The sequence below is a fragment of the Dipodomys merriami genome, unplaced genomic scaffold (genome assembly GCF_024711535.1).
Source record: "Dipodomys merriami isolate MVZ:Mamm:240054 unplaced genomic scaffold, mDipMer1.0.p SCAF_436, whole genome shotgun sequence".
In the NCBI taxonomy this organism is placed as follows: Eukaryota; Metazoa; Chordata; class Mammalia; order Rodentia; family Heteromyidae; genus Dipodomys; species Dipodomys merriami.
In genome coordinates this window covers 386,129-458,217 of record NW_027205998.1, presented here as the reverse complement: position 1 = coordinate 458,217, position 72,089 = coordinate 386,129, and the positions used below count along the sequence as shown (strand labels likewise).

Genomic DNA, 72,089 nt, shown 5'->3' with positions numbered 1-72,089 from the left:
GAACGGCATGTCTAAGGACAAGACTTCATACTGGTTTTACAAGCTCTAATAAAACTTTACCTCTTTTGTTAATTTTTAAAGTATAATCATATTTTCCATGGCCAAACCAAATAATTTCCTATTAGAGATTTTCTTTTATCCATTAAGGAATATGTTATGTGATGGATACTGTCCCACTGAAGTCATATTAAAATCAAAAACTCGTTGACTGCATGTGGAATCAGTATCTCAAAGGTATCGTTTAAGTTGAATTCTCCTCCAAGAGAAGTAGAAGGAATTGAATATACAAAAGAAAGAGGACTCAAAAGAAGCCAATTCTGATCTTTGAGTTCTAGTTCCACCAACTCAGAGGCAAAGTATTTACAGTATTAACACTACCCAATCTGTGGTAGTTTATTATTACAATTTCTAGCAAACATGAGGAATCTATAAGACATGAAAAGTCATTGATGCTTGGGGTCCATGACTCATCTCTATTATTCTAGTGTTTAAGAAGGATGAGACTTGAGGGATAATGGTTTTCAGGCTGGTAGGAAAGTTCATGAGGTTCTATCTCCAAATAACTACATGGTTCTTATTGTAGATTGACTACTATTAGCAAACAAACTGAGAGCATGAGATATGTTCAAGCCCCAAACTGGGAGAATGAAAAAATTCTTAGAAGAATACTATGAAAAATAGAGTTATGAATAGGAAAGCAGAAACAAAAAAAATAATTGATATATATATATATAAATTGATATAGACAAAGCTTCCCAATGTGAAATATGGCACACAATGTAATATTTAGGGTTTTACTTCTTATATAGTAGAAACAAATGGTATGTCTACTTGAAGAAACTAAAGTGTAAAACTGTATGCAATAAATAATGACATTATTTTATGTTTCCATAATTTAACTTGTTTCCCCACAAATTTATAGAATAGTATAGCTATGGAAAAATCAATAAATATTGCATTTTCATATAGGATTACATATCCTTGCAAGTGTTGTCTAAAATTGATCTACATTAAAATCATCGCCATTGATATCCTTCTCAAGATTCCAAATGTTTATAATTTCAGCTGACCTTCCAAAAAACTCATATCCCATACATAATTTTTAGTTTGTTCATGCATTCTTAGGAACATAAACATATGGCACAAAATATAAATTACCTTTATCTGCTGTCATTAATGTATTATAACTAATACAATTAAGAATATACCCTGAGAGAAAGAAAATTCTTCCTTCTAAATACATGCTTGCAGGCACACACACACACACACACACACACACACACACACTCATACTCACATAATTACCACTCTAACTTAGGTTAGATTCCTGACATTGGGTATGAGAAAATGATCTATCTAATAATCAAACTTCCTTGCTTAGTCATAAAATACATTCATAATTCCACACATACAAAAAAACTAGATCATTCAAAATAATGAGATTATTTAACAGAACCACCCAGCTCCTGAGCCATCTAATCCCTGATTTCATTCATTCATGACAATGCATTTTTCATATCACATTTAAAAACTTTTTGAATCTCTCTGATCAGCAGACACAAATGTGCTATCATATAATAGAAAATGTAGGTAAAATTACTTGTCCCTAGGTAATCTTTAATATATCTTAAAGAGTTCTATGTCCTTCTTTCAGAGCCTGTTTCTGGCATTTTGCCCTAATGTCTAATAGTAAGTTACAAAGGACATACCATATTCCTTAATTCATTCTCCCTAAAGGTTATGCTATGGAGTTGACTCTGATTTTTTGCTTATTCTAAATTAAATTTTCTCAACCAGTTGAATTATTGTTTATGTTACTCCTAAGCCATTCGAAATATCAAAAAGAACTGGAAATTCACCTTAGCAATGATTTGTGAATGGCAGTTATGGTTGTGGGGAGGTAAAGGACTTGAATTACCTAGAATGCCTTAAAACTGGCACTGTTATTTAAGGACTGATCACATAGTAAGCTTTTAAAGTGTGTCTTCTTATTTCATGTAGGACGGTAAAAGTATGCTTTTCATCACATTCTTGCCTGCAAAGAACTAGAATTATTTCCTTTGTAGAGTTTGTGCTGAAAAGTCTATGACTTAAAGAGGCACAATAAAGAACTCAGTAACTCCATTGCAGACTAGCAACCATCTTGTGAGGTACGGATAATAAAAAGAACCATGAATTTGGCTCAGAAATAACACAGAAAAGAAAACAATTGCTAGGCAACTGAAACATAAATAATCCTTGGGCAAGCCACAGGAATTTTCTCTGGATACATCAACCAAACACTGGGAGGCCATACGAGACACAGTGACCCAGTGCCCAGGTGGTACCCGTCAATAACAAGTCAGTATTAATAATAACCAATCATATATGTGTAGCTCAGTTTGCTTAAAATATTAGCCAATCATGTAATTTCTCCTGTAACACACCCTTAAGGTTGTTTATTCAATACTATATAAACTGTACTGATTCTATATTTGGGGCCTCTTAGTGTCACCAGTTACCGAGTGCACGGAGGACCAAGCTCGAATTTGCAAATAAACCACACTTGTCACTTATGCTGATCTTGGTTTCTGGTGGTCTTTGGAGGAGGTATAAAAGGTGGGGCTTCGTCCGGGATAAACTCATAAACCCGCCTAGACACCTGATCAGAGAGTAGCAAAGAATGGCCGGTAAGTTAAGGCATTGCCACTTTGTAACTGTCTGGGGTCTGTGTGTCCTGCAGGATTGGTATTCGTGTTGGCAAGAAGTCTTGGCAGATGGTGCTATAAGGCAGTCAACTGGACGAGTGGGAGAGGTCCCCCGGTTCCCCGGGAAGGTAAACTATCCACTAGTGTGGACACTTGGGCCTGTTTGTTGTCAGAAACTTTCTGTCGGATACTTTACAAGGTAGACTGTCCACTATTGAGGACATTTGGGATTTATCCTGTCTGTAATCCTTCACTTTCTTTCTGACAGTCTACCATGGGCATGCTGTTAAATGTGTGTCTTGTCCAAATGTCTGTGTGTTTGTAATGTGAGTATTATGAAACATTTCCTCACTCAGGTTCATCCAGAGGTGGATGCCCAGAGACCCTGTTTGTCTCCGTTTGAGGCTGTTAGTCTTCGCTCTGTTTCTTCATCCAGTAATAACTACTTTCTCTTTCAGACCCCCTTATTTTTCCACCTTGAAGGGTGAAATCTGGCCCAGAAAGATTGGCCCGCTTGAAGCAAAGCTGGAGTCAGGTAATCTATCGGATGCCACTGCTAGAATATCGCAAAGTGTCTCTGTCTACCCCTTTGGGATCTTAGACAGACCAGCTAGTCCACACTTTACACCTTGGGACATTGTTAGCTCTGTCCTTAACATCCTTTAAATTAGTTGTTAGGAAGGTAAGGGGGGTGCGAGGTGCATTCTGGTTCTGACCCATTTCAATGTATATCAATCCACACATAAGACCAGAGTAAAGGAGAAAAGTAATTACAATTGTCACTAAATGGAATAGCAGGTGCTTTCAGCAATTTGGATATGACCACAACTCAAAATGTCCCAAGGAGTAATAAAGCCCCATGGAAAACTTTCCAACAAAACTTCCTGGGTGCAAGGGGTCAAAGCAGTTAAACGATACTCATGGACCACCCAAAGAACAGTGGATCTGGTGATGGGACGAGTGTCTCACTCATTCTTAGTTATCCCATAGAGCCTTTATCCCTTATTAGGAAAAGACTTGTTGACTAAGGTCGGGGCACAGATTCACTTCTATCCAGAAGATTCCCAGGTGACAGATACCCAAGGGAGACAAATACAAAGTCTGTCTCTGAGCCGGGAAGACAATTACCGGTTGCACCAATTACCCAGGCTCCTCACCAAGAAATCACCTACTGGCTGGAAAGGTATCCAGAAGCATGGGCAGAGACTGGAGGAGTGGGACTAGCGAAGTATAGACCAGCTCTCTTCATCGAGGTAAAGCCAGGAGCTAACCCAGTCAGAGCCTGGCAGTACCCTATATCCATGGAGGCACGGGTGGGAATAACGCCCCACATTAGGTGACTGCTAGAACTGGGTATACTGTGGCCCTGTCAGTCAGCATGGAACACTCCCCTGCTATCAGTCTGTAAGCCCCACTCCAATGAATATAAGCCAGTGGAGGACTTAAGGGAGGTCAACAAATGGGTAATGGAATTCACCCGACTGTACCCAACCCCTACACACTCCTGAGCACCCTGCCTCCTGATAGGCAGTGGTACACAGTATTAGATTTAAAAGATGCCTTTTTCAGCCTACCCTCGGCAGCTAAAAGCTAAGATCTTTTCTCCTTTGAATGGACAGATGTAGAAAGAGATATTAATGGAGAGCTGAACTGGAAAAGACTTTCTCAAGGATTTAAAAACTCACCAACACTCTTTGACGTAACCCTGCATGAGGACTTAGGTGAGCCTAAGGGAAGCCACCCTGGCTTGACTTTGTTGCAATATGTGGATGACTTATTAATTGCTTCTAAAACTGAAAGAGAATGCATCCGAGGAATGGAGGATTTACTCCAGACTTTGGGAAGCCTTAGTTTCTTGAATGTTGGCCAAGAAAGCTCAAATCTGAAAATCAGAGGAAACTTATCTGGACTATTTATTGAAAGGGGACAGCAGTGGCTTACAAAAGGAAAAAAAGAAACTGTCATTAAAATTCCAACACCCCAGTCTCAGCACCACATAAGGGAGCTTTGGGTCTCAGCAGGCTTTTGCTGTCTGTGGATTCCTGGGTTTGTAGAGTTGGTTAAACCTCTTTATGAGGCTACCAAAGAAAAGCAGCTGTTTTTTTGGATGGAGTAGGTTGAACAAACGTTTGAATAGATAAAAACTGCCTTATTGTTAGCCTCAACATTAGGACTCCCTGATACAACTGAACACTTTTATTTGTATGTGGATGAACATAATGGTATTATGAAAGGAGTCCTAAAACAATATCTAGGCCCTTGGAAACCAGTAGCCTACTTATCAAAGAAATTAGACCGGTGGCAGCAGGATGGCCACCATGCCTGAGAATGATAGTGGCTACTCCTCTAATGGGAAAAGATGCAAATTAACTATGGGGCAGGAACTGTATGTGACCACCCCCCATGTTATTGAGAGTGTGTTAAAGCAGCCACCAGATCGATGGCTCAGCAATGCCCGACTAATCCATTACCAAGGACTACTACTCAGTCCTCTCAGTATTAATTTCCAGGTTCCCTCGGCTGTCAACCCAGCGATTTTTCTACCAGATCCAGACCTAGACATGCCACTACATGATTGCTCAGAGATCCTGGCGCAAGTCTGTAATATCCAAGAGGACTTAAGAGATCAGCGTTACTAGATGCTGAATTCGAGTGGTTTACAGACGGGAGCAACTTTGTTCATCAAGGACATAGGTATGCAGGAGCAGCAGTAGTGACTGAGACTGATGTGGTTTGGGCCGAACCTCTGCCCATAGGCATGTCAGCCTAGAGAGCCGAATTAATAGCCCTGACCCCAAGCACTAACGCTAGGAAATAATAAAAGACTAATTCTGTACAGTGATAGTCAGTATTCATTTGCAATGACTCATATACACAGAGCTATCTACAAAGAAAGAGGATTACTGACATCAGAGGGAAAGTCCATCAAAAATAAAGATGAAATTTTGGCCTTAATCGCTGCTCTTTGGTTGCTTAAGAAGTTGGTCATTGTTCATTTCCCTTCACATCAAAAACTTAAAGATGCTGTGAGTAAAGGCAATAACCTGGCCGACAGAACTGCCCAGGAAGTGACAACACAAAGAGACTCTATAATGATGATAAACCTCCCAGACCCCAGTGCAAGAACTCTCCTGGACACTCCTACATATACCACAGAAGATTTAAAATGGATTGATCAACTAACAATTGCACAATTCCTCAATGGTTGATGGAGAGACTCTAAGAGCAACATTATCTTGTTAGAATAGTTAGGGAGTAAAATACTACTGAAAATGCATCAAGCACCCACATGGGTACGAGGAAGATGCAAGACCTGGTAAGAAATACTGGTCTTAGGATCAAGAATAGTCATGTAAAATAGAACAGATTGTCAGGGACTGTAAGGCATGTCAGCTGACTAATGCAGGGAAAATTCAGGCAGGACCAGGCATTCGGATAAGAGGAGATAGACCAGGAACCTACTGGCAGGTGGACTTCACAGAAATCAAACCTGGCAAGTATGGATATAAATATCTATTAGTTTTCCCTTTTCAGGATGGGTAAAAACCTTTCCTACAAAGCGTGAAACAGCACAGGTCGTGGCTAAGAAGTTGCTGGAAGAAATCTTACCCAGGTTTGACTTCCCCAGTATGATAGGATCAGATAATGGACCAGCCTTTGTGTCGAAGGTAAGTCAAGGACTTGCTAATGCTCATAGGGCAGATTAGAAACTGCATTGCCCTTATAGACCCCCAAAGGTCAGGACAGGTAGAAAGGATAAATAGAACTGTAAACGAGACCCTGACCAAATTGACCATGGAAACTGGTGGTGACTTGGTAACCTCCTTCCCTTTGCCTTATACAGAGTACGAAACTCCCCTTTGAAAATTGGTCTTTCCCCCTATGAAATTGTATTCGAAATGGGCCCTCTCATAATTCCTAATTTTCAGAGCAGTTTCTTAGGAAAGATGATGACTCTGAACTTTTGTTCTCTCTCAGGGTCCTGTAGAGGACCCGCCTTTATGTCTGGCCTAGACTGAATGTGCTGTATGTGTCAGGCCCTCCACCAATCCCACATCACTTCCATTCCGGGACTGGGTCCTGGTGAAAAGACACCGACAGGAAAACCTGGAACCTCGGTGGAAAGGACCTTTGTGATCATCTTGATGAATCCAACTGTCCTCATAGATGACGACATTGCTACCTGGATCCACCATTTGATACGAAGCCTGCAGATCCCATAACCGATTTCGGAGAGAACCCAGAGTGATAAGTCTTACTTTCCAAAGACAATCCTTAAAGCTCAAATTGAGCCATAAAAAGACTAAGTCATGAAATGATTGTTGACATATACCTTACTTAGAAATTGTATTGACATAATAGTAGGTGCCTGTAATCCTAATCATCCATATAATTGGACTTGGATTATTAGTAATCAGGTAATGGACAAACGTTTCCCTCTGGCTGTAAAAGAGGGACCCTCCCTATGGTTTCGAGGCAGGCTTGCATTTAATTTGTGCCAGCTCGCTGAGGGAGTATGGGAAGGAACTAGGCTTGTTGAGTGTAGATGAAGACACTGGTATGTTTGCCCAGGGGAAGGAAGGACTAGTAATTGTGGAGTACCAGAGGACTTTTACTGTAAGAGCTGGGGCTGCAAACAAGTACCTCAGGAAAATGGAAAGGAAAAGGAGGAGACCTTGTTATTTTTACTAAATTAGGGCCAGCGGGCATCCAGTTTAATGGTATGCCTGTGCACCAACAAATTAGGGTTCCCCAGGATTCTGATGCCTGAGTGGATGTTCGGTTCACAGACAAGGGCAAACAAGTCCTAGAATGGGAATTAAGTCCTAGAATGGGAATTAGGAAAGACTTGGGGACTAAGATTTTACCGATGTGGAGAGACTCACAATGGCATATTTATAACTCTACAGGCAATTGCCACAGCTAGCTATTTCCCTTCAGTAATGGGACTAAACACTGTTTTAAGCCTGGCTTCTGCCACCAAAGCCAAAACAAGTGAAAAGAAAAAGCCCCAGGCTGTAGTGACCCCATCTCCTCCGAAAAGAGGAGACCCCTCAGGGAGAACATCCTCTTGCTGGAGAATTCTCTATGGCAGCTGTTGGTTCAAACTTATAATGTAATCAATCAGACCCGCACTTATATTACCAGTATATGTTGGATGTGTTATGATATGAGACCCCCAATTTATGAGGGTATTGCAGTGGTACAGAATGTAACTAAAAAAAGTAAATCACGCAGATGGGAATAAAAAGAGGCAAAACTTACCCTACAGGCAGTTATAGGACAAGAGTTATGTGTAGGACGAGTACTAACTAATTTTACTCACTTATGTAATCAGACCCAAGAATGGACTCCAGAGGAAGGTTATCGATTACCTCCCCAAGATGTTTGGTAGACATGTTCAACTGGCCTAAACCCTTTTGTGCACTGGAAGTTTTAAATAGGACCCACAGCTTTTGTGTCATGGTGCAACTCATCCCACGACTAGTTTACAATTTTCTGGAAGACAAGATGATAAAAATGTCCACAGCAAGCTACTGGTCCCAAAGAACTAAAATAGAAATAATAACGGCCGTGACTATCAGAGCCCTGGTGGGCTTAGCTGGAGTAGGGACTCGAGTAGCATCCCTAGTTACTCAGAGAACACCCTACTCTAGCCTTTGTGCTGCTATAAATGAGGATATCAAAAACCTGGAAAGTTCTACAGCCTACCTTCAAAAAGCTCATGATTCCTTACCTGAGGTGGAGTTACAAAATAAGCAAGGGCTGGACTTAATTTTCTTACAACAAGGAGGTCTATGTGTTGCCCTAGGGAAGAATGTTGCTTCTATGCAAACCACTCTGGAGTTGTAAAAGAATAAGGAAACAGCAAGAAGGATGGTTTGAATCATGGTTTAACTATTCCCCTTGGATTACTACATTAATATCCACTCTGTTGGGTCCCGTTATCATTCTAGTGCTTGTGTTCACTATAGGGCCTTGTGTTGTAAATTGACTAGTGATGTGCGTTAAGAAACGAGTCAATACCGTACAACTGATGGTATTGAGAACGCCATATCAATTAATCCCTGATGAAAGACATAATGCAGGCTCGTAAGGACCATGATTAGCCTTTCAGGTGCATAATAGAAAGGGGGGAATGAAGAATCTAAGACCTAAAGAGGCACAATAAAGAACTAAGTAACTCCATTACAAACTAGCAACCATCTTGTGAGGTACGGATTATAAAAAGAACCACGAATTTGACCCAGAAATGACACAGAAAATAAAACAATTGCCAGACAACTGAAACATAAATAATCCTTGGGCAAGCCACAGGAATTTTCTCTGGATACATCAACCAAACACTGGGTGGCTATACGAGACATGGTGACCCAGTGCCCAGGTGGTATCCGTCAATAACAAGTCAGTATTAATAATAACCAATCATGTATGTGTAGCTTAATTTGCTTAAAATATTAGCCAATCATGTAACATCTCATGCAACACTCCCTTAAGGTTGTTTATTCAATACCATAAAAACTGTACTGATTCTATGCTCGGGGCTTCTTAGTGTCACTGGTTACCGAGTGAGTGGAGGACCAAGCTTGAACTTGCAAATAAACAACTCTTTTTTCACTTACATTGATCTTTGTCTCTGGTGATATTTGGAGGGTCTCCAGTCCAGGTATAACAAAGCCATGCTGCTACTGTAGTGAAAACCACAAACAACTGCACAGCTTTGTTAGCTGCTTTAGATTTTGAAATTTTCTTCCAGTATCCCTAGTGATTTGAGCCCAGATTTATGGGATAGTCACATAATACACAATTGCAAAGGACCACAATATAAAATGACAAAATGCAAAATTAGGTTCAATTTTTTTCTTTGTTGTTTCACTTTTTTCTTTCTGTTTTTTTCCTTAATTTTTTAATTGTGAAAATACCATACAGAGGGGTTTCCATTACATGGGCAAGGTAATGAGTAGATTTCTTAACCAGCATTGTTGCCTCCTCCTTTGTTTCCCCTTCGCATCCCTTCCCATGCCCACCCCAGCCCCACTCCGCCAAAGATGTAAAGTTCGTTTTTCAACAAAATGTCTTGTACATCTCTTTATTCCAATGGGTCCACCTTTATCACTATTTAAACAATAAGTTTTTTTTCCTCCCCCTCCACAAAATATACCAACATCAAATAGAGTGAAAACAGGGGTTATACCGTGGGGAAGAGACATACAAATGAACAAAGAAATCATCTTATAAATATGTTAGAAACAATCGCAAGAAAGAAAAAGCATTTGAATCCTTATTTGGGGGTCCATTTTGCTTAACATAAACTTATCTAACCGTTTCTGCTTGTCTCAGACAAATACTAGTTATTGCAAATAAGGGAAAGCATGGGACCTATGTTTCTTTGGGCCTGGCTTAATTCAGCCTTGGAAGAAAACAAGAGTCATTTTTTTTTCTTATTCATTGTCTTTTAAGGAGCTAGATCCGGTTTATTTCTCATTATTGTTGATATTACTTAAATAAATTTACCAGAATTTTCAAATAAAATAAAGAGATAGGGCTGGGAAAGTGGCTCAGTGGTAGAGCACTTGCCTTGCATGCCTGAGGCCCTGGGTTCAATTCCTCAGCACCACATAAGCAAAAAGAAAAAAGCTGGAAGTGGTGCTGTGGCTCAAGTAGTAGAGCGCTAGCCTTGAGCTGAAGAGCTGAAGGACAGCGCGCAGGCCCAGAGTTCAGGCCCCACAACCAGACCCCCCCAAAAAAAATAGATATAAAATGACATATTTAGTAACAAAATAAAGCTAAACATTTGAGTGATATTTTTATTTAGTTCTGTTCTCAGCTGTGCTGAAATAACATTGAAATGAGCCAAGCATATATGTAAATTGACACATATCAATCACACAGAGCTCTGGAATCTTTGGGCTTTGATTTTTATATCAATGTCACCTAGAAAACAAAATTATCACTTGCGTCATGTCTTAAGTAACATACTTAATACAAGTTTTATTAATTTTACCAATACATTTCATAATCTATGGAATCTATGCATTGCATAAGGATTTGATTTCTTATTTCCACTGAATTAATATTACGTTTATTTTATTTTTTTCACACATAAAATAATGACATTCTTGAGGATAAAACATGCCTGTTTTTCATTTTGATTGCCAAAATTGAACTATAAGGCACTTTGATAATTTAACTTTAAATCTGAACTAAAGCAAGATATTCCAGCACTTATCCAATTATTCCTATTGAAAGGTTAAAGTTTGAGGCAGTGACCACCACGAGTTGCCTCCTGAGCCTCAGTACTCCCAAGAAGACTTGGAGTGGATAAAGAAAATTCCCATGGCCTATAAACTCCCAGGCAGAGAAGGAAACAAAGACAGGTGGAAAACTGGGGAGGGAACCTGAAGAATGCATGACTTGCTCTGACACTCAGAAGTAAAAATTAGGCAAGGAAATCAACTCATTGAGGACATTGTTAAAAATTTTAAAGCCTGTCAGCTCACCAATGCCACCAATCAACCAGTTACAAAAGAGCTCACTTCCGTGGAGATAGGCCAAGTGTGCACTGGGAAGTAGACTTCACAGAAATTAAAACTGGAAAATTTGGATATAAATATTTGCTAGTTTTTGTAGACACTTTTTCAGGATGGGTTGAAGCCTACCTAACAAAGCATGAGACCGTGAACGTCATGACTAAGAAGATCCTGGAAGAAATCCTACCCAGGTATGGCTTCCGGGTCGGCTAATGGACCGGCCTTTATCTCAAAAGTAAGTCAGGGAATAGCCACAGTACTGGGGACAGATTGGAAATTGCACTGTGCTTATAGACCCTAGAGTTCAGGGCAGGTAGAAAGAATGAATCGAATTCTAAAAGAGACCTTAACTAAATTGGCCTTAGAGAGTGGCGCAGAATGGGTATCGCTCCTTCTTTGTGCCTTGTTTAGCATAAGAAATTCACCCTATCAGCTTGGCTTTACTCCTTCTGAAATAGTGTGTGGACACCCTCCACCCATTATCACTAGCCTTCAGACTGAATTGCTTGCTGATTTGGATGATACTGAATTTCTGTGTAAGCTTGACTATTTACAGCTGTTGCGTAACAGTATGTGGCCCCAGCATAGAGCATAATATGATTCTGCTTCTATTCCTACCCCCCATTTGTTTAAACCTGGGGACTGGGTGTTTGTTTCATGGCACTACTTGCGATCTCTGGAACCATGGTAGAAGGGACCTTACATGGTACTACTGGCTACACCTAGTGCCCTTAAGGTGGATGGCATTGCTGCTTGGATTCACTGTTCCCACACCAGACCAGCTGACCTGTTTGTCCTGGATCACCGTGGGGAAACATGGGAAGTCTCCAAGCATCCTACCCAACCACCCTACATACGCTGGAAGAAAAGAAAAATGGACTGATTGTTATTGGTATACTTGTTCAAGATCAAGAGCTGTTGGAGTTTTGTTTTGGTCCAGAGCCAGAAGATTGTGGCTCAGGACCATAAGTCAAGGGGGGGGGGGGGAGGAAAGGTTAAAGTTTGAGGCAGTAACCACCACGTGTTGCTTTGCTAAGCAACACGTGGTGGTAATCAAAACACATGGTTGATTGTGTGCTCTCCTCCTGGGCCCCTCTGTGTTGGAGTGTAGGATGAGGCCCAAGCTACAGCCCGTTTAAATAAAACAGCTGTAGAGTCTGGCTCTCGGTAGTCTTGTGGGGAGTCCTGCGACCTTGGCATTACACTTTAGACTTGAATATAACTTATTTTTGAATGGTAAGAAATGAATATTACATCTAGTCTCTATACTATATTTAAGAAATGATAATATTAATTTTTCCTTCAAGTAGAAAGAAAGAACCTCAGTTTAGATGACAAAAAACTTGAATGGAGATGCCAAAAAGTTTATGAAAAATACAAGTCATTATGAGTTAGATGAAATAGTGATTTTTGAAGGTCACAAAATGAAATCTCTTGAAACATTCTTATCTGTTAAATAAAATGTATTGACACTAACAATATTTCATTCATCTCTCCAGCAATGGTATAACCAAACTACCTCCATGCCAAATAGCTTTTCTGATTAATTCAAGTCAATAATTAGGAACAGAAGTTATCGAAATGTGTAGAAATATCTACCCACCACTCTAGAAATTAAATCTGAAGTCATAAAGGATTGGGATTAATAATTAGCTTTCATTATGTTGCCTTGAAGAAGTGAACCCTTTTAAGTGGGCATAGTTGTAGAGATTTGGTCACTGAGAACTTGTGATCAAAGAGGATGTTAAGATCAAAGTCCTTTCCTCCTCTTCCTTCTTTTTCTACTCTGTTTCCTTCTCCTTCCCCTTCTCCTTTTCCATCTCGCTCCCTCTCTTCCCCTCCTGCTCTTTTTCCCTCTCCCACTCCTATTCCTTCTCTTCTTTACTGCCTGGCTTCCATGAATACATACATTCCATCACATGTTCCTGACATGGGGTACTGTGCCACCACCAACCAAAAGCAAGGAAGATAAGAAACATAAACTGAAATGTATAAAATCAGAAGCCAAGATTAATCTTTCCCCAATTTAAGTTAATTTTATAAAGTATTTTGTCATATTGATAGGAGACTGACACAGCATGCTCTCACTTATTATAAGGGATAAGATTTACTGGAAAAAAATCTGACCAATATCACCTTAATGAAATGATTGATTAAATTAATATTATATAGGAAAAATCTACTTTAATGTGTCAGATATACTTCAATAAGAGGCAAAAAATCACCTCTATGGTTTACTATGAAAAGACAATAGAATTCAATCTATTCCTCAAGGAAATTGACCTATATTTGGAAGCATTGTCAATTTCATAAATGATGTAAGAAGACTGAAGAACACATTTCAACTCAATCTGTGTGATATAAAATTTACTCTGTCCCCTGTATTCTCTCTATGTCTGGTTCCCAAAATGATTTGTATTTTATTCTAATCATATTTTTAATTAACTTTAAGTATTGTATGGGAGTTTGACAAAGCAGTTTATGAATAGTGTTTAGTGAGTTTTTTTTTTCGTTTTTGTCTTCTGAGGTTTGAACTCTGGGTCTGGTCGCTGTCCCTGAGCTCCTTTGCATGAACATTAGAACTCTATCATTAGAACTCTATCACTTGAGGCATAGCAGCACTTTCATATTTTTCTGAGATTTAATTGGAGATATGCCGGGTTCTGTCGGGACGATGGAGGATACCTAGGGGAGGAACCTGGAATAGGATGGGAGATGGCAAACAGACAACTCACACACATTAGTAGTGGATGCTGAGTGCTGAGTGCTGAGTGCGATTTAATGCAGAGGATAACAAACTTTTATAACAGAAGTCATCATAAGAAAGGGGCAAATGTTACACAATCTTGCTACAGGGCTTCATTCTTGGATGGTCACCAGCTGGTCCCCTGAAAGGGCAAAAGTTTACACAATCTTGCTGCAGAGCTTCATTCTTGGGCAGTCCAGCTGGTCGCCTGATAGGCACTTGTTTCCGGCTTATCTCTAAGAAATATAATGGGTTTCGACGTTTGTCACCAACTAACCATTACCTTATTTCTATAGAGGCCTTAATTGTCCCATAAGATCTTTCCTGTTCCTTTTTTAATAGTAAGGTCACAGAGGCCTAGATCTAGCAAGTCTCTTAGTAAATGAGAGTACCAGGAAGTTCTTTCTCCTAAGTAGTTATCTCCACAATTGCCATACATTCTTTCTGTTCTAGCTGTGCCTACAGCTTCTTGTAAATCTCTTACAATTCCTTCTGCTGGAGTGACTTTGTGAAACCCCCAATACTTTTATATTTACTTATAACTTGTCTACTAGCCTTCATAAAAGGGGTTTCAGGGTAGCACTTTACTCTGGTGAGTTAGTCATATTTTTGAGACACTCATCAGATATTGGAGTCGTCAACACTCTTAAGAAAGAGCTTTGAATAAGGGAACGTTGACAATGAGTAAGCACAATGAGCAGCAGAAACAGTAAAAGATTAATAGGCACTCTTATGAGGAGAAGAAAGACAGAAACACGTCTTTCCCAGGGGTTTGCCAGCCTTTTTCCAGGAGTAGGCCTCTTAGAAGCCCTATTTTCCAAGGTAGACTTCGGTGATGTCCCAAAACTTGGAGATAGGTTTCTGTAAAGCCCCATTCTCTGAGGTAGACTTCGGTGAAGTCCCAAAACTCAGAGATAGGTCTCTGAAGCCCCTATCTTAGGTCTGATAGATGGTTTCCCATGCTAAGCAGACTCCACTGGAGTAGGTGTGGCAGAGATATGAATCTCACAGACTTCCTTGCCTGGGATGGCTTCAAACCTCAATCCTCAGCCTCCTGATTATTGAGGATTACAGGCGTGAGCAGCTAGTGCCTGGCTTATACAATGAAGTTTTTTTTTTTTTGGTAGTCCTGGGGCTTGAACTCAGGGCTTTGGCAATGTCCAAGAGCTTCTTTTCCTCACTCTAGCAATCTACAACTTGTATCATAGTGTTAATTCCAGTTTTTTAAAAAATTATGTAGTATTGAGGAATCAAACCCAAGGCTTCACACATGCAAGGCAAGCAGTCTACCACTAAGCCACATTCCATGGCCAATACAAAGCATCTTTACGATCATTATCCCTCATCCTTCTCAATCCTATCTTATCCCTTTATTTACATAATTTTGTAGAATATTCAGTGACTTGCAATGTCATATATAGTCACTCAGAGAATATATCACTGATTATACTTTATTGATAGTTTTATTCATCAACATACTAAAGTTATGCATTGCAGAATTCTGGGATTTTAAATTCTAAATTATCACACACTACTATTCAGATTCACACACTACTATTATAAAATTTTTTCTTAAGGTTAATGCAAATGCACTCTGTAATTCTTCAATAAAGTACAATGATTCTTAAAGTGTTACAGAGTTGGAGTAAGAACATCAGCTTCAGTTCTAGAACATTTTATCATCACTACCCTCTCAAAATACTCCAATATTTATTAGTAGTCACTTCCTGTCATCATTTCAACCTACCTCCTCTTGAGCAGCTATTATTTCATATTCTACCTCTACAGATGTGCCAATTTTAAAAAGCTCAAATTATTATAAAATGTAGTCTATCCATTTCTCCCATGTAATATTACTGTTTCCAAATTAAGACCATGTAAATTTTTCTCATGGATGGAGTATATTGTTTTGTATGCATGTGAATAAGTATATCATATCCTCAATGGACATTTCAATATTTTATTATATGTTATTGTATAAGGTTTTGCTCTGTATATTCCTGTACATGTGTCTCATTGGATATATGTTGAAATATATTTTGTATATAAAATTATGATTCAAAATGCTGGATCAAACTGGGTGTCGATGGCTCATACCTGTAATCCTAGCTACTCAGGAAGCTGAGATCTGAAGATTACGGTTCAAAGCCAGCCCAGGCAGCAAAGTCCGTGAGACTCTTATCTCTAATAAGGCAGAGAGTGCTCGCCTTGAGCTGAAGAGTGCAGGGACAGTGCCCAAGCCCAGAGTTCAAGCCCCACGATGGACCAAAAAGAAAACAAAAACTACTCTGGATCATAGAGGCAACTCTATGTGCAATATCTTAAAGATTGGAAGTATGTTTAACAAACTGACTATATCATTTTAAGTGACAAGCACCAATGTATAAGAATTCCAATTTCTACATCCTGGTTGTGCAGTGCAATCTCATTGTTGTTTCTATTTCCACTAACCTCTATATGTATGCAGTATCTAGGTATGTTATGATACTTCCATATGTTCCTTGGTGGTTGTTATATTAATATAGAGATAATGTATTTCCATTTTTTGATAATTTATTCATGATGGTTAAATCTTTTCATTGGTATTAATATGCTCTTAATATATTTCTGATTCAAGTGTTTTAAGTAAATGCATATGTATACACACTATGCATACATGAGCATATATTCATGCTTATATGTGTATACATACAAATGCCTATATATGTATACATTTATGAATATACATATGTGTGTATATATATATATATATATATATATATATATACAGACATATATGTATATTATTATTTTCATTTCTCTGTAAGTTATCATTTTACTTTATTTGCCAAACATGTCCTTTATTGGTTTTACTTTATTTTATTTTATGGTTAAGATGTACAGAGGGGTTACAGTTACATGAGTAAGGCAATGAGTATATTACTTGTTGATCATTATTACCCCTTCCTTCCTTGTTGTTGTCCCACTATCCCTTCCCTCTCCCAGCTCCTTGTTGGATGCGGGGCATGCTTGTGGAGAAAATATGTTGAGGAAAAAAGTAACTTTTGGTTTTGGGATCCCTCCTAGTTCTGGGTTTAATCGTGTCTGTCTGTGTCTCATTGTGCTTTTGCTTTTGCTTGTCTTGTTTGTAATTGGATTTACCTTACAGGAAAAATGTGGGGCAAAGTGAGTCCATTCCCGGGACACCCCTAGACCTTGTCCTAGTTCGTTTAAAAACAAAAACAAAAACTGCTGATTCTGGTTTTGTAACTTGATTGTTTGTAAATTATGAAACTGCCACTGGCCACCTGCAAGTGACCCCAATTAGATCTCAACCTCAGGCCTTGGCTCAGGGGGTCTGAGCATGGGGGAGAACCAGTCAGTCTGAGGGGATGGCCGCTAGGAACTTTTTTCCCTTGTCCCAAGATGACTGGGAATTCTCCTCCACCTTGGAAGGCCCCTGAGTCAACGTTTGCAGGAGGTGAGTATGGGGGTTGAGTCCCTTGGTAAGTGAATGGTGGTGAGATGTCGCCCCATTCACAGAGACCTGATATTGTCTTTGTGGCCACTTGTCTGTCTTTTTTACTTCGGTGTGTTTTCTGTTCTGTTTCCAGAGGTAGGGAAGTTTTGGGTGAGCATGGCAGGCTCATTCAACAGACTCTGGATTCAGCTTGCTGAGTGGGAGCAGCACAGAGTTCCGGTAGGGAAAAACTGGGTCCCATTAGTCCCCAACTCAGCCTTTGGTTCTTGTCTAGTTCTGTTTTAGAATGTGGATCCTTGGTTTTTGTGTTTATCAGTGTTTTGTTATTTATTTATTTATTTGAACATCTCTGGGGGAATAAAAGTTCCAGCTGGGCTCGGTCACAGACCTGCTATTCCCACCCTCCCTGTGAGGCATGGAAGGTTACTGGGCTAGTTTGGTTCCTTTCAAGCCTCAGGCTGCATTTTCTCCTTGTGGAGGCTGCCAGCAGGGAGAGCGTAGAAGGCTGTATGCCTGGTTTGGACTTTTTCAGCTAATCCTGACAATGTAACAATTTGTAAATTGCTCTTGTCTAAAATTGGATAAAAAAATCTGGCCAGTTTAGTTTTAGGTGACCCCCTCCCCAGCCCTCTTCCAACAGAAGGGATTTAAAAGACTGATTTGTGAATTGCCTTGCTAAACAAGCAAGCTCTGGCAAAATGAAGCCCAACAAAGGTACCTAGTTTAAAAGAAGTACTGTCTTAAATTTTTGTTGAAAACTTTAGAAGGTGTACGTACAAGTGATTTTGATTTTTGCACGCTTTAAGATCTCTGTGACTGTTTTGTGTGTGTTTGTGAACGTGTTCAAAGATAAGAATTGTCAGCATGCTGCAACAATTGGGTGAGTTTAAATTTAAAATTCAAAAAGTTATGAGGTTTGGACATCAAAAAAATGTTTAAAGAATCTTCATATTTTTTTACATGACTTACTAAGGATTCTTTAACTTGGAAAATAGAAAGTGGCAGAGTGCTAGCCTTGAGCTGGAGAGCTGAAGGACAGCACTCAGGCCAGAGTTCAAGCCCAGCGACCAGCTAAGGGACATGCCAATGAGGCATTTATCCCAGTGTGGCGAAGACACTCCTGGGACAAAAGCAATGGAGGAGCATCCAGAGGAAGTAAGCCACTGCTTGGATGGCAGAAATGTCAGTTCCTAAAATCATTTGTGTGGCCCTTCAAAACTGGTCAGAGCCGGGAGGTCATGGGAATAGTTTGTAAGCATGCCTAATATTCATGACTACCTTGTAAGGGACAAGAACTTGCCAGTCTTCTGTGATAGTGAAAACCTAATGTTATAAAATGTGGGGAATAGTTTAAATCTTAACCCCTTTATGTGCCAAAAGCTCTAATTGGCAGTAACTATTCAGCTGACACCAGCTACATGAAATTCATCTGCTCAGGAAAAAGTTTGTAAACCTGAGAGTGTGTTTCTATTAACATCTGTCTAAAGGGCTGGAAAGGTAATTTAGGCATTGTTAGGGTCTCTAGAGATCACATTCCTAAGCCATCTAGGTAGATGCTTTTGCAAACCGGAGTGCTAAACAAGCTACACTGATGTAGCTGGAGAAAAGGTCTGTGCAGTTGTCAGAATTTAAATATTGTTCTTAATGACATCTAACCCTGATAGCCACTTTGCAAAATAGGCTAAGGTTATAGATTCCTGGCTAAGTAGGATCAACGCCCCTGAAGTCAGCTTGAAGAAGTTACAGAAGATAGACCTTCGCCCTTCTACCCCCTTTTTAGTGTTAACAGTTGTAGGTGTGCAAGTGTGGAGACTGCATCTGTCAGAGATGATTACAAGAGTCAGCCTTTTGTGTCTATTTACAAAAATATCTGGTTAGTAAAAAAGTTGTTATTTTGGTAAATTGTCCTGGGCTATTGTCTAAAGTTCTTAAAAACCAAAGGGTCCACAGCCTGCCAAGCCTATGTATTACTTGCATCCTTAACCAGTCTGTGTAGGAATTTGCAGCCCAGCATGAGTTAACAGTCCCTTGGAGTCACTGAGAGACCCTGCTGCTGCTGCTGCTGTACACCCTAATGGGTAAAGTTCAACGACGGCCTGACAGTTACCTGGAGGATCTCCTGCCTGATGACATCATCTGAGTCTGCTTTCTGGTTGAAAGATGCTAAATCTAAGATCTTGTGGGACATTCTTTTGGGTGACATCCAGAAACCCTCTCTATTCCCACAGTGGATATTGGGGACAAGGATATCACTGGCTTGCTTGCCTTAGGCACTTCAGTGAATATTGACTGGAAATCCACTCTATTGTCACAGCCTAGTTTGGCTCTGGTATGGTAAATGAGACCCAGCCCTACTCTTAGCTTTAAAATCTAGCAAGCTTCTTCATCACAGTGGTGCCTTAGGGCTGTTCTAAGATAAAGGTTCCACAAGCCAAAGGAAAATTGGGCAGTTTTAAACTCTAACCACAAAGGTGCTCAAGAAACTGAAAAGAAGAGGGTGGTAAAGAAAGCCTTGGGAAAGGAATTGGGGAAAAATTGGTATCCTGCATAAGAAAGGATTTGAAAAGTAAGGATTGTCTATAAATGTTTGAAAGGAAAGAAGACATACCTCAGAAAGTATAAGTATGTAGCAAATGGTATGAGTATGTCTTGAAATTGGAGCTTACGATAGAGCTGGTATAAAATTAAGTTAGCTGTGTTATACATAAAGTCTGGATTGGTGTACTGATATGGAATATTCTTTGTCTTATCTATATGCCTACTGCAATCTAGATGCTGGTTCAGTTAGAGCCTCCAGGTAGACTCATTGCCAGAGGTAGTTCTGAAATCGCCCAGAACTGGACTTCTCATGAAGCAAGGTAGCCTTTGTATTAGGGAAAGTTTGGCCTCGGTTAGAAGAGTCTGAGGAACTGAGTCATGTTATCAGCCTCTCTTCTTATGGTCCCCATGGGTGACAATCCTAATAACTTCCTTGGCTGGTGTAGTTCTTTTGCTTCTGATATGAACTGTAGGTCTCCATGGTTGATGACCCTGATTTCAGCTATTGCTGCCCACCTTGATTCTTACTTTCCTGATGCTATAAATTGGCCCTTATGTAATTAATGCATTAATGTCATTCATACAAAAGAGGATTGAGGCCATAAAATTAATGGTAAGGAGAACTCAATATGATTCCATCCCAATGGAAAAATTTAGTCAATGATTTGACTCAGGAACAAGTCAAAGGGGGGAGTGACGTAGGCCCTGATTGGAGATTTGAGCTAGTATAGCTTCTTTCCAGGCTTTGCCTTTGTTTTAGGGATTGTTCTGTTAAGGACTGACTGATTAAACAGATAGCCAGTAATCTGGCTCATATTGACAACATCATGAGTTTACCATAAACTCTGCCTTTTTCACGTGCTTATGTTAAATTCCACTAAACTTCTCCTTAGTGTATGCTTACCTCAAGCTCCATTTTACCGTTGAATTCATGAGTCATAGAAACCAAAAGTGATAGACTGGTTTATACAGCCATTATGTGACAAAGTGTAACCTCATTGGCCACCTGCGTGTGGTCTGGTATGACTGTACAATCTTTTGGGTGTGTGAAAATCTCACTGGTCGCCTACGTGACCAGGCTTCAACTTGTGATTTTTGCCTTTAAAAATCTAAGTACATGGACCAATCGAGGTCGCATTATCAGCTCCTGAGCCTGTGCTGCAGCCCTGGCCAGTCAGTGTAGGAACCTTCTCAATAAAGTTGCTTCTTTAATAACAACTTTGTTGCGGTGGGCTCTGTCACTCCGGATGACTAGGTGGGCTTGCCTGCCTGAGTAGGGATCTTCCTACTACAATATTACTTTTTGTTGTTGTCGTGTGTGTATATGCCATTTTTAGGACTGGAGCTCAATGTTTTATGGTCTTCCTTGAATTTTTTGCTCATGGCTTTTTTTTTTTTTGCTCTATTTTTTTGCTCTAATTTTTTTCTACACCCTGAGCCACATTCTCACCTTCTGCTTCTTGCTGGATAATTGAAGATAAGTTTTCTCATATTTTTATCTGTTTTGACTGACATTGAACTAAAGTATTCAGGTCTTAGCCTCCTGAGTTTCTAGGATTATACACATGAATGACTAACACCAATCTTTGCTTTACTGTTATTTTAATTATGTGATAGAGTTAAGTGGAAGTATATTTGTGGTAAGGATGCAATTTTCAAATACAAGTTTGAATCAACTTGATATAATGTGATTGTTATGAATTTTAACAGTTAAATCAAAGAATATTACACATTCCCAAAGAAATATAATTGAAAACAAAACGCAGAATTGTTTACTTAAAACAAGAAATAGAACCATGAATTTCTTTCACTTTACAATTAATGTTTTATATAACTTTAATTAGCAGACTTCCATGACTAAAAGTTAATATATTAATTTTATACTACAAGAAAAAAGTGATCATAGTTAAGAATAGATATTTCATCAAAGCCAAAAGACAAGTTTTTGAACATTCTCACTAAAAAGAAATGTTACATGCAGAAATTAATGGATATAGTTGCTCATGCTTGTAACTCTAGCTACTAAGGAGTTTGAGAGCTGAGAATCATGGCTCAAGGCCAGCCTAGGCAGGAAAGTCTGTGAGAATATTATTTCCAATGAGACAAAAGAAAACTGGCAGTGGCTCAAGTGGTAGAGCAATAATCTTGAGCTGAGTAACTGAGGGACAGTGTCCAGGTCCAGATTTCAAGCCCCCAAACTGACAACAATTAAAAATAAACCATTAGAAATAAACAGTACTTTGAAATGAATGTTAAAATATATATTCTAAAAATGTGTAAATCCTCACTAGATATACTAGTTTATATAAATTTATAGAAGTGTTCTCTGGCTTTAGTTGTTATTGAATGAATTGTGTAAATCACACATTTCTTATTCAAATCATATTTGTAGGTTTATACACTTGTATGCTGTAAGTATAACTAACAGATATGTGATAGGCAGTGCTGTTTTAGAAATCTCCCTTGGCATTCTAACATTAACACTTCTCCCCTGAAATCACTATGCCCTCCAATCTTGTCAGAAGTTTCAACTCATTGGAGCAGAAAAGTATAAGCCGTAATCATTATTTGGAACAACTGTAACATTTTACATGTATTTCACTTAGATTAAGAACCAAAACATTTAAGTCATCTGAAACGTGCCAGTAATAGCAAAATGTCCTCTGAGCTTTTTAGTCTGTTAAGAGATGAAAATCTTTAAATATACATCTATTTTTTTCTGTCTAACAGTCTATATCTTAAGAAGATCTTTTTGTGTAACCCTGTGTTCCTGATTAGAAGACTGGAACAAAGGCAATAATGAAAATAGCCAAGGAAAATACTTGAAAAATTTTGAAAAGCAATTGCAGACACTCCTGTTTTAATCAGTTTCAATGAGAATATAACTTAAAGTATCACTTTTTTATCATTAAAGAGCAATAATTAAACTGTAATTAGCAGTGAAGAAGGGAACAGAAAACTGTGTTCGAAGAGAGCTTGACTTTGAATAATTCAACCTAAGCATAATGGCTTTATCTTGTTTTTTTCTATGTAATTACCAAAATAATAGAGAGCAACACCCAAAGGCAGGAAAACACTTAAGCCAAAGCAGTAAACTTTTGTATATAAAAAAATTGTGATGGTCTAACTCTTTCAAAGTCAGGCTTGGAAAGAGGAAGAGTGTATTTGTTTTAGTGAGAACAATAAATAATATAAAAATCCTCTATTAATGTTTCACATATCTTGACTAGGATGATTTGTATTGGAGAAGAGGAAAGGTATGAAAAAGTTCAAGATTGTTTGACTATACCCCAACATCATTCTTATTTATCAGCTATAGCAACACAAGTAGCCTTGGTTACTCTTAGAATCATGCTTGTTTATATTTAGAAGCATTATTTTTTGCTGGGTTATAAGCTGCAAACCCTTGAGTATTAATAAAGAGTCATTTCCTAAGAGAGGAAAGTTGCTGTGAAAACAAACATAAAATATCAAAGACTTAGCATAGTGGAAACTATTTTGTAGCTATATCACAACCTGTAGGTGTAGATTTTGTTTCCCATGGTTCCAGGGGACCCTTTTTTGTGATCTTCTTTGTGACTGTCTAGTGATCCTATATCATCCTATACCATCCTGGGATTGCTGTATCTTTACTGGATTCTCTAATTTCTGTTGGAAAGTTAGGAAGGATGGAAAATTGAGTGTCTGTTTCTGTTTTTCTTTATTTTATAATACTTTAGAAATTGTAACTCAAAATGACATAAATTATCTTTATTATATTAGGAGAGAGATTTCATTTCCATATTCTTACCCTAGCCTTATACATGACTTTAGTACTTTGATCCCTAAATGTGAAAATAAAGATAGGGAGTCTCTTATTTAAATATTATTTAGAATTTGAAGATTTCATTAATGCAGGACTTAATAGTATATCCTTAATACATGTGTACAAAGCCAGTGGCAAATTTTTCTTATTCTCAGAAACTAAGATATGTGATGTCTCTATAGTTGCATCAGGAAAAGGCTGAAGATGAGTTAGTTTACTAAACCAAATCTGCTGTAACTAATTTCTACAAGTTAATTGGCTTGAATAATCCTTATTTATCATTTTACAGTTCTAAAGGACAGAAATCTAAAAGAAGTCTCACCACTTTAAAATCAAGCCACCTATAGGGCTAAAAGATTTTTTAGATGACTCTAGTGGAAAGGCATTTACAACCTGTTCCGCTTTTCAGAAATTCAGAATCTGGGTTATTGTCTTTTCCTTTATCTTCTAATACAGCATCTTTACATCTTTCTGATGGTTCTTACCTGATCATTTCCCCTTTGAACTACAGCTGGGATTTTAAGTACCCATTTGAAGTATACTTCCCCCATCTGGTAATTATTCAAAAATTATTCAAATTTGTGTTCCTTGGGTAATGAAAGTTCAATATTTTACAAATGTATATATATATATATATATATATATATATATATATATATATATATGTGTGTGTGTGTGTGTGTGTGTGTGTGTGTGTGTGTGTGTGTGTGTATGTGTGTGTGTGTGTGTGTGTGTGTGTGTATAGTGCATATCTACATTGAGGGATTAGACATTTGGGGGATGAGAGACATTATTAGAAAGTATTTTACTGCCAACCACAATGAATGTCTAGCACTTTTTTCTACTATAACTTGTTATCCATTCATTAATTTTGAACAACATATTTCTTCAATGAAATGTAACCAGAAAAAAGTTAGTTCCTGAAAGCAATTAATCCTGATTAAAACATTGTCCTGTACTAGAAATCCTAAATGCAAGAGAGCAGCTCCTGAAACAGTTCTGGCACTATCACTTTTTATACATTCTGCTACAATCTTCTGTTTTCAAGAGGAGTTGATTGTTATTATTTTGGAATTATGGTTAATATTTATTTGACCGCTATTTTTAAAGAATGGACCACCTAATACTGGTTCTTTTTTTGTAACATTTTGTGTCTAATCTATTTCTGAAACACAGCTATTTGAATTACATAAACTGCTTATTGTACCTGAGTTCAAGCCTCAAGACTGGCAAAAAAAAGTCATTTAGCTAGTAAATGCAAAATAAATAACCCATACTTAGAATATACAATTGCTCATTCCAACTGATACCTAGCAATAGTCTGTAATTCACTTATTTTACCTATATTAAAATAGTATTTTTTAAAAAGGCCAGGGAAGGTGCCTCAGTAGTAGAGTGCTTGCCTTGCACGCATGAGGCCCTGGGTTTGATTCCTCAGCACCACATAGGCAAAAAGAAAACTGTCAGAAGTGTTGCTGTGGCAAAAGTGGTAGCGCGCTAGCCTTGAGCTGAAGAACTGTGAGACAGCGCCTAGGCCCAGAGTTGAGGCCCCAAGACTTGACCCAAAAAAAACAAAAAAGAAAAAAACAAAATAAAACAAAAAACAAAAAAAAATGTTCTGTTAATAGGTCATGGCAATTAATGCCAAGAATATGATTAGATATCAGGTGAAGATTAATCCTGGAAATTCAATTTGAGTGGTCACTGCTAATCACAATGAGAAGGGTAGTTTATGTGAGATTTGGAAAACTTTTTGGTAAGTCACGGCATCAAAAAGGCATAGCATAATTAATAGCTTTGACAGAAGAGAAGGAATAATTCCCCATGGAAGGAATAAATGATAATAATAACTAAGTTATACCACAAACTGTTCTAGGGAACCATTTTTGGTTAGGGAAGAACTAGTTATCAACTACACTTATTCCTCCTTGCCTTTAGCATTCTAGTCACTTAGGCTAGTTCTTAATCTCTGTGTGATAAATTGTATATCATTCTATGCTATTCTTTCATACCTGACTTCCTTTGTTTTCTAAAAATCTTAGTCTTTTATATTACTCTATGAACAATTTCTGATACTAAGTCCACATACACATACAACAGAGGATGCTAATGTAAGAGTCGCATAACACATGAGTCATTAATGTAACAACATGGAAAAGGAGGATATATTTATTGCTACCTCAATTTTTCTGAAAAGCTGCAATGTCATCATTGATTGAAATATCCTTTCTTTGTCTACATAGTGTCATTAAGTGCACATCAATGCAAATATAAGCTGGATGCTGGTGGCTCACACCTGTAATCCTAGCTACTCAGGAAGATGAGACTAGAGGATTGTGGTTCAAAGCCAGCCTGGTCAGGAAAGTCCATGAGACCCTTATCTTTAATTAACCACCAGAAATCCCGAAGTGGTGTTGTACCAAAAGTGGCAGAGTGCTCAACTTGAGCTGAAGAGCTGAGGGACAAAGTCCAGGATCAGAGTTAATGCCCATGACCAACAAAAAACCCTGAAAATAGTACTTTAAGTATCCCCAAAAGGAACAACGAAGTCAATAGTAATCTTCCCAAACAGAAAAAAATAATTACAAACTGATTCAGTGCTGAGTTTTTTAAGTTATGGCTTCTTTGCTGGACATATTCTTTTCTTTTAAAAATTGTCAAATATTATCTTTATTATAAACTTCATCTAATATTTCTTGCTTCAAAAGAGAAGTCCATACAGTTGATGTCACTTGGCTTTTTGACTGTCTCAGTTCAAAGTCAACCCATGTAGGAGACTCTGTCAAATTTTATCTGTAATTAAACACTAAAAAATCCAGAAGTGGAGTTTGGCTCAAACAGTAGAGTACTAGGTTAGGGGACAGGTGTGCAGGAAAGACAACTGTACAGGGACTGTGTCCACCCTCTGGATTCAAGCCCCAGAACCAACACAAACTAAACAAACAAACAAGAAAATGAAAAAAACCCACATATTTCTTTGGGACCATCCTTAAAGGACTGGTTTGAGAAGAGGCTCCTTTTGCTGATCCTTACTGGATCCTGATTTTTGGAATCCTTATTGCTATGGAGAACTCAGGACCAGATTAAAGAAATGGATAACTGACTCCTGCAATAGGAGAATCATCTCAGGACAGAAATATGCGTGCATAAGACACTTTAAAACCTGCATGTCTTTCTTTCTTTCTTTGCAGTAGGACACTTTTAAAATAAAGTTATTTCCTTTTATTCTATGCTTGCCTTCAAATGGCATATTGTTTCCTTTGGTTATACTCTCAACTGGAAGTTTACAGACAAGTTTTATATGAGTAAAGGACACACTACAAAAGATCAGGGACAGAGTTTCCTTCAGGCCTTGGATTATTTTCTTGTATAGTAAAAAGGACAGCACAAATTAACTTGAACTTTGCCATTTCTCTATGTTCAGTTCCTCTCGGGATCAGTTTCCACTTGCATTAACAGTTCCTTCCACTTATTTCCAGTAACAATCTATGATGCCGCCCCAGGTAAAATGAATATTTTCTGGCTTCATTGAAATAGCACAAGCACATCTTTGGACATGGGGTAACATGTTTCAGAAATAATTTCGTAATGAGAAAATATGTAATTTAAATAGTTTATAAAACATTATCCATGTACACATGGTCATATAAGATGATGGTAAGTGAAATGTACCCCAAGATAGGGACACAACTTGCTTTTTCTTTTGCTATTGTATTTAATGTATCTAACATGTACTATGTGATTTTTTTCGTCCTCCATGGAATAACCCCTGTTTTCACTATATTTGATGTTGGCAACCTGCATCTTGCATATATATTTTTCTAATGTGGAGAGGGGAAGGGAAATAACAAAAAGATGAAAAAGAATACAGCATGACCCATTTTAACAATGAGTTTTATAAGGCACTCTGTAGAAAATGCACTTTACAACTTGAGCAGGGGAGAAGGGAGTTGGGGCGGTGGGGAGGAAAGGGATGGAAGGTGAAAAACAAAAGAGGAGCTTGATAGATAATGTACTCATTTACTTACTTATGTAACACTAGCCCCTGTTTACACCATTTTATAATAAAAGACATGAAAAAAAAAACATCGTGGAGTAGTTTAAGTTCAAATTTCCTATGTGCACTGTAATTAAGACCAATTTTACGTGGGAAGAAGGTTCTCAGAAACATATTTTTGTGAGTGTGTGTTGTGCATTATTTCCCAAGTGTACATAAGTTAACATTAGGAGAAACAATAGGAATAATAGAAGAAAAAGAAGTTTTGTGCTTAAGTATAATGGTTCAATACACTACAGAAGACTCTGCAAATAAGAAAACTTTGAAACAATAAGCCATTCCAGTATGTAGATCTATGGGATATGGAGAGCATTACTACTAAATGGAACATGAATGATGAGGCCACTCTTGTTTTCTACTAAATCTAAATCATGGTAACTAATCATGCAAAGTTGTAAAAAGTAGAAGGGAAGAATTATTCTGGTTACAAAGAAGTCATATATAAAAGCATGGACTTAACTGGAAAAAAAAAGCTATGTTGAGAGAGCAGGAATTATACTAGCAATGAACTTGTGGCTAAGATCACATTTCTTTTTCTTTATTTCTTTGATGTTTATGGGTCTTGAATTCTGGGCCTGGGTGATGTCCCTCCACTCTTCAATTCACGGCTAGAGCTCTACCACTTGAGCCACAGTGTCAATTCCTTTTTCTGGTGGTTAATTGGAGATAAGTGCCTCAGAAAACTTTCCTAGTTGTGGTACATTTGAACTATAATCCTCAGATCTCAGCCTCCTGTGAGGATTATAGGCATGAGTCACCAGTACCCGGCTCAAGATCACATTTCTAGCAGTGTACACTCAGGATATGTAATGTGTATGTTCATCTATCTTTGTATGAATTCTTGAGTTAAAAATCTGGGCTACAGCTTAGACTTTACATTAACAAAAGTATTTCTAGTTTAAAACTTGATATTCATGGAAAAAATAAAAACTAAGAATGTAAAAGAGTCCGGGAAATTCAGTTTGCATCCAGCCTGGGCAGAATAGTCTTTTCAACAATACCTATAATTAACCAGCCAAAAGCTACATTGGAAAAATGGCTCAAGTGATGTAATACAAGTTATGAGCAAGATTGCTGAATAAGAGCTTGAGGTTTTTGCATGCATACATACAACATTCACATACACACAGAAGCACTTATATGAGCAAACACACATATGAAACAACTCTCAGAATGTGTAGAAAAGTTAGAAAATAAAAGAAAATATGTCCTGAATAAGACTAGAATCAAGTGATTATTTTTAATATTAGAAAGTCCTTAACTGAACTTTCCCCCCAAAAGCTTGAGAATATTACATAGGTAGGGACCAGAGATAGTAAGAGAGTCAAGTAATCATTACTAAAAGGATCAGATCCTTGGAGGAATGCATCAGAGACCCCTGCAGATGCATCTGAAAATGTTCATATCCTATGTCAAATGTTAGGACATCTTTGAAAATTGTACAACAGTTTGAGCAGTCAGTCTAGAGGATAAGATCATCGGAGAAGTTCAGAATTACTAGTATGTTTCTAGATTAAATAAACCAACAACCTATGGCAGGGCAATGTGATACAAGCCTGAAATTCTAGTACTCAGATTAGGACAGGAGATTAGAGAGTGGATTGCATAGTGATACCATCCTTGGACTAGGTACTATAATTTTGCTCAATAAAACAAACCAAAGGACAAAAAAGGAATTCACAGTTGGAAGTTTGGGATAATTTTGTCATTATATTTTGAGAAGTCAAGTTTCCTATTGAAATGCAACTCATATATCATCCTCAGTCATGTTTTACATGCTCTCTTCATTACAGAATATTCCTAGATGCAAAAGAGCTCATGACTCCGAACCAAAAATTTGAAAAAGTAAGCATCATTCTGTTGGATTCCAAAAAAGGATAAAGGATTACAAAAGCTTAAGCCTGAAGAAATAGAAAAGATATCTAATGTAGATCTTTGTAGACCTGGCTAAATGAGAATTTCGATTCAGAATAAATATTTTGTTTGTAATTTCATATTCTACAGAATATTACAAAATTCTTTTTAAGTAGAAGTTTTAATTTACAAATTCACAAATGATTCTGGCATTCTATTTGTCTAGAATATTCTTTCAAGAGAGTTATAATTAGGACTTAGTTAAGAGATAATTCCAACAGTTCATGTATAACGTGATAATATGAATAATCTAGAAAGAGTTGCCAAAAATGGGTGATAGTGATGTCTAAATTTAGAAAAAGAGCAATATTTTGAGACTTTGGTGTAACATGGTATGAAGAGAGTTGTTGTGAGACATCTTTTTTCTTCTATCTATACATAACACAGGAAGAAATTTCTTTTTTTTTTTATTGTGAAAATACTGTACAGAGGGCTTACAAATACATGGGCAAGATCATGAGTACATTTCTTATCATGCATTGTAGCCTCCTCCTTTGTTTCCCCTTCCCATCACTTCCCATCCTCCCCCCGCCCCTGCACCCAATCTTGCTCTCCCCTCCCCCCACACAAATTTGTAAAGTTCGTAGAAATTTCCTCAATTACGTACCTCGGTTTACAATGAGAAATATGCTAGATTTCAGGAGTTTTTTTTTTTCATTTTGTTTCTGTTGTTTTGTTTGTCCTAGGGCTTGACCTCTGGGGCTGGGCAATGTCCCTGTGCTTGTTTTTGGTCAAGACTAATATCTACCACTTGAACCTCAGTGCCACTTGTGTCTGGCTTTTCCTGAGCAGTCCATTGGAGATAAGAATCTAAGAAACCTTCCTGCCTGGGTGTGCTTTGAACCATAATATTCAGATCTTAGCCTCCTGGATATCTATTATAGGTAAAAAGATAAGTATAAAGAATATTTGCAAATTTTCTGATCTCAAGAATATCACTTGGGGGAAAATGATGCAGCAAAGTTTAGTGCAGTGTTCTTAGAACAATAGAAAGGGTATTACATTAGTAGAAGTGTAGAATTTTTTCACAATAGTGTGAAGCTAGTCATGCTGTGAAATTTAGGGAATTTTAAGGTGCACCTAACAAGTTGGAAAGTGTTCGGTTGAATGATTTCACTGCATAAAATATTGGGATTGATTTTCATAGAAATAATAGCTTACTCTGATGAACAAAGGTTTACTCTAGAGGAATTAATTATTATAGATACTTCATAGATTTATCTTCTATCAGAATGTGGCGAGTTTTTCTGTTGACCTTTAATTATGTAATGCCCCATTGGAAACTGCATCTATTGCAGAATTAAATAAAATGCATACAGACACTGTTTTAAATGTCTCTGGTATGGCATGTTCAGAATTTGAAAATGAGTAGTTAGTAGTCATAGGAATTTTGAAGAACACATATATTCTCTCCTCTTAACAAACTTCAGTTTAAAAAGTTAGGAGTTTCCATAGAATTGAACTATTTTCTATTTAGTATGAGACAATACTAAAATAATGTTTTTTTCAAAATAATGGCAAGTATATTCTGAAATTTTTGTATAGTTTGATAACATTCCAGTTGATGACCCTCTGATAAAGAAAGGGGCAATTAATTCAAACTAGAAGCCAAATATTGTTCATTTTATAAAGGTAATACACATAGAATAATATTTACTATACCAATACAGTGAAATTCTATTTTATGTAGCTTATTTTAAAATTTAATTTTATTGTCAATTTAATATATAGAAGGGGTTTCAGTAATTATTATGTAGTGAATACATAATATGTCGAACTTTTTACCCCCTCCCTCATTTTTCTCACACTTTCATTCACAATACCCCTCACAAGTTGTAGTTTAATTTCCAACATGATGTCTTGTGAGTATTGCTATTGCATTGGTTTGCTCTTTGTCCTTTCTTTCGCGATTTTGTTGTTCCTCTTCCCTTGCCAAATTAAGATAAATATGTATACAATACACAGGATACTGAAATCATATGCAGCAGTGGATAAACCAGAGGGGAAAACATAAAAGAAAAAAGAAATCACATAATACATTAAAAAAACAACCACAAAGGAAAACCTTTGTTTCAATGTCTAGGAGTTCATTTTGCTCAGTATCCACTTATATGGTTATATGTACATAGCTCTTGATCCATTCTGCTCATCTGCTAGGACCATCCTAGACATTTCCTACTTATTACACATGAGGGAAACCATGGAATCTGTTTCTTTGTTTCTTGCTTATTAGTAGGATTTGTCCAAGTCTTTCCATTTCCTTATGAACTGGAAGCATAGAATTCCACCGTGTGTGTGTGTGTGTGTGTGTGTGTGTGTGTGTGTGTGTGTGTGTGTGTGTGTGTGTGTGTGTGTGTGTGTGTGTGTGTATTAATGATTTCATCGATTTTATCGATTCGTTCATCTTCTGAGTGGCATATCGGTTTAAAACATGATTTCATGTAAGTATCACTTAGGGTCATTCAAAAATGACAGATGCCACCTCCCCAGATATACTGAAATCATGGTTTCTAAGTAAGATAGTATTTTATGTTGGTACAAGTGTTGAGATATCTGGATGATGTATATTTTGCACTGAGTTAGGCAGGAAGATATCATATAGGATAAAAATGGTAGTGACAAAATATTCCCTTGAGAAAGATTTAGGAGGCTGCCAGAAGTATGAAGAAATTCAGATAATTTTGAAGAATTGAAATGCAAGCTCACGTATGTCTCTTTAAATAAAAATTATGTAAGCGGATGGTCAAAAGAAGGGGAAGAGAAGAAACAACTGAGAGCATATCAGTGTCCCAAGTCAGAGTATAAAAAGATATAATCTATAACTTCCAAGTTAAAAAAGAGAACAATATAATACATCCCACTTAATTTAGGAACATGCAATATATTTACTTGGCTTTTCCCTACTTTAATGCTCCAAAAATAAATGAAGATTTATCAGAAAAATTGTGTGATTTCCATTACTTCAACCTGAACACTAACTGTGATGAGCCCTCTTTTTCTCACTTTGCACTTGGAAAAATAGTCCCTAATTTGATGATGTTGTGGCTGATTACAGTCAGAGTTATGGGCTTCTACTTGTACAATTATCCCAGAATAGTTTAAAGCAGTTTTTCCCCAAGATATTCAACTACATTCTCTGAAGCAGTACTTTGAACACATCCTCACTCCTGAGCACATAATTTGAAATTTTACTTCAGCATTTCCTTGGCACATTCTACTTTGTGCCTTTGTCTTCTTTGCACATTCCTTTTGAGATCATGGTTGCTCTATTTCCATTTCATCTTTACAAACTGCTAAGAACATTGTTCCACTACCAGTTCTTGTTTGCACACACCCAGTCTATTTATCACGGTACTTTGTCCATGTTAAACAACAGGGTAGTACTCACTCTCTGAGGAGAAAAGTTCCACAGTATAACCCTATGCCTACATTCGAGGATGTAGAATTTAAAGCATTATGAGACATTATCCCATTAACAGTGATATTGGAATTGAAAGGCTCCTTAGGGGCATTTTCTTGGAACTCATTAGTTTTCCTAGGAGAAATATAAATATCCACAAAATATGGAGCTAATTAGTAAGTATCTGAATTAACACTAGATCCTAGATGTTTTGTTAGTACAAGTCAAAACTGTGTTTTTGTTACATCAGAATCCTTTCCCACTTGCCAATGTGTATGAAAAAAATAAAAGAAAGGCATCAACACAAAATGTCTAATCTTTTTAGGCATTTAATCTTAGTGGTGAGGGTAATGTCAACTCTTCCATTCAATAAAAACTTGAAGGTTATAAGAGCACTTCCTACATATAAGAATTTGTAGCAGGTTGTTTGACAATGTTATTACAGCATGGAGATATTCCTAACAAAAATTAGATTTAAATATAGTATATGGCAGTTATGATTTGTCAATGGCTACTGAGGCATTTTTTATTCTAAAGAAGAATCAATTCGAGGAGTCTTCAGTCACATCAGTAAAGCTGTATGTTCAACCTAATACTTGGTGCTAATTGTCCTACATTTATAATGATTAGGTTGATAAGATATCCAAACATATCTAAAGACATTTCAATAAAATACCAAACTGGTGTGGATACATGGGTCACTTCTTGGAACTGTAGTACAAATTAGGCTTGCCTGTGCTGTAGTTCAATCTTTATTCACCTGGCTAAACAAAGTCTTCAAAAATATTCACAGAATACCTCTAAGTAGTTAATGAGAGTTATATCTGTATAATTTTTCTAAGGTCAGGATAAAAGCATTTGTTCCCTCCATTTAAAATCAACAGGATCTGTTGAATTCATGGATCCAGATTTTCATGTCATATCTCAAAATTGTATCAATATGACTTTCACCAAAACACTGTTCTTTTTTAACTTGTCTATGTCTTTTATTTTCAAATACAAATAGCATATTTCCTTCAATACCTTCCTGCAAATTCTTTCCTTCTTTTACTTCTGTAAATCTGTGTTTATTACGTTTTTGTTTCCTTATTTATCTCTTTCTTCTAATCTTGTCCACACTGTTGCTCACATTGCTCACACATGTGTCAGAATTTTCCTTTTCCTCTTCCCTTTAATAATACCCCTGATTTTTATCATTTTTTTTCATATTCATGGTCGTGGATATTTTGATGATATCTAAACAGACCTATCTTTGCATCTGTTTAACATAAACTTTAGAATTTTCAGAGAGTTTTTTCCTCTAAATCCATCATTTCCACCTGTAGTCCTTATCACCAAGACTATAACTAACACAAAATGCTAGCCAGAGATGTGGATGCACTTTAGATTTCTTCTTAACCTTCTACTCCCTGCCATTAGATAAGATGAATGATGAAGATTTTCTCAGTTTCTTTCACTAATACAATTTCTATGTACTCCCTTTTATGTGCCTTATACCAGCCTGTTTCAAATACTCATCACTGATCCCCTAGTCCTAAAACAACCATTTACAAAGTATGATTTTTCCACATAATCTTTTCATATTGGTCCTCTCCATCACCAAGTTACTCTCCTTGTAAGCACACAGAGTGAAGAGCTCAGATACAAATTCCAGTATCATTATTTACTTACTACATTGACTGTTGGCCTTACATTTCTCATCTGTAAATGGAGGTAATCTACCAGAAATATTGAAGAATATATTTGTTGACTTCTGGAGCATGAAAAACGATGGGTGAAGCGTCCTTATATTTTCCACCTTAGCTTATAAATAAAGAGTCAAATTCAATTTGTTGGTATGAATTCACGAATAGTTTCATGCAGAAATAAAAATAAATTTTAACTACTGGCTCTACGGCCTGTGTCCTTTCATGGTAGCTACAGATATGTAAGTGGTATTATGTAAATTGGGTCATGTGTTTACAGCTGTACTGAAGAACATACTCTTAATATATCAATGGAAACATTGATTTTAATACTATCTATATGAGAATGTTATTTGAACTATTAACACTTAGTTGAAAACTATAGCTTAGTCCATCAAAATGTGGAAATAAACGATTTTATTTATTAGAAAAAAATACCACCAATAAAAGTGATTACACAATAGAGAAACTGCAGGAATAATGTTAGGGTTTTTTACTGTCTGTACCTATTTATGTGATTTTATTTATTGATATTGAAACTCTCCTCTTGTTATTCTTATTGTATGTACTCCAACACTGTTTATAACTATGTATTCAATGTGGGAAATCTACCTTCAATAATGTCTAAAGTTTTTTTATTCCTTTTCAATCAGGCTACACTGTGCTCATAATCATCATCTTCATCAAAATTATTATTAGCATCATAGTGCTAATTATTGTAAGTTTGATATGTGTCTATGATTTTGCTATTATTTTTCTTTTGATTAATAATTTTAATGTTACCACTGTGCATACATCCATATTAAAATGTTGAACAAATAAAGAAACAATAAAACTAAACCATATCAGTTAGCTTGACTATGTGCTCATAACAAATTATGGAATAGATTTTTGAAGCATTGCAAATTCCTAACCAATATAAATTAACTTCCTCTTTCCCCCTCACTACACAAAAATATTTAAGAGTTTAGACAGAACTTTTTCAAGTAATATAATGTAAATGTTACTACAATATCATGTGTATATCTAAAATTCCCTTGAAAGTAATAAACTCTACTTTCTATTGAAATATTAGTTATTTTATGCTAGGAAACTTTTTGAAAAATAGACTATATCTTTGAAATGATAAAGGTCAAAAACAGTAGAAAAAATTTTAGAAGGAGTCTGTTATGTTTCGAATGTTATGTTTCGAATGACATACATTTTTAGAGATTATTTGTTTTCAGAAATATATACATATATCTAATTTTATTTGTAGAGAGATATACACTATGGTGAAACAAAAATCTTAAAACATAATTAAAATTAACAAATACATCTAAACAAGTGGCAGTGACTCACTCGTATAATTCAACCTCTTCTGTGTAATGAGATCTTAAAATTCAGTTTGAAACTAGCCCAGACAGAAAACTACTTGTTAGATTCTTAAAAACATAAATTAGCTCTGGGCTTCAAGTTGTTGAGTGCTGTGCTTGAGAATAAAAAGGATTAGGGACAATGCCTATGCCTTGCAAACAACAACAACTGAACTCCAACAAAATGTATCACATTAATTTCACAAAAGCATCTTTTAACTGCTGTGGACATTTCTTAGAAACATGAATACAGGCCCCTGGAAAATGTTAAGTAAAAAGTAAAGAATATTTACATCTATGTTAAAGACGTGAATATTTAGTTTGTTTAAGATATTTAGGTAATGATTAGGAATTAAATATAATGATACATAGGTACTATATTGGGAATGGTCTTTTATTCTATTTTGCGATAGTTATAAGATGATATTTGTAATGATTATATAAAATTACTCTTGATCGTATTTGAATTATAATAAATAATAAACTTTTTTGAAAGTTTCCAAAGGAAAGGAGTATGAATACTTATATGATTTCAAAACAATCAAGAAAGTTTTTCCAATGCTGGTTTGATCTAAGACTATATTTGTTTTCTTATTCTAATTGTCATATGTTTGTAGAAATTAAAATTCCAAAAATTCAATGGATGTTGTCATTCAGGAACATCTTCTTAGATACTAATATTGGAGTCCTTTAAGTGGAATTGTTTTATTTCATTTGTTATTTTCACAAATAAATCAAGATGATTGTGTATTTTGTTTCTTTTCACTGCTATTGGCTCTTATCATGAGAATATTTTTTCCCTAGCAAAGTAGAGAAAAACAATTGGATTGAGCAAGTAACATATGGCTTTCATAAAATGCAGATGCATAGACTCTGTGTTCTGTCATTTACCAAATTTTCATCCAGAAAAGGTTATCAATTATTTATAAGTGATGCATAATTCCTAGGTATTCCAGTTATCACGTACACTTTTTGATTGAGTTATCTCTGTATAAACTCAAAATAAACAGACAAAAACCTCAAAATAGACAGACATTATATCTTTGTTTAAAAAGCTGTAGTTTACAAAGTTTTTAAGCCAACACCAAAAACATCTTTTTAGATATTCTGCATTTTGTGTGGAGTATTTTTTTAAAAAGTTTCTTTTTTGCTGACATGTAATTCACTTGCAATATATTATCTCCATGTATTGTATACATTTTAGTGCTTTGGAAGTGAATTGTACAGTCATAGGTTTTCCAAGCCTAATTTTCACAAACTTGCATTTCTTCAAATAGAAATACTGTAAATTTTAGAACAGACATTAAAATAGATATGAAATTCAGTTACAGGAATTTGTCCAGCATACCTCCTCTATAGTGTGTCTTTTCAAAATTTGTTTTTGGGGATTATTTCTAGGGTCTCACACATACTATTCACGTGCAATGTCAATAAACTACATTCCCTGTCCAAACAAGTTTTTTACTTCTCTTTAATATATACATAGAAGTGTAATAAATAGATCCTATAAATTCTCTTTGACATTTTGAAAACTTGCTTGATATAATGATTGTAGTATTGTACAAATTGATTTGCTATCTGGAGTATATCAATTTCTCCACAATTGTACTACAATATTTTGTGTAATCTTTTTATATTATGGTCATACTAGTGAGTTTTCATTGGATTTATTCTTAGATACTAAAGAGGAACTTATTTCATTTGCTCCTCCTATTGACTATCAATTTACATATGTTCTTTAAAGAAATACTCTATTCGAGAAAAATTTATATAGAATTAGAAGATATAAAAATACTTAGACTCAAAATGATTGTAGCATTAACATTGTAGTATTAACAAATATGTCTCCTATATCTGTTGGATATGTTTTCATTTGTTATATTGTCCTGTGAATTATGAAAGTTTATCAGTTGATATTATCCAGTTTATCCTTGCTTTTATTTACCAACTAATGCTTTCCTTGTCATTTTTTGAAACTTTTACTGATCCAATGTCATGAATTTTTACATTTATATTTTGTAGGTTTTTACATCTCACATTTAGTTTTATAATATTTGTTTTTATTTTTGTATAAGGATTGAGGTAGTAGTCTAAGAATTTTTTTTTAATCTGGGAGGCAATAGTGACAATACACTGATTAAAGATTCTATTTTTATTTCATAAAGTCATGGCATTCTTTTAAAAAATATACAGACCATAGAACTGAGAATTTTTGTATTGTGAAAATACTGGACAGAAGGGTTACAATTACATAATAGTATTAACCAAAGCATGCTATTTGCAGAGGAATATTTAAATGGTGTAATTTCTTATAAAATTGAACTTTAAATTCAAGGAAATGAATACCAGGAAACTTTCACTTGGAAGAAGTGAGAGAAAGTCAAAGGGAAGGAATAAAGAGCTATGGAGGAAGAGAGGGAAGGTATAATATTCAATGCAGATAGTAGGCAACTAGAAAAAATGAAAGTGGGGTGAGGTTTGGAAGTGTGTGGGTAAGTTATGTAAATATCCATTGTACTTATAAATTGATTTGTGGAATAGAAATTCTTTTGACCAACTATTTAATAAAAATATAATTAAAATCAATGGAGACATCTGATCTTAAACTGCATTCTCTTAAACCATGAGTCAATATGATAGTCTCCTACTCAGAAATATTATTTGCAGGTATTTTCATCAGAATGACAGAAAAGTGACCAATGCAATGAATATCAATACATCACACTGTGTATTCTAAATAGACACAATATAAAAATCAGAGTAAAATGTTAGAATTCATTTCATGATAAAATAACAGGTAGAAAGTATCAAATGCTGATTGTATTTCCAAGTACTTTACCATTGGTATCTAATTTAATCCTCACAATATTCCCATAAAGTGGATCTGCTTCTATTCTTAATTCTCAGATGATGATACTGAAGTCTTCAGAGTTGTAATTATTAGTACAACATGTACACATGGTAAGAGTTAGCCTGTGGCCCATCTCCCGCTGTATCAAATAACCTCATTTTATTTTATGACTAAAATACCAGAACTTAGTCTACTAATTCTAGGAAAATTTCCCAAAATTAGTGTGTACACTCTAATAATATTTCACTTTATCTTTGTTAGAAAATAGGTAGCTTTAATATGAAAGCTCCAAGTTGATAATCAATTTACACTTCCCTGTTGAAAGGAACTGCTAAAGTATAACATTCATGATTTCTAAATCTGCTTGGGGACCCCATCTCTGTTTAACACAGTCTTACTGATAGAATGACCTGCCCAATTCTTGATGGAAACAGACTGCAGGTATGATGGACCAATCATTTCCACATTGTAGCTCACCTAAGTTGTTTAGCAAGAGAAGTATTTGATTGCTTTTGATGTGCAACATTTTGAGAGAAATGTACTACTTTAAAATGTTATTAAAGCAAGACTGATATAAAAATCACTTTTGACCCCATATAAATATTTTACCTTTCATATACCCAATAACGCACTCTCTCCTATCATTAATGCTAGGAACGAGAAGTTAAAAATCATAGATACCAAGACCTAAGCATGAATTAAAGCGTCTCCAACTTGTGAATACAATTGGTTTAAAAAGTCATCAATACTAAATTTTTAAAAATTTCTTATGATACTGAAGTTTGAATTATAAACTATTAACACTTGAAAATAACTCATTTTCTTGGGAGTAGTACACAATACACAAGATTAATCTTAATCATTTTAAAAGTCTTTATTTATACCAAAAATTCACTCATTTAAATACAAAGATTCTAAAAAGAACTGAAGTACAGACACACAAAGAAAATAATTTAACTGCATCATCTACATTCAGAGGACTGTGTTAATAGACAACAAAGTTATACTAATAATTAATTAGCTTACCAAATTCACTTACATTCTTTTATTCTATTTCATTTAGTTTCATAAAAACTAGATTTTCATAAAATGATGCATAAAAGCCTATATACCCACTTACATTTTCAGATCTTGACAATATTTATTTCAGAAATGTCTTTAGCTTTGTAGTCAATGAACTGAAATAATTCTAAAATATTTAAAGGCTTTTCAGAAATTGCAAGACTCACTCTGGAATGTTATTTATATTGGAAAAGATATTCGAAAAGCCTTATTTGTTAAGTTGCGATAATTACTCCCACAAAAGAGCCATTAGTGAAGATCCCTTTGCATGTACAAAACAACTTCAAATACATCCATTATCTGGAGACGACACATGCTTTTTGTTTGTTTGTTTTTGAAAGGAATATCTAACAAACTTATGAACAATACCAATTTTCAGTCAATATCATGGGATATTCAAACGTAAAATTTTGGAGTTGATTATCTCTTAGTGAAAATAGATATCATCTTATAAAGAAAGTTATTTTCAACAGAAAGCCAGAGTTTATCCACCTTGTGTTTCACGGGAATAACCAGAGAGTAATACCTGTTTGGTTAAGTCGGTCAAACTCACTCCATGAGCATATTTTAAAATTATAACCAATTTAAGAAGTCAAATACATATTTTGAACTGACAGTTATCTTACAGCAATAACTTACTATCTAATTATGTCTGTATCTTCTTTCCTAGCATATAATAAGAGCTAAAGCTGTCTTTTTTGTCGAACTTAATGTAAATGATTTGATTCTGATGATGTTATTATTTGAAAAATAAAGTGTACAGAAGGGGGGTCGAACTGAAATAACATGACAGAACAATGATAAATAAAAACATTACAACAGAGTTAGCTCTTTTCAGTCCCACCTTGTCCACATTGGCAAGCAACATTGCAACAGCACATGCACACATACACACATGCACACATGTGCACACATGTACACACACATATACATACATGCTAAATTCAGGGTTTATTGTACAAAAAAGTTCAAATAAAATATTAGTGATTAGTACAAATGATAATTTGCCTCACTAAAAAATAATACACAATCCAGTCACCATGGGTTTTACGTTTTACTTGTCTATCCACATGTGACCACTTAATTTATTTTTAATTAATTAACTAATTCATTCATTCATTTGTTTGGTGCTAATAATAGGGCTTGAACTCAGGGCCCGGCTCTGTCCCAGAAATTGGTATTTTTTTGTTTCAATTTTCTCAAGGCTAGCATTTTACTGCTTGTACCACAGCTCCATTTCTAGCTTTTGTTGGTTTCTTTCAAATCAGAATCAAATGGCCTTTTTTTTTGGTTTCGTCTGGTTTCAAACCACAATCCCCAGACTTCATCTTTCTGATTAGCTAGGATTAATGACATGAGCTATTAGTGTGGCTTATACTTTTTCCTCTGTACTTATCTAATCCACATACTTAGATAGTAATCTAAAACTGAGTATAGAAGCAATTTGTACAGTGATGAAATTGTCCTGTCAAAATTTCTTCTTAAGACCATACACAAAAAATGCCATGATTTAATATAAGAGAACTCATTATTGGACATACGAGCTTGAAGTGCTTTCTAATAGATTCATTATTTATTGTTACCCAACATTAGAAAAAATGTATAATGCAGTAAAATAGAAGTCCTTTGCATGGCCATTAAAGAAACTTGTTTTCATCTATAAAAGTAGGCCTGTCTATTGTCTTCATGTGGTTTCTAGGATTGATGGTGCTTAATAAGAAGTCAAAATGTATTAGTAGTCCTTTGCTATCAATTAAATCTCACTTTTTCTTCTTGGAGAATATAATTATCAAAGCAATAGTTGAGAATCTGCAAGGAATAGTTAAGAATCATGCTTCCAGTGCAAGTGGTTCACCACTAAGTAATCCTCGATACCATTTTCCCCAAAGATTTGTCACAGATATAATTGGCTTGCCTTCTCTTGCTGCATGGACCTATTCCTTCATTCTACAGGAAAAGTGTGATTCAACTGATTTCATTCAGAACTGTTCCTACAATTATCAAGGATTTAGATTCTTGTCTGCAATTTGGTCAAAGCTACTTCTCTTTATGTAGACTGCTATAAATGTATTTACTAATTTCAAGTAAATACATAAATTCTATTTCCATCTTTTTCAAAACATAAAATTCTGCGTGCTCTATAAATTGATCAGAGACATGCATTTTTTCTCATTCCTAGAATAAGCTGCACATGAAGACACCACTGGTCCATATTTTCAGTCTGTATCTTTGAATACGGAGGAACATCTTTCCTCTTCTCTCCATCAATTCCCTACTCTACAGTTAGAATAATTTTGAATAGTAAAAATGGAAAAAGAGAAAATAAATCATAGTGAAAAAACAGATGCAGAAAATTCACTGGATTTTGCTGAACATTTCAACTAACATGAACTATTAGGGAAATACATGAACACATCATTCCCACTGGCACTCAAAGTCTCTGGTTAGGCAATTGTCATGAAAATGAGGAACATGATGAACAAGTGAGGAATGGTATCAATTGCAAGAAAAAAATGGAGAAGGATCCAAGCAAATTTCTTCTTTGGGCTGCTGAAAATAATCTGCTTACTACAGTGCAGGGACTACTTTCCAAAAAGGCCACTCATGTGAATACTAGGTATGAAGATGAGTATAACCATCTTCCTCAGGAAGCCTACAGGGGATACTTAGACATTTTCCATGAGTTGGTGGCTCAATCGGCAGATATTCTTGCAATAACTGTAGATGGCTGGACACCCCTGCACAGTGCTTTTACGTGGAATAATACCAGAGTGGCTGTTTTCTTACTTCATCATTATCCAGATACCAATTCCCAAACTAAAGGCCTCTTGACCCCCTTTCATCTTGCTGCTGGGAGTAGAGACAGCAAAAACACGTTGGATCTCCATCTGTTGAACCATTATGTCAAATCAGGTCTGAAGAATAAGTTGGAAGAAACTGCATTTGATATTGCCAAAAGGATCAGTATATATCACTACCTCTTTGAAGTTTTGGAAGGCGGTAAAATTGCTCTTCTAAGTCACCATGGTTCGGTTAAGTTTCTTAAATTTCATAAATTGCATTCCATTCTTTGTGTCCATGAAAAATATTTTCACAATCAAAATAACAACAATATCTTACTGTAACAATTTATGGATTCCATATGAATTGCCTGACTTTGATGTCAAAATGTATTCAAAAGAGATTTGTATACATCTATAATGGTTTCTGGAGAGTTTGTGCTTTTTTTAATAAGAAATAATTTTAACTTATCTGTTGAAATGAGTAGTATAGAAACTGAACATATTTCTGGTGTTTGTCTGAAAAAGTATATTTTTAAAATATTCTATCTTCTATGTTTGTATAATGTCCATAATCTATTTTATTCTCTCATAGATATAATACTTGGAATTCTACATTGTTTTATAACATTTAGGCTCATTAATAAATGTGTCTTTTCAGATTGCATTCGATATAGAAACAGTGTAAGATTCCTTTTTTCCTAGGTCCTTATATTATATTTCTTTTGGATAAAATGGTAATGTTGTCTAATTTCAAAAGTTTTTTAAATATTATGCTATGTAAAGACTTCACTAATTTGAAGATTTAGTACACTGATGTGAAAATAACTTTTAATTATATGAATTACATGTATTATTACACTTGTAATTTTGTAATCAACTTTTTAATAACTGTTTTTCATTTCTTGCATCTGAAGAATGAAAAATATGGAATACTTCACAAATTTTCATATCATCCTGTGCAATTGCCATGTTAATCTCTGTATTGTTGCAATTTGGGTATACGTGCTGCTGAAGCATGTAGTGTCTTCTAAATTGAAGTATGCAATTTAATGATGCAATCTTTATACAGGCTTATATCCTTGGGTGCCTATTTGTAACAAGGAAACCTTAATGTTCCTAACAATGGTACTGATCTTATTTCCCTAAAATTCTGTGCATAATGGAAAAAATTATATTGTTCAGACGATTGCTCACATTTTCAATTTTTTTGTCAATGACTATTTTAAGTCTTTTTCATTTTGAGGCATTTATAGCTAGGTCCAAAGGGAATGGCTTTTTGAAGTACTTATTTATCCAACTGAGTTAGCTTTGTAGAACTAATGGATTCAAAATAAGCCTTGCTTACAAGCTACTTCTAAATTCTGCAGTTGAAATTTTCCCAAATGATGTCTTACTGGCACAAATGTCTACCTGAACCTTTACCCTTCTTCCATGTAGGAATAGACCAACCAGAATATCTTATCCTAACAGCATGGATTGTCTTACTGGAACAAAACCAATCTTAGTTACACGGGATCATATATAGATGAGCATTTCAGACAAAAGTGTTCAGACTAGAAGGTAATTTATCAAAATATAATTGTTTATTATACATATCATTTCAAAAGGAGCTAAAGCCAAGAAGGTGAAAAAATTGTTCATATGCATGATTACCTAATGTCCTGGCCTATCTACCTTCCAACCAGGTAGGAACTTAAACTACTGCCTTTATATCACCAAATATTTCTATAGATCCAGAAGTCCATATGTTTCTCTTTGTTATTAGGTCTTAAATTGGTAATGACTCATCTTGCCTCCAGGCTGTAAATCTACAAATGGTAAAGCTTTAGGTCTAACTCTACCAAACACTGAGGTAGAGATAATGTAATGAAATAATACTTTAGAACAGAGCTGCCTTTGACGCCCAATCCACAACAGAACAATGCAAAACATGTGCCATTTTATTATATTATATATAGTTATATATTTTATATTTATGTGCTGATTTCATGTTTCACGTAATGAAACTTACTATAATTAATTGATAATTTGACAAATAAATTGATATTTATTCCAATAAGTAGAATTGGAATATAAATAATTAAGTTTAGAATAAATATTAGAATATAAAAAGTGTCAATGCAAATGTCTTCGGTATAAACTTGTGATACCTTCTAAGTGTTCATGGTCTTCTAAATTCACATGGTAAAGAAACAATGTTGTTTTCCTCTAATCTATAGGAGGTTTTACTCTGCTGCTCTGTTTATTGTTTTAACTCACTCGCCCCAAACTGTTTTTCTCCATATTTCTGAAGCATTCCTCAATATTATATCCAAATTTAGCTGATATGATGTCTAAAAAATATTATTCTTCTGCAGGACCCATGGGTCCTAGGATCCAATGTCCAAGTTAACTGTTATCACCAGATAACAGGGGCAAGACTTCTCAGCTAGGCCTATGCAACATGCCAGCAGAAAGTAATTGAAGATGCATCTCAATTTCTCTTTTCTTATATTTCAAGGCCCCAATTCCTTGAGATTCAAGAATTAGCAGCAAGTAATTGTGAAATGCAAGGTAACTTAAAATGAAGGATGAGTTCACAAAATCTGAGAAAAATTACTGTAATTCAAACTCAATTTACAAATGACAAGCCCATATGAGTGAACAAGATCACAGTGTCAGAAGATTATTTTTAATACCCCTCCCCTAATGATTAATCTAAGATTTCAGTCCAGCATAAATTGGCCCAAAAATAGTTCCTGGAAGGATAGATCCATAAATGGTCTACTGAGGCCAGGAAAACTTGACTTACAGGTCAAATGTAATGCAGAAAACCATTAATTGAGAAGATCCTTAGTGCTTCAAAACACTGGTACTTTAGTACAATTTGATTCTGTGGTATAAAAATGTTGTCATTCTCAAATCAATGATAACCTACATTTAATCTCCTGAAAGTGTATTGCTTTTCAAATAAACTTTTTAAAATCACATTTGCCAAAATAACATTCAATAAGTAGATAATAATTAGTGACATTACAAGTTTTTCAAGTGTAGGGAGCAAGTTACAATAGAGTGGATTTATTTATCCAGCCCTAAAGCCAAACAGGTTCAATCATTCATTAAAGTGTAGAAATAGTAGCCCCCACCATTTGTGTTGTTCAGTAGGTGCATTCCAGAAATGTGATAAATAGATCAGCCTGCCATGTTTCAAACCCCAAACGTCAGCTTATAAAGTAAATTTCATCATTTAATAATGTACATTTTAAAAAGTCATGAATAGTTGCCTTATCATACATTGTTTTATATTTTCCCTATCTGTCTAACATAGAAAGAAATATGACTTTAATCTTGAATATGAGTGCTCATCAGAGATGTGACAAACAAAATCTGTCTTCTATTTCTATCATATTCCTCTATAGTAGTAAATCTTAATTTTCTTCTTTTTCCAAAACTTATAGGTAGTAGAAAGTATTATCCCATGTAAAATAAAATAATCATATACCATTGTACAAAGCCAATTATAAAAATTGGAATTAGGAATATATTCTAAGCCATTTTTAAACTTTCTTGATGAATAAAGATTAATCTTCCAAATGGATGAGAATATAATCATGTCTAGGTGCTTCAAGTCTGCAGTCTTGCAAATTGTTATTGCAAATGAATGAATTATGGAAATGTAAGTTGACCTCAGTTCAAGTATATGCAGGATTGAAACTCCATGGTATGTATATAAATCTTTCAAAGTACTAACAGACAGATTAACAGAATGACTAGCAGTAAGTTGAAACAAGAGAGGAATAGTACTAAAGACATAGAAAGAAAAAAATATGGAACAAGGGGCAAGTACAATGTACACATGTGATAAAGGAAGTGGTAAATCGGAAGTAAATCTTGGAGAAGGGGTTGGTTGAGAATGACATGAGTCACTGTGATCCAGGAGCATTGGATAATTAGAGTGATATATTTAATTGTACCACAACCTTTTGAAATTCAGTTAAAAAGCACAACAACAAACAAAAACACAAAAATCACAACCAAATAGCCATCACTAGAGAGTATGAATATGACCTCTCAAAAATTTTAAGCAGTTAATGGAAGGCAGTCTTGGGAAAAGCAAAGAAAGCTGTTCAAAGAGAGCAGTTTGGGGTAGGGGAGGATTCTGAACAGATTTAAATAGATGGTCTAAGGTTATAACTCACCTACATCTGCTGCAAATATTATCTTTCTTCTGTGAGTTCTCTTTGTCGGAACTGGATACTTCAGTCCTGAGCCACAATTGATAGTTTGTGAAGATAGAATGGAAGAAAAAAGATCAAGAACTCATTACTCCATTGGAGAGAAAACAATCCTCTATGTTTGCTCTTATCTCTCTTCACTACTTTTTCTTCATACTTTTAAGTCAATTCACTTTGAATTATATTTTCCATCTTTGTTCTGGCAACATAATTAGTCAAAGTAATTCACTAAATATTATTTGTCATTTTTCCTATCATACTATTATTGGCCAAGTGAGTCCATTAAACTTTCCTCTTGCATTTGGTGGCCATGAAACAACATCTATTTTAATGAGGACAAATCTAATGTATACTGTCTCCAGAAAACCAGTCCAAGAAGCTGTGATCACAAATATTTGGCTATACTTTTTTTCTTTTTTCTTTTATCTTGAAATTCTGCTTGTGTCTAAAGTGCCGAGAAAAATAAGCACTCCATTTCTTTTTGGTTCATTCAATTCTAACTTCAAAGATAGATTTTGATAAAAAGATGCTAAGAGGAAAGCAAAAAATGCTTCGCTATTATCTTCTCTCTTAAGACTCTCCTTAGATGCCATATCAGGAACCGTGAAGTTATTCTTTGCAAAATTATTTCAATAGATTATTTTTTTCTTGGTCTTGCATTTGCTCAGCAAAATGTATGGAGAAGAATAGATTTAAATCAGCCATACCTTGGAAGACAGTATCTGTTACAAAAGGATCATGCTTCTGTGTCTTACTTCTATGTCCTCCTCTTAGCTCTTGCCTGATTTCCAATTAATCATAGCTTCTTGGCTTCAAGTCTGGTGAAGCTGAAGGACTATACAGCCTCAGCCACTGCTACATCTTCATAGTTTCTCTTTTAAAACTCTTTTAAGTTGCCTAATTTAGATGTGGAATTTATTTTCATGACTTCATTCAATAAGTTCTGCATTGTAGTGAGCCAAATCAGCTCTGAAAAATCACTTTAGGGATCAAAAACATTAACACAATCTATATAAAAAACTTTTGGTCTCCCTCCACTGCTGAAGCCAATACGCTTAGCTAGGGCTTCTCAGAACACTGTTTTCTAACTTTTTCCATTTGCTCAATTCTTTTCTGAACCCAAAACTTTTTGGGTTATGTAATAAGAGAAGTCTTCACTCTCTCATGTTAATAAAGATATATTTTGTGAGCCAGTTAGAACTGTGAAATCATTGGTTTGAAGTATCGAATCAGATTTCTGTGTTTCACTGCTTCACGTGCAAAGACATTGTGGAAAGTATTACAAACAGAAAAGTGTGAAGCCAATACCTTCTTTCATTGTGGAGGGCACTTTCTCCTGAAATATTTTGACCCAAATTATCTTTTTCAGATAATTACTGTTTGATAATTAAAGGTTAATTCACAGATTTTGATGTCTTTTTTTTTTTTTAAGAACTTTGAATTTCAATTCCACTACAAACTTGTTTCACACAGTGAGAGTATATTTCCTGGGTAAGGACAATTGTCAAGGAAACCTACAGGATTTACAGCAAGTTTTCTGAGTTTTGTTTAGTGTGAAAAAGAGCCATCTTCAACCACATTGCTTCCTCTCTACGAAGTCTTCATAAATTTCTTTGCATGAAAGCCTACTTTCCTAGGCCATTTTAAATTTTCCTAATGAGTTAAGTTTTTAAAAAGTTTGAATAATTAAAATTTACATGTCATAACTTTAAAACTCTTTTGAAATTCCTATATCAGAATCGCGAATTCGCCAATAATAATTCCACCTTTACCATAAAAAATTTAACATGTTTTCATGATAGAGTGTCCATGCAACTATTATTTTCCAGTTGCTTTGTTATGTTATATATGACCATATAAGCTGATGCTGAGCAAAATGAACTCAAAGATACTGAAATATATTTTTTTATTTGTGGTGGGTCTTTTAGATGTACTATGTGATTTCTATTTTCTTTGGGTTTTTCCCCTAGGGTTTACCCCTGCTCTATTTGATTTTTGTAACCTGTGTATTGTGTATACTTTTACCTTAATTAGGGAAGGGAAGAGGAACAACAAAATGGTGAGACAAAGGACAAAGGGCAAAACCAATGCAATACCAATACTCACAATAAAACATATTGGAAATGTACATTACAACTTCTGAGGGGTGAAAGGATGAAGGAAAACTATAAGAACAATGAGGGAGAGGTAACAAGTTTGAAAAGTTACGTATTCACTACCTTACAATTACTGTAACCACACTGTACATCGATTTGATAATAAAATTTTAAAAATAAGCAGCATAAAATATAATTTTACTGTATTGGTATAGTAAATATTATTCTTTATGTAGTAACTTTTTAAAAATCAATACTATTTGGCATGTAATTTGAATTAATTATCCCTTCTTTATCAGAGGCTCAGCAACTTGAATGTTATCCAACTAGACAATATTTTCACAATATACTTGCCAATATTTTGAAAAAACAATAAATTTAGTACTTTTTCTCATACTAAAATTGAAAACAGTTTAATTCTATGGAAACCCATAAATTTTAAAAGTAAATAAGTTGTTAAGAGGACAGAATATATGTTATTCAAAATATGTTATTCAAAATAATAACTACTGATTTTTAAATTCTCAACATTCCATACCTGAGAGATTAAAAACAGTACCTGTTTGAATGTTATGAAATTCTGCAATAAATAAAGTTTCCAATGGGATGTTACAGATTGAGAATTCAACAGAAAAATAGCCACATTTTGTAGAGAGTAATACTATGAATCAACTGTAATAATTATTTCTTAAAGAGTAAGCAATTATTTATCAGAGTAAACTATTATTTCTATGACCATCAATCCCAAGATTTATGTCATAAAGTTATCCTAGAACAACAGTATCCAACTTGAAAAGTGCACCTTAAAATTCCTTAATTCACATCAAGAATATCTTACCTCTATTGTGAAAAAACACTACACCTCTCCTAATGTGACGGCCTCCTTGTTCTGGAAAGAACACCACAATAAACTGAGCTCCATCATTGTTCCCCCAGTGGTATTCTTGAGTTCTGAACACATGCAAATATTATTTATATTTATACTTTTTAACTATCATAGATATTCAGTTGGCTAAGATCGGAAAATTTTTGTTCAAAGCCCACCTAGACAGGAAGGTTCCTTAGATTCTTATCTCCAATAAACTTCTCAGCAAAAGCCAGACACAAGTGACACTGAGATTGAAGTGGTAATGTACGAGCCTTAAGCATAAACAGGTTCAGAGATAGTGTCCAGGCCTAGAGTTCAAGCTCTAGGACAAGCCAATAAAACAAAAACAAAAATGAAAACCAAACCCAAACCTAGCATTTTTCTCAATGTGTAAGGAGGAACGTAATTACTTACTTTTTCAAATTTTGGATGGAAATTATGAGTCATTTTGAATCTAGGAATGTTCTGTAATGGAGAGAGCATTTAAAACACAACTGAGGATTATATATGACTCGCATTTCCATAGAAAACTTGACTTCTCAAAACATAGTGACAAAATTTCCCCAAGCTTCAAACTGTGTATTCCTTTCTTGTTGTTTGGTTTGTTTTATTGAGACAAAATTATACTACCTCGTCCAGGGAAGGTATCGCTATGTAATTCCACTCTCTAATCGCCTGTTTTAGTCTGAGTGCTAGAATTGTATCACATTGCCCTGCCATAGTTTGTTGGTTTATTTAATCTAGAAACGGACTAGCAATTCTAAACTTCTCTTATGATCTTATCCACTAGACTGACTGCACAGACTGTTTATGTGCTATTTTCAAAGATGTTCTTACATTTGACAAAGGATATGAACATTTTCAGATGTACCTGCCGGGGTCTCTGATTCATTCCTCCATGGATCTGATCCCATTAATAATGATTACTTGACTCTCTTACTATCTCTGGTCCATACCTATGTAATATTCTCAACTTTTTTGAAAATAGTGCATTTGAGGGCTTTCTAATATTAAAAATTATCACTTAATTCTAGTCTTACTCAGGACTTATTTTCTATTGTTTTCTAACACTTCTACATATTGTGATAATTGTTTCATTTTGTATTTTTGTGTGCACATATAAGTGCCTATGTGTGTCTGTGTATGTTTGTATGTATGTATGCAAAAGTCTCAAGCTCTTATTCAGCAATCTTGATCATGACTGATATGCCAGCTTTTGGCTGGTTAATTATATGTAGTGTCTCAAAACCTGTTCTGTCCAGGCTGGATGCAAACTGAACTTCCCAGAATCCTTTACATCCTTAGGTTTTATTTTTCCAGGAGTATCAACTTTTAAACTACAAACATTTTTGTGAGTGTAAAGTGTAAGCTGTAGCCCAGATTTTTAACTCAAGAATTCACATAAAGATAGATGAACATACACATTACATATGCTGAATGTACACTGCTAGAAATGTGATCATAAGCCAAGTGGTGGTGAGATCTGAGGACAGGTGTTCAAAGCCATCCCGGGTAGGAAAATACTGGAGACACTTTTTTTTTACAATAATTACCATAAAACTGGAAGTGGCACTGTGGCTCAAGTGGTAGAGCACTAGCCTTGAGCTGAATAGCAGAGGGACAGTGCCCAGTCCTAGAGTTCAAGTGCCATGACCAACAATAGCAAAAAATATATATGAGAAAAAGAAAGAAAAATTAATGTGATCTTAGCCACCAGGTTCATTGCTCTATGATCCCTGTTCTCTCAAGATGGACTCTTTCTTTCCAGTTAAGTCCATGATCGTATATCTGATTTGCATTGGAAACAGTATCATTCTTCCATTCTTTTTACAAAATTTTGGGATTAGCAAGCATAACTTAGAAAGGGAGTGGCCTCATGCTTCATGTTCCAGTTAGGAGTAATGCTTTCCCTATATCACTCCCGTAACTCTACATGCTAGACTTGGCTTTAGTGTTTCAATGTTGTCATATTTGTAGTCTTCTATATTGTATTGAATCCTTACAGTTAAACACAGAAATTCTCTTTCTCCTATTATTGCTATTGTTTCTCTTACTGTTAACTCAGGTACACTTGGGAAATTAATGAACAGCACATACACTCACAATTAAAGGTCTGAGAACCTTCTTCCCATTAAAAATTCACTGTAACTTACAGAGCAATTAAGAATTTTGAACAAAATGTACTCAGGGATAATGTATTTATTAACCATTTAAATTTCACATTTTCTGTTTACTAAGTTGTCTCTGAAACATGTGTTACCAAGTGTCCAAAGGTGTCCTTTTGCTATTTCAATGAAGCCAGAAAATATTCATTTTATCTGGAGCAGCACCATAGATTGTTACTGGAAGTAAGTGGAAATAACTATTACTGGATGTGGAAACTGATCCCAGGAAAGGAATTGAACATAGAGGAATGACAAAGTTCAAGTTAACTTTTGCTTTACTTTTTACTGTACAAGAAAAGAATCCAAGGCTTGAAGGAAAGTCTGTCCCTGACTTTTTTGAGTGTGTTCTTTACTCATATAATACTTGTTTGTAAACTTCTGGTTGAGAGTATTTAAAAAGGAAACAGTATGCAATTTGAAGGCCAGCATAGAAATAACTTTGTTTTAAAAGTGTTATACTGGAGTTCTGGAAAGATGGCGGAGGAGAAGCTGGAGGCTAAACAAGCTCGCTCATAGAAAGCAGTTTTAGAGTTCCAGTGAACAGTCCTAAGCCAGAGAATCACACCAAGTGTGCCTTCACAGGACAGAGAGTTAGGCCAGAGAGAGAAAATAGAGGCAAGGAGAAAGCCCTGAGCACTTGCCAGCAGCCGCCGCCACAGTGGCAGCGGTGGTGGCGGAGACTGCAGGCGCCATACCTAAATCACAGAGAGTCTGGGACTAAGGAGCCAGATGTGGCGGCGAGCAGATTCCACTCAACACCAGCAAGAACCGACAAGGAGCAGATATCATCATCCTGTAGTTCGCAGACCAGAGATGACCCAGGAACCTAGACTCGGCATGAGTAGAAGCCTGATATCCTCACTCCTTCTCAGGGAGCAGAGGAGGGAAGACCACCCCTCCCACCCCCAGTACCGGAGACCTCCATCTTGGATACCGACAAAGCTCGGCAGAGCTGCTAGCTCCAACTCAGGCCCTGGAATAAATCCTCAGTCATCTAGCAGGTCACAAGAGCCTATCCTGACCTGCCAGACTCAGTCAGTTCCACCCAGGTAAAAGTCACCCAGCTCGGGTGCCAGCCACAGGAGTGGCTTTCTTCACCAGGTAATCAGAGCCAGAGGCTGCCCCTCCCTTTAGCAGCCTCCACAATCAATTGAAATTCAGTAAACAGAAACCCTGAGAGTGGCTCCAGTCTGGGCTCTGTGAGTTTCTCACAAACCAGTCCCCGGGAAAAGCTACTGTTTGCTGAAAGGCCTCAACTCTACCCAGAACCTAGCCTCATCACAGCATCTCCAAACTCGAGGAAAAATCCATCTCCTCCCATTGAACTAACCTCCGAGGAGGATCACAGAGAATTGTTCTGCCTGTTCAAAGAAACTGAGTTAAGTAACCAACCAAGCCACAGGAAAACAAGCAGACCAAAGACTCCAATAAGAGGCTGGTTACAGACACAAGGGAGACACAGGATTTTTGCCAACCCTTCCAAAAAAAATCAAAGAACTTTTTTTTGTTGTTCCTTTTATAAAAATTTTTTTTTCTCTAAATATTTTTTTAATCTTTAATTATTACCTTTCTTGAAAAAAATTGTTTTCTAGTAATTATTTTTCCTCTTAGAATTTTAATTTAGGGGTATAGTGTGTGTGCATTTTTCTTCCTTTTTTGTTTTTGTTTTTGTTTTGTTTTGTTTTGCTTTTTGTTTAGATCTACTGAACTTCTTATCTTTTTTCTTTCTTTCTTATCCTTTTCACCTTTTCTTCACTTTCATTCTTTATGTGACTTAATTGCTGTTCTGCACATCTTCAAATAAACCCGTAGTGGATTATTAGACCTGATCCCCCATTGTGTACACACTTAATCCACAAATTTATTACTCAATTCAAAACCTCTTAGACTTAAATTCCTTAATAGCAGTACTACCTCTTTATACCTATATAATATTTTAATTATTTTTATTTTTAAGTTTTTCCCATCTCCTTTATATCCCTCCTCTCATCTCTTCCTAAACATAATAATTTCTGGTTTACCAAATTCTTCTGTGCTGTTTGTAGCCCGTTAATATACAGTTGTTTGATGTTTAATAGATGTATCTGTTGAACTAGATTGTATCTGCAGACTATTGACTGTGCAAATACAGACTTTGTTTGATGCTTGCCTTAAGATAGTTTTCTAGGATAAAACTGGTGTTAATTTCATCCTAAATCGGCAGAGTAAGCCAGAAAAACACAAGAAAAATGGAAAGTCCAAGTACCGCAACTACCACTCATGATAACCAGGGGACAGAACAGAAAATGAATAATCAAGAGGAGAGTTCCCAAATAGCTCTACAAACACTGCTGGCAAACATGATAAATGAAAAGATTGAAAAAATACAAAGGACACTGTATGAGCATGATAGGGAGAGAGAGGAGGCAATCCAAAAGTGTATACAGGAATATCATAAGCGTGAAGAAGATACTCAAACACTGATACAGGATTGGCATGAGCAGCTTGAGAATACTCAAAGAGAAAGGCAGGAATGGCATGAACAGGCTGAGAATACTCAAAGAGAACTACAGGAATCGCACGAACGGGAGGAAGCTAATCAAAGAGTAATACAAGAATTGAGAGTGCAGGAAGAGAATACACAAAGACCACTAAAGGCATTCATGAAATCCATTAAAAAAGAGCTGAAGGAAGTCAGGGATACCACAAATGGAATGCTGAATGGAACCCAACAGAAGGAATGGGAGTCCAAGGAAACCATAACTATTCAACTAAGTGATTTGAGAATAAACACTGAACACCAAATTAACGAAGTAAAGAAGTTCATACAAGACTTCAACAAAGAATTTGAAACCATCAAAGCTGACCACCTGGAAGGAAAAGAAATAAAAAACAAAGTAGAAAGTCTCAACAGCAGATAAGATCGAATATGACAGCCTAGATATTATAGAGAAAGAACATACAACCATCCAAGACAAGTCCAAGAAATATGAGAAATCTATCCAACAATTGGAACACACCATCAGAAGGCCTAATCCAAGGATAATGGGTGTAGAGGAGCACCTAGAAACAGAAGTTAATGGTCTAGGAAATTTGTTTAACAGGATCCTAGCAGAGAACTTCCCAAACATGCAAAAAGATAGGCTTATTCAGATACAAGACGCTTTTAGAACTCCAAATAGACCAGACCAGAATAGGACATCCCACAGTCACATTATAATCCACACAGGATCAATTCAGAACAAAGAAAAGATTCTTAAAGCTGTCAAGGAGAAAAGATCAATCACCTATAAAGGGAAACCAATTAGAATCATCTCAGATTTCTCAGCAGAGACAATCAAAGCAAGAAGAGCTTGGAATGATGTATGCCATGCCCTAAAATCAAACAAATATCAACCAGGAATACTGTACCCAGCTAAACTCTCCTTCATAACTGAAGGCCAAATAAAAGTCTTCCATAGCAAAGAAAAATTGAAACAATCCATCTCCACCAAACCAGCCCTACAAAAGATTCTTAAATATGTCCTACACATTGAAAACCAACAAGATCACAAGAAATGCCAAGAAACTGCACCCAAACTGAGAATCCAAGAACCATAGGAACAACCCAGGTTTCGCAGCCCTCAAGAAGGTGGATAACATGGCAAGAACTCCCAAATACCTCACAGTCCTATCTCTTAACATTAACGGACTTAACTCTCCAATTAAGCGACATAGACTGTGTAGTTGGATTAAAAAACAAGTTCCTTCTATCTGCTGCCTTCGGGAGTCACATCTTGCCTGTAATAACAAACACATTGTCAATGTTAAAGGCTGGGAAAAATCTACCAAGCAAGCGGTCCCCCAAAACAGGCACGAGTTGCAATCCTAATTTCAGATAAAATAGACTTCAAATTAAAATTTGTGAGAAGAGATAAAGAAGGTCGCAACATACTAATAAAGGGATCTTTCCTTCAGGAGGATATCACAATTCTAAATATATCCTCGCCAAACAACAGAGCACCCAAATTTATCCAAGAAACACTGTTTTCCCTCAAATCCCACATAGATCCAATGACATTAAGTGCTGGGGATTTTAATACACCACTCTCTCCACTAGATAGATATACTCAGCAAAATCTCAACAGAGAAACCGCAGATCTAAACAACTGCATAGATCAACTAGATTTCAGAGACATCTACCGAATATTTCACCCAAAGCATCAGAATACAGGTTTTTCTCAGCAGCACATGAAACATTTTCGAAAATAGCCAACATTTTAGGCCATAAAGCAAACTTGTCTAAATTCAGAAACATTGAAGTTATACCTTGCATTGTCTCTGACCAAAGGGAATAAAATTATAACTCAAAACCAAAAGCCATTATAGAAAGTCTGGTATCACATGGAGGCTGAACAACACACTGCTGAATCACGAGTGGTTCATGGAAGAGATTAGAAAGGAAATTCAAATGTTCATGCTATTCAACAAAATTGAACACACAAACTACCAGCTCCTCTGGAATACAGCAAAGGCAGTACTCAGAGGCAACTTTATAGCTCTGAGCTCCTACATCAACAAATTGTTACTTCCAAAAAATTAACAAAATTGACAGACCCTTAGCAAATCTTATCAGAAAAAGAAAAGAACACACCCAAATAAATAAACTCAGAGATGAGAATGGAAACATCACCATGGACACAATCAAGATTCAGAACATTTTAAGGGAATACTTTTCAAAACTTTATGCTAATAAGTTTGAGAATTTGGTAGAAACGGACCTTTTCCTAGCAAATATTGACATGCCAAAACTAAATCAAGATGAGTTAAACCATCTTTAACAGGGCAATATCAAGCATTGAATTAGAAACAGCAATAAGAGACCTCCCAACTAAAAAATGTCCAGGACCAGATGGTTTTACAGCGGAATTCTACAAGGCCTTCAAAGCTGAGGTCACACCATACTCCTCCAACTCTTCAATGAAATTGAAAGAGAAAGTTCACTACCGAACACATTCGATGAAGCCATCATAACCCTCATCCCAAAACCAGGCAGGGACTCATTAAAGAAAGAGAACTATAGACCCATTTCTTTGATGAACATTGATGCAAAACTTCTCAACAAAATTTTGGCCAATCGACTTCAACAATTCATCCAAAAATCATAAACCATGATGATACAGGATTCATTTCAGGGATGGAAATCTGGTTCAATATACCCAAATCAATTAATATTATTCATCACATCAACAGGAACAAAGATAAGAACTTCATGGTTATCTCAATAGATGCAGAAAAAGCATTCGACAGGACCCAACACCCCTTTATGATGAAGGGTTTGTAAAAATTAGGAATCCATGGAACATTCCTCAATACAGTAAAGGCTGTATTTGACAAACCTACAGCCAGCATTATACTTAATGGTGAAAAAATAAAGCCATTTCCTCTTAACTCAGGAACACGTCAAGGATGTCCACTCTCTCCACTTCTCTTCAATCTAGTATTAGAATGTCTAGCTATAGCAATGATAAAAGATGCAGACATAAAGGGGATCCAAATAGGGAAAGAAGAAATACAACTCTGCCTTTTTGTAGATGACATGATCTTGTATTTAAAGAATCCCATAGACTCCACTCACAGATTACTCATGCTGATTCAAAACATTGGCAAAGTAGCAAAGTATTAAATTAACCCTCAAAATTCAATGTCTTTTCAGTATGCCAACTATGAGAAAAGTAGGGCTGAAATTAGGAAAGCAACTCCATTTGTAATAGCCCCACAAAAAATAAAACACCTAGCAATTAACCTAACCAAAGAAGTGAAGGATCTCTATGATGAAAACTTTAAAATCTTGAAAAAGGAAATCAAAACAGAACTTAGAAAATGGCAAAAACTCCCATGCTCCTGGATTAGAAAGATTAACATTGTGAAAATGGCAATACTTCCCAAAGCTATCTACAAATTCAATGCGATACCTATCAAAATTCCAATGTCATTATTCAAGGAAAAAGAAGAGGCAATCCAAAAATTCATATGGAACAATAAAAGACCCCGAATAGCAAAAATGCTCATCAACGGAAAGAACACAGCTGGAAGAATATCAATACCAAATTTCAAATTCTAGTATAAAGCCATAGTAATCAAAACACCTAGGTTCTGGCACAAGAACAGACCTCAGGACCAATGGAATAGAATTGAAAACCCAGCAATGAACCTACAGTCCTTTAGCCATCTAATCTTTGATAAGGGAGCTAAAAAAAAAATAGAATGGAAGAAAGACAGCCTCTTCAGTAAATGGTGCTGGCAAAATTGGTTAACTACTTGTAGAAAACTAAAGCTAGATCCTTATATATCACCCTGCACCAGAATCAACTCCAAATGGATCAAAGACCTCGGAGTCAAAGCAGACACTCTGAAAACATTAAAGGATGTAATAGGAGCAACCCAAGGTCTCCTTGGTGCAAGACAAAATTTTCTTAATAGAGAACCGGAAACACAACAAATTAAGGAAAGGATGGACAAACAGAATTACATGAAGTTGCAGAGCTTCTGCATGGCAAAGGACATAGCTAGCAAGATCAATAGAAAGCCCACGGATTGGGAGAAGATCTTCACTAACCATAAAACAGACATGGGTCACATATCTAATATATACTTGGAACTCAAAAAATTAAATCCCCCAACAACAAATCCTCAAAGAAACAAGTGCCCAATAAATAAGTGGGCTAATGACAGAGAAACTTCTCTGAAGAAGAAAGAAGGATGGCCAATAGACACATGAAGAAATGCTCAACCTCCTTAGCCATAAAAGAAATGCAAATCAAAACAATATTAAGATACCACCTCAGCCCAGTTAGAATGGCAAAAATGAATAACTCTAATAACAACAGATGCTGGAGGGGATGTGCATAGAAGGGAACCTTACTTAATTGTTGGTGGGAGTGTAAACTTGTTCAACCACTTTGGAAAATAGTATGGAGTTTCCTCAAAAGACTCCACATAGAGCTCCCCTATGACCCAGCAATCCCACTTTTGCACATTTACCCAAATGTTTACAAACAAGACCACACTAAAGCTACCAGCACAACTATGTTTATTGCAGCATTATTTACCATAGCTAAGATCGGGAAACAACCCAGATGTCCCTCAGTAGATGAATGGATCAAGAAAATGTGGCATATATACCCAATGGAGTTCTATGCCTCCATCAGAAAGAATGACATTTCCCCATTTGTTAGGAAATGGAAACACTTGGAAAAAATTATATTAAGTGAAGTAAGCCAAGCCCAAAAAACATTGGTCCCATGATTTCCCTTATTTGCAATATCTAGTATATGTATGAGTCAAGTAGAAATGGTCAGCTAAGGTGATGTTAGGAAAATCAACCTAATATATGTATTTTAAATGTTTTTTTTCTTTCATGCATTTATTTCTAATGCAATAATAAGATTATTTCTTTGTTGCTTTGTATGTCCCTCCTCCACAGTATAACCCCTGCTTTCACTGTATTTGATGTCGGTATAATTTGTGGAGGGGAAAGGGAAAAACAAGTCGTTTAAATAAGGATACAGGTGGACCTGTTGCAACAATGAGAAGTACAAGTTGTCATGTCGAAAACGAACTTTACAACTGGGGGGGGAGGTTTGGGTGGGGTCGGGAAGAAGGATAAGAATGGATGGGAAGGGTAAACAAAGGAGGAGGCTACAATGCTTGATAAGAAATGTACTCACTATCTTGCCCATGTAATTGTAACCCCTCTCTACAGTATTTTCACATTAAAACAATTAAATAAAAAAAAAATAAGGATACAGGCGGACCCATTGCAACAATGAGAAGTACAAGTTGTCTTGTCGAAAACGAACCTTAGAAGTTTGGGGCAGGGGAGGATTGGGTGTGGGGTCGGGGTGAAGCTGGGAAAGGAGGGGAAGGGGAAACAAAGGAGGAGGCTACAATGCTTGATAAGAAATGTACCCATTATCTTGCCCATGTAATTGTAACCACTCTGTACAGTATTTTCACAATAAAAAATAAATAAAAATTTAGAAAATTATTAATTAAATCAATCAATTTCCTGAAATTATTGCATTCCTGTAATAGTATTATTTTAATGCTTCATAAATACTAAATAAAATCAGTCTCCTGAAATGATGGGTCTAATTTTGCAGGAGCATCATTCAAGATCAACTAATTCAACTGTGACATTGATAACATTACCTTGTTATTCCCATGGTTGGGAACGAGTCTCTTAGTAGATCCTTCCATTGATTTGTGTCAGGATGGGGATTCGAAATCAGGGCCTACATTGCCACTTGGGCCTATGGCTTCCCCAATAGTCTGCCAACCTTCAGCAATGCAAGTTAAAGTACCCTTTGCAGCATTGTCATTCAGAGCCAAGTTGGTCACTGTGCAAAGGAACAAAACATAAAAAGGCCATCTCATCGCATTTTTCTATATATTTTCGCCACACATGGCCTGAGGGTCTAGGATCCCAGGATCGGCTGCGGGTCCAGTGGCTGCACCCCAGTATAGGATGATCAAAACTGAGGCAGAGTTGCCACAATCTGAGTTCAAGCTCCCTGTTGAGCAAAAAAAAAAAAAAAATTAAAAGAAATTAGCTCCCTGGCTTGCAATTCACCCCATTTATCTGCCAGGCTTTGGATTTGAACTCTGGGTCTGGGTAAATCTGCAGCAATGTGGAAGAAGGGGAAGCTCACTGTACTTGAAGATAAGAAAATCAGGCCTGTACTCTAAGCCAAAATTCAAGCTCCAGCCTTGGAAAACATACTATTTATATACATTGTAAAGACAGGATTTGTACTTACCTATGGATGCTCAGTCCATACACATTTGGTGTGGTTGTTCCTTGTACTTTTTGTTTTATTCATTTATTTACCATTGATTTTACTGTGATGACACCCATTGCCTTATTACATTGATGACATCTTATTACATGGCATCTAACTTTGTAGATGTGTTCTTCATCATTCCTGAGACTCAGGACTCTCGGAGAAAAGGAAAAAAAGGTTTCATACTTGGCTTCTTACTCCATGATCCAATTGTTGATAGTGCTAGGATCTGAACTCACGGCCTAGCAGGACCAATTGGCAAATAGTTCATGGTGAACACACCAGCCTGTGAGCAACAAAGGAGTTAGGACGTTCCCAGGATCTGACATTGATTCTCAGGGTGGCCACGATAGTCATAAATTCATAATTTAAACATAGGATCTATATTTACAAACATATTTATCTATATTTACATACATATGTGGACAGCAACTTGCATTATTGTCTGTCATATGGAAGTATTTTGTATTTTACTGAGTAAGGTGACAGATATAACAGTGCTTACATGGATGACAACCTATTGCTATGGCTATAGGGTTTCTTATGCATTCTCCATCCTAGCTGAGACCCAGGATTTTCACAGGCAGGAAAACAGTTGAATCCATGGGCTTCTCACATAAGGATTCATCTTTTGGCAGTGTTGGGATTTGAACTAAGAGCCCACCAGGCCCAATTGGGGAAAGGGTCAAGGGTTACCAGCCTGTAAACAACGAAGGAGATAGGCCATTCCCAGGACCTGACACCGAGTACCAGGGAGGGCCAAATAGTAATAAATTCATAATTTAAACATAGGATATATATTTACATACATGTGTGGACAGCATCTTACATTTGGTGCACATTTTCTCCTTATTTTGTGTCTAATTCATGGATTTATGGTGTATTTTATTAAGTATGGTGACAAGTATGACTGTGCTGACATGGATGACAACCTGTTTCAATAGGGTTGCCTGTGCATTCTACATGCTAGTTGATGCCCGGTATTTTCACAGGAGAGGAAAACATGTACAACGACTGGCTTCTGACAACAGAATGAATCTTTTCTCAGTGCTGGGATTTGAACTGAAGTCTGAGTAGCTCTGTTGCACTTTGGGGGAAGGGGAAGCTCACCATTCTTGAAGACTAGAATGTTAGACCTGGTCCAGGGCCTGATTTGAAGCCCCAGCACTGGACAAAATAACAAGCCCACCTTTTTTAAACATAGGATCTCTCTACCTACAGGACTGGTTTGCATCTTGCATTCAGTGTAGTTATTCTTTTTATTTTGTGTCTTATTCATGGATGTATTGTGTATTTTATTGAGTATGGAGATAGACATAACTGTATTGACATGGATGACAACCTATTCCCACAGCTATAGAGTTGTCTATATAGAATTCTCCATCCTCACTGAGACCCATGACTTTCATGCGACAGGAAAACAGGTGGATCAATTTGGCTTCTCACATCAAGGTGAATCTTTTGGCAGTGCTGGGATTTGAACTCAAGGCCTAGCAGGACCAATTGGTGAATGGGTCATGGTGAAAACACCAGCCTGTGAGGATCTAAGGAACTAGGGCGTTCCCAAACCCTGACATGAAGCCCTGGTGGGGGCCAAAATAGACATAAAGTCATCATTTAAACAGAGGATCTATATTTCCATACATGGGTGTGCAGCATCTTGCATTTGGTGTAGTCATTCTCTTTATTCTGTGTCTTATTCATTGATATATTGTGTATTTTCTTGAGTATAGGTTGACAGATATACCTGTTGTGACCTAGATGACAACCTATCCCCATGAGTATAGAGTTGCCTATGCATTCTCTATCCTAGCTGAGACCCAGGACTTGCAGAGCAAAGGAAAATAGGTGCAACAACTGGCTTCTCACATCAAGGTAAATCTTTTGGCAGTGCTGGGATTTGAACTCAAGGCCCAGCAAGCCCAATTGGTGAAAGGGTCATGGTGAACACACCAGCCTGTGAGACACTGAGGAGCTGAGCCTTTCCCAGTAACAGAGATCGTGCCCCAGGGAGGCCATAATGGTCCTGAATGGATCATTTAAACATGGGATATATATTCATATCTGTGTGTGGACTGCATTGTGCATTTAGTGTAATTATTCTATTTTGTATGCTATTTATGGATGTATTGTGTATTTTCTTGAGTATATGATGACAAGTATAACTGAGCTGACATGAATAACAACCTATTCCCATGGCCACAGGGTGGCCCATGCATTCTCCATCCTAGCTGAGACCCAGGGCTTGCACAGGAAAGGAAAGCAGGTGCAACGATTGGCTTCTGACATCAGGGTGAATTTTGGATCTGCTGGGATCTGAACTCGGGGCCTAGCAGACCCGAGTGGCAAATGGGTCCATGTGAGCACACCAGCCTGTGAGCTACTAATGAGCAAGGCATTTCCCAGGACCTGAGATGGAGCCCTTAGGTAGGGGTGGTGGGAGACGGCACACAGCAGTCATCCCTTCATAAGTTGAAGGTAGTTCTTATACCCAGGACTCTCAGAGAAAAGGAAATCAGGTGTCACACTAGGCTTCCTATTCCACAATCCAATTTTTGGCAGTGCTGGGACCTGAACTCAGGGCCTAGCAGTCCCAATTCATGAATGGGTGTGTCAGCACGGCATCTTCTAACCCAGGAAGCTGCCAGGAGTTCCCAGACCCTGAGATTGAGCCACAAGCGTGGACAAGATAGTCATACATGGATAGGCAGGTGGTAGTATACCAATATATATATATATATATATATATATATATATATATATATATATATATATATATATATATATATATTTGTATAGAGTTCCAGAGACATCTACCTATTAACTACATTCCTACCAACTCTTAGGTAGTTACCATGCCACCATTGAAGGAATAGGATTCTTTTCGTGCTTAATAAACTATTCATTATGATCAATCAGCATACTAGGATCATTACTTCTAATTTTAGACTAGACTGATGCATGCAGAAACTTCTCATTCAATCATGAGTTTGCTCACATTCCATTGGTATTTTGATGTACAGGAACGAGTCTCTTGGGAATTACCCCCATTAGTAGGTGTCAGGACCAGGACTCGAACTCAGGGCCTACATTGCTGCATGGACCTATGGCTTCCCTGATATCCTGCTAGCCTTCACCAATGCAAGTTGAAGAACCCTTTGTAGGCATGTCATTAAGACCTAGGATGGTCACCGTGGAAAGGAACAAAATGTAAAAAATCCATGCCACGGCTTTCTCTCTCTCTCTCTCTCTCTCTCTCTCTCTCTCTCTCTCTCTCTCTCTCTCTCTCTCTCTCTCTCTCTCTCTCTCTCTCTCTCTCTCTCTCTCTCTCTCTCTCTCTCTCTCTCTCTCTCTCTCTCTCTCTCTCTCTCTCTCTCTCTCTCTCTCTCTCTCTCTCTCTCTCTCTCTCTCTCTCTCTCTCTCTGTATGTGTGTGTGTGTGTGTGTTTGTGTTTTCCTGCAAGACTTCAGGGCCTAGGATGACAGGATCGGCTATGGGCCAATGGCAGCCCACCAAACTAAGATGATTGAAGCTGAAGTAGAGTTACCACAAACTTAGTTCAAATCCTTTCCTTGGTAATAATAATAATAATAATAAAGCACCGTGGCTCAGAACTTGCACCATTTTTCTGCCACAGCTGGGATTCTAACTCAAGTCTGGGTAAATCTATAGCACTGTGCGGGAAAGGGAAGCTCACCATCCTTGAAGACTACAATATCAGGCCAGGTTGCAGGTTCTGATTTGAAGCCCCAGCACTGGCAAAAATAATATACCCACCTATTTTACACATAGGATCTCTATTTACATACTTGTGTGGAATGCATCATGTGTTGAGTGTAATTATTCTTTTTATTTTGTGTCTTAGTCATGGATGCATTTTGTGTTTTATTGAATATGATGCCAGACATAACTGTGCCAACACAGATGACAACCAATTTCTATGGCTATAGAGTTTCCTATATAGAATTCTCCATCCTCCCTGAGACCCAGGACTTTCACAGGACAGGAAAACAGGTGGATCGATGGGCTTCTCACATCAGATTTAATCTTTTGTCAGTATTGGGTTTTGAACTCAGTGCTTAGCAGGCCCAATTGGCAAAAGGATCTAGGTGAGGATACTGGCCTGTGAGAAAAGAAGGAGTTAGGTCGTACCTGGGACCTGAGATCAAGCCCCAGCGGCCCAATATTCATCCATTAATAAGCTGAAGTTAGTATGCTAATAAATACCTATTTGTATAGAGTAGGAGATGTGGCGGGCTGTGTTGGAATCCTATATAACATGTGAGTACTGATTCTTGTATCTTTCCCATTGTCTCCAGTTCCTGAATGTGATTCTTATTGTCAGACTTCATGAACTCTTAATTAAAAATAATCTTTGTGCCATACTTCTTACCTATCATTTTCTATGAGAATTATGCATTAATTAAACTCTACCCTAGGCCTGAATTCAAAACCTCATAAAATTTATAGACATATTAAATATATAATTTATACTTACATCTATATATTCAGTCTATATTGTTTGTTGGAGTGATTCATTATGTTTTATTATTGATTCATTTTTAACATTTATTTTACGAACTGTAAGTGCACCTAAAACATTGATTACATTTATTCCCATCTATTCCATAGCATGTAACTTTGCAGACGTATTATGAACTTGCACAAAAAAGGAAAACAGGTATCACACTTGAAATCTTACACCAGGAAGAAATTTTTGACAATGATGGGACCTGATCTGAAGGCCTGAGAGGCCCAATTCATGAATGGGTGAGTGTCAGCACCACAGCCTCTAGCCCATTCAGCTGCCAAGTGGATCCCAGAACCTGGGATCAAGCCCCAGGTTTGGACAAAATAGCAGTAACTGTCTATGCTGATGGTGGTATATAAATAAATATAAATTTAGGTATTTAGGTACTGCCAGAGCTGTCTATTTAGTATTCAATGACATATACTACATTCCTACCGATTCTCATATATTTAGTGAGATTTCCACTTAATCAAGAGTATTCTGTTTGTTTGTTTTTTTCCCTTTGGGTCCGGTCGTGGAGACTGAACTCTGGGCCTGGGCGCTGTTTCTCAGCTCTTCAGCTCAAGGCTAGCACTCTACCACTTGAGCACCACTTCTGGCTTTTTTCTTTTTGCTTATGTGGTGTGAGGAATCAAACCCAAGGCCTCAGGCACGCAAGGCAAGCACTCTACCAATGAGCCACCTTCCCAGCCCCCAATAGCATTCTTTTAATGCATAATAAACTATGAATTAAAATCAATCCGTGTCCTGGATTATTTGGTCTAATTTTATGCTAGATTCTTTCATGGACTACTCATCCAACCATGGCATTGATCACATTCCTCTGGTGTTCCTATGGACAGGCAATAGTTTCTTAGGCTCTCCAGCCCCATTTAAGTGATATGATCAGGATTCGAACTCAGGGCCTACTGTCCAGGTTGGCCTATGGCTTCGCTGACAGCCTGCCAGCCTTCAGCAATGCCAGGTGATCTACAGGTTGCAGCCATGTCATTCAGACCCAGGATGGCCACCGTGCAAGGAAAAAAAACAGAAACTGCTGACCTTCTGTGGTTTGGGGCTTTTTTGGGTGGTGTTTTCATTTTGTTTTCCTGTCAGCCCCCGAGGCTTGGACCCAGGATGGCTGTGGGTACAGAGGCTGCACCATCCCAGCCTAGGGTGATGGAAACTGAGGCAGAGTTGCCACCACCTGAGTTCAAGCCCCATGCTTAGCAATAAATAAATTAATTATGTATTTAACAATACTACTGAAGCTCCCTGTCTTGGATTTCATGCTATTTTGTTGTCTGCCAGGCCAGGGATGTCACCTTGGAATCTGGGTAACTCTGATGCATTGCCTGGGGTGAGGGGGGGGGAGCTCTCCTCCCTTGAAGACAAGCAATTCAAACCTGTTAACTAGGCCTGAATTCAAGCCCCAGCCCTGGAGAACATAACATATATAGATATGTTTATTATATGATTTGTACTTCCATCAATATATTCAGTTTATATCGTGTTTGTTGGAATGATTCATGATATTTTATTAGTTATTTATTTATTTACCATTTATTTATGGACTGACTGTGAGTGCTCTTATAACATTTATTACATTCATTCAAATCTATTCCATAGCACGTAGTTTTGCAGACATATTATATACATCCAGCACTTGCACAGAAAAAGAAAACAGGTATCACAATTGGAATCTTACCCCAAGAAGACATATTTGGCAATGCTGGGGCCCGAACTGAGGGCCTAGAAGGCTCAATTCATGAATGGGTGAGTGTCAGCACGACAGCCTCTAGCACATTCAGATGCCAGGTGGATCCCAGGACCTGGGATCGAGACACAAGTTTGGCCAAAATAGCAAAACCTTTCTATGAAGACGGTAGTATACAAATAAATATATCTTTAGAAATTTAGATACTGCCAGTAATGTCTTTCTAGTATTCAATGACATATTCTACCTTCCTAGTGATACACAGGTATGTAGTGAGAACTTTATTTAATCAATAGTAGTCTTTTAGGGGCTGGGAAAGTGGCTCACTGGGAGAATGCTTGTCTTCCATGCATGAGCCCAGGGTTCGATTCCCCAGCACAACATGATCAGAAAAAGCCGGGATTGGTTCTGTGTCTCAAATGTTACAGCAGTAGCCCTGAACTGAAAAGCTGATACAGAGTGCCCAGGCTCAGAGTTCAGGCCCCATTACTGACAACACACACACACACACACACACACACACACACACACAAGTATTATTTTAATGCATAATAAACTATTAATTGAAATCAATCCACATCTTGTGAATACTGGGTTTAATTTAATGTTAGACTGATTGGCAAACTACTCATCTAACCATGACATTGATCACATTCCTCTAGTGTTCCTATGGACAGGCAATAGTTTCTTAGGCTCTCCAGACCTTTGTAAGTGGCATGACCAGATTTCAAATTCAGGGCCTAGGTGTCCAGATTGGCCTATGGCTTCGCTGCCAGCCTGCCAGCCTTCAGCAATACCCGGTGACCTACAGGTTGCAGCCGTGTCATTTGGATCCAGGGGATGGTCACCATGCAAGTAAGAAAAACCGAGAAACCGTCGACCGTCTTCAATTTGTGGCAATTTTTCAGTGCCGTTTTCAATTTGTTTTACTGTAAACCCCTGAGGACTAGGATCCCAGGAATGGCTGTGGGCCCAGAAGCTGCACCATCCCAGCTTAGGATGATGGAGGCTGAGGCAGAGTTGCTACAACCTGAGTTCAAGCCCTGTGCTTGACAAAATAAATGAATAAATAAATAAAATAAAATTGTAATAAAATATATAAAAATAAAATAAAATTTAAAATTATAAAAATAGTAAAAATAGACATAGTTAACTCTCCCTGTGCCTCCCTACACCAATCTATTCCTATTTTTTACCCACATCTCTCCCTACCCCTAAAAATTTCTGGTTTTCCAAATTCTTCTCTGCGGTTCAAAGCCCATTAACATATAGTTGTTTGATGTTGAATAGATGTATCTGTTGAACTAGATTGTGTTTGTACACTATTGACTGTATAAATGCAAACGTTGGTTGATGGTTGCCTTAAGATAGTGTTCTAGCAAAAAACTGGTGCTATTTTCATCTTAAATGGGCAGAGTAAACCAGAAAAACACAAGAAAAATGGCAAATCCGGGTATCTCAATTCCCAATCTTGATAATCAGGGGTCAGATCAGATAATGAAAAATAGAGAGGAGAGTTCCCAAATAGCTCTACAAACACTGGTGGCAAACATGATAAATGAGAAATTTGACAACTTACAAAGGACTCTGTATGAGCGTGATAGGGAGAGAGAGGAGGCATCCCAAACGTTTATACAGGAATATCATAAGCGTGAGGAAGCTACTCAAAAACTGATACAGGATTTGCGTGAACAACTTGAGAATACTCAAAGAGAAAGGGAGGAATGGCATGAGCAGGCTGAGAACACTCAAAGAGAACTGCAGGAATTCCACGAACGGGAGGAAAGAGAACTGCAGGAATCCCACAAACGGGGGGAAGCTAATCAAAGAGTAATTCAGGAATTGAGAGACCAGGTAGAGAATACACAAAGATCACTAAAGGCATTCATGAAATCCATTAACAAAGAGCTGAAGTAAGTCAGAGATACCACAAAGGGAATGCTGAATGGAACCCAACAGAAGGAATGGGAGTCCAAAGAAACCAGAACCAATCAACTAAGTAATTTGAGAACAAACACTGAACACCAAATTAAGGAAGTAAAGAAATTCATACAAGACCTAAAACAGAGCTTCAACAAAGAAATTGAAGCCATCAAAGCTGACAAATTAGAAGGAAAAGAGATAAAAAAACAAAGTAGAGAGTCTCGACAGCAGGTTAGACCATGCAGAAGATCGAATCTCAGGGATTGAAGACAGCCTAGATATTATAGAGAAAGAACATACAACCATCCAAGACAAGTCCAAGAAATATGATAGATCTATCCAACACCTGGAAGACACCATCAGAAGGCCTAATCTAAGGATAATGGGTGTAGAGGAGCACCTAGAAACAAAAGTCAATGGTCTAGGAAATTTGTTTAACAGGATCCTAGCAGAGAACTTCCCAAACATACAAAAAGATAGGCCTATTCAGATACAAGACGCTTTTAGAACCCCAAATAGACCAGACCAGAATAGGACATCCCACAGTCACATTATAATCCACACAGGATCAACTCAGACCAAGGAAAAGAGCCTTAAAGCTGTCAAGGAGAAAAGGTTAATCACCTATAACGGGAAACCAATTACAATCACCTCAGGTTTCTCAGCAGAGACAATCAAAGCAAGAAGAGCCTGGAATGATGTATGCAATGCCCTAAAAACAAACAACTATCAACCAAGAATACTGTACCCAGCTAAACTCTCCTTCATAACTGAAGGCAAAATAAAAACCTTCCATAGCAAAGAAAAATTGAAACAATCCATCTCCACCAAACCAGCCCTACAAAAGGTTCTTAAAGATGTCCTAAGCATAGAAAACCAACAAGACCGCAACAAAGGCCAAGAAACTGCACCCAAACTGAGATTCCAAGAACCATAGGAAGAACCCAGTTTTCGCAGCCCCCAAGAAGGTGGATAAAATGGCAGGAACTCCCAAATACCTCTCAGTCCTATCTCTTAACGTTAACGGACTGAACTCTCCAATTAAGCTACATGGACTGTCTAATTGGATTAAAAAACAAGTTCCTTCTATCTGCTGCCTGCAGGAGTCATATCTTGCCCGTAAAAAGAAACACATTTTCAATGTTAAAGGCTGGAACAAAATCTACCAAGCAAACGGCCCCCATAAACAGGTGGGAGTTGCAATCCTAATATCAGATAAAATAGACTTGAAATTAAAATTTGTGAGAAGAGATAAAGAAGATCGCTACATACTAATTAAAGGATCTCTCCTTCAGGAGGATATTACAATTCTAAATATCTATTCGCCAAACAATGGAGCACCCAAATTTATCAAAGAACACTACTTTCCCTCAAATCTCATATAGATCCAAAGACATTAATTGTTGGGGATTTTAACACACCACTCTCCCCACTATATAGATCAACTCGGCAAAAACTCAACAGAGAAACTGCAGATCTAAACAGCTGCATAGATCAACTAGACTTAACAGACATCTACCGAACATTTCACCCAGCAGTATCAGAATACACATTTTTCTCAGCAGCACATGGAACGTTTTCTAAAATAGACCACATTTTAGGCCACAAAGCAAACTTGTCTAAATTCAGAAACATTGAAGTTATACCTTGCATTCTCTCTGACCACAAGGGAATAAAATTAGAACTCAACACCAAAAGCCAACAAAGAAAGTCCGGGATCACATGGAGGCTGAACAACACACTGCTGAATCAAGAGTGGGTCATGGAAGAGATTAGAAAGGAAATTCAAATGTTCATGCTATTCAACAAAAATGAACACACAAATTACCAGCTCCTCTGGGACACAGCAAAGGCAGTACTCAGAGGCAAGTTTATAGCTCTGAGCTCCTACATCAACAAATTGGAGAGATCTGAAACAAGCAATTTAATGACACATCTAAACCTCCTTGAAAAAGAGCAGCAAGATAAACCCCAATCCAGTAGACGGAAAGAAATAATCAAAATTATATCAGAATTAAATGAATTAGAATCCACAAAAACTATAGAAAGAATCAACAAAACAAAGAGTTGGTTCTTCGAAAAACTTAACAAAATTGACAGACCCTTAGCAAATCTTATCAGAAAAAGAAGAGAACACACCCAAATTAATAAACTCAGAGATGAGAATGGAAACATCACCACGGAAAAAACCAAGATTCAGAACATTATAAGGGAATACTTCTCAAATCTTTATGCTAATAAGTTTGAGACCTTGACAGAAATGGACCTTTTCCTACCAAATATTGACATGCCAAAACTAAACCAAGATGTGTTAAACCAGCTTAACAGGCCCATATCAAGCACTGCAATATAAACAGCAATAAGAGACCTCCCAGCTAAGAAAAGTCCAGGACCAGATGGTTTTACAGCGGAATTTTACAAGGCCTTCAAAGCAGAGCTCACATCAATACTCCTCCAACTCTTCAATGAAATTGAAAGAGAAAGTTCACTACCGAACACATTCTATGAAGCCATCATAACACTCATCCCAAAACCAGGCAGGGACTCATCAAAGAATGAGAACTATAGACCCATTCCTTGATGAACATTGATGCAAAACTTCTCAACAAAATTTTGGCCAATCGACTTCAACAATTCATGCAAAAAATCATACACCATGATCAAAAAGGATTAATTTCAGGGATGCAAAGCTGGTTCAATATACACAAATCAATTAATATTATTCATCACATCAACAGGAGCAAGAATAAGAACCACATGGTTATCTCAATAGATGCAGAAAAAGCATTCGACAAGATCCAACACCCATTTATGATGAAAGTTTTGAAAAATTAGGAATCCATGGAACAGTCCTCAATACAATAAAGGCTGTATATGACAAACCTACAGCCAGCATTATACTCAATGGTGAAAACCTA

General features: G+C 36.6%; 2 pseudogenes; one reads left to right on the top strand and one right to left on the bottom strand.

The window, feature by feature from the left end:
- The first annotated feature begins 42,398 nt into the window (after nucleotides 1–42,398).
- On the top strand, nucleotides 42,399–57,209 carry LOC138807838 (ankyrin repeat domain-containing protein 49 pseudogene; annotated as a pseudogene).
- On the bottom strand, nucleotides 43,793–43,891 carry LOC138807845 (U6 spliceosomal RNA; annotated as a pseudogene).
- Nucleotides 57,210–72,089: the final 14,880 nt, after the last annotated feature.